Source organism: Saccoglossus kowalevskii, unplaced genomic scaffold (genome assembly GCF_978046115.1).
Source record: "Saccoglossus kowalevskii unplaced genomic scaffold, keSacKowa6.1 SCAFFOLD_199, whole genome shotgun sequence".
Taxonomy (NCBI): domain Eukaryota; kingdom Metazoa; phylum Hemichordata; class Enteropneusta; family Harrimaniidae; genus Saccoglossus; species Saccoglossus kowalevskii.
Genome location: NW_028188688.1, coordinates 3,771 through 75,859, shown reverse-complemented (window position 1 = coordinate 75,859; position 72,089 = coordinate 3,771). Strand labels below are relative to the sequence as shown.

At 35.2% G+C, this 72,089-nt stretch overlaps 1 protein-coding gene across 1 annotated transcript; it reads right to left on the bottom strand.

Annotated features, from left to right (window-relative positions):
* Positions 1 to 56,311: 56,311 nt before the first annotated feature.
* LOC146725391 (uncharacterized) lies at positions 56,312 to 66,884 on the bottom strand (the record flags this gene model as incomplete). The annotated part of the gene is made up of 2 exons (XM_085496360.1): positions 56,312 to 62,691; positions 65,897 to 66,884. Coding segments are annotated over 2 exons (7,368 nt in total), but the record flags the coding sequence as incomplete, so codon positions are not given.
* Positions 66,885 to 72,089: the final 5,205 nt, after the last annotated feature.

Below are 72,089 nucleotides of genomic sequence, written 5' to 3'. Positions count from 1 at the left end.
ATTTCTAAAACAACGTGTAATACACGACCACTTGTAACGAGTCAGGCATTTCCGGTCTTACCTGTGTGAAAATATAACAATATTATCACGAATTCATCATTGGTTTAGTTCTATATTTCTAATAATACAGCGTGTAATCCACGACTAATTGTAACGAGTCAGGCATTTCCGGTCTTACCTGTGTGAAAATATAACAATATTATTACGAATTTATTATTGGTTTAGTTCTATATTTCTAAAACAACGTGTAATACACGACCACTTGTAACGAGTCAGGCATTTCCGGACGACCCCTTACCTGTGTGAAAATAAAACAATATTATTAGGGTTTCGAGCCCAGATGGGTCGAAACCCTATTGTAATTGCTATGTTTATTATTAGGGTTTCGAGCCCTATGGGGCGAAACCCTATTGTAATTGCTATGTTTATTATTAGGGTTTCGAGCCCTATGGGGCGAAACCCTATTGTAATTGCTTTGATTATTATTATTATTAGGGTTTCGAGCCCTATGGGGCGAAACCCTATTGTAATTGCTTTGATTATTATTAGGGTTTCGAGCCCTATGGGGCGAAACCCTATTGTAATTGCTTTGATTATTATTAGGGTTTCGAGCCCTATGGGTCGGAAACCCTTTTGTAATTGCTATGTTTATTATTATTAGGCTTTCAAGTCCCTTCAGGCTTGAAAGCCTATTGTTTTTGTTAAGTTTATTATTATTATTAGGCTTTCAAGTCCCTTCAGGCTTGAAAGCCTATTGTTTTTGTTATGTTTATTATTATTATTATTATTATTATTATTATTAGGCTTTCAAGTCCCTTCAGGCTTGAAAGCCTATTGTTTTTGTTATGTTTATTATTATTATTATTATTATTATTATTATTATTATTATTATTATTATTATTATTATTCTTCCGCCAACTTCAAACGACTTCTTCTCTGAAACGGCTGGACCGTTTTGCCTGAAAATATGTATATACCTTCTACATGTCATGCCATTAAAAGTGACTGAAACAGATTTTCGATTAGTCACGTGGTTCGGCCGCCATCTTGAAACTCATTAAATATGCATGTCTCTTGTATCTCAAAAACTATTGCATGTACAAACATGGAACTAACGGTATATTGAAGGCAACGGACAAGAGAATTGGCCAAAATATTCGTTGACCATATATGGTCATAGAACTCATTAAATATGCATGTCTCTTATATCTCAAGCACTATTGCATGTACAAACGTGAAACTGACGCTATATTGAAGGAAATGGTCACGAGAATGAGCCAACATATTCGTTGACCATATAAGGTCATATACCTCATTAAATATGCATACCTATAATATCTCAGGCACTATTGCACATACAGACATGGAACCATTGCTATATTGAAGGCTTTGGACAAGAGAAATTGTCAACGTGTTTCATGACCATATATGGTCATATAACTCATTAAATATGCATGTCTCCAATATCTCAAGCACTATTGCATGTACAAACATGGAACTAACAGTATACCGAAGGCAATGGACAAGAAAATTGACCAACATATTCGTTGACCATATATGGTCATAGAACTCATTAAATATGCATGTCTCCAGTGTCTCAAGCACCATTGCAAGTATAAACATGGTACCAATGATATATTGAAGGCAATGGACAAGAAAATTGGCCAACATATCCGTTGACCATATATGGTCATAGAACTCATTAAATATGCATGTCTCGAATATCTCAAGCGCTATTCCATGTACAAACATGGAACAAACACTATATTGAAGGAAATAGAAAAGAGAATTGGCAAACATATCCGTTGACCATATATGGTCATAGATCTCATTAATTATGCATGTCTCTAATATTTCAAGCAGTATTGCATGTACAGACAGGGTACCAACGCTATATTGAAGGCAATGGAAAGAGAATTGGCCAACATATCCGTTGACCATATATGGTCATAGAACTCATTCAATATGCATATATACAATATCTTGAGCACTATTGAAGTTAGAGACATAGAAATAGCGCTATAATGAAGGCATTGGGCCAGAACGTCATGTAACCTACACGTATATACATTGCACAAATCAAATCTTCAAACTTTTTTTTCCAAATTTAATAGTGTTATGGTCCCTTTTCTTGAAAGCCGTTAATAGCTGCTCTGCAGCTATATTTAGGCTTTCAAGTCCCTTCAGGCTTGAAAGCCTATTGTTTTTGTTATGTTTATTATTATTATTATTATTATTCTTCCGCCAACTTCAAACGACTTCTTCTCTGAAACGGCTGCACCATTTTGCCTGAAAATTTGTATATACCTTCTACATGTCATGCCATTAAAAGTGACTGAAGCAGATTTTCGATTAGTCACGTGGTTCGGCCGCCATGTTGGAACTCATTAAATATGCATGTCTCTTGTAACTCAAAAACTATTGCATGTACGAACATGGAACTAACGGTATATTAAAGGCAACGGACAAGAGAATTGGCCAAAATATTCATTGACCATATATGGTCATAGAACTCATTAAATATGCATGTCTCTTATATCTCAAGCACTATTGCATGTACAAACGTGAAACTAACGGTATATTAAAGGCAACGGACAAGAGAATTGGCCAAAATATTCGTTGTCCATATATGGTCATAGAACTCATTAAATATGCATGTCTCTTATATCTCAAGCACTATTGCATGTACAAACGTGAAACTAACGGTATATTAAAGGCAACGGACAAGAGAATTGGCCAAAATATTCGTTGTCCATATATGGTCATAGAACTCATTAAATATGCATGTCTCTTATATCTCAAGCACTATTGCATGTACAAACGTGAAACTAACGGTATATTAAAGGCAATGGACAAGAGAATTGGCCAAAATATTCGTTGACCATATATGGTCATAGAACTCATTAAATGTGCATGTCTCTTATATCTCAAGCACTATTGCATGTACAAACGTGAAACTTACGCTATATTGAAGGTAATGGTCAAGAGAATGAGGCACCATATTCGTTGACCATATAAGGTCATATACCTCATTAAATATGCATATCTATAATATCTCAGGCTCTATTGCACATACAGGCATGGAACCATTGCTATATTGAAGGCTTTGGACAAGAGAAATTGTCAACATGTTCAATGACTATATATGGTCATATAACTCATTAAATATGCATGTCTCCAATATCTCATGTACCATTGCATGTACAAACATGGAACTAACGGTATACTGAAGGCTTTGGACAAGAGAAATTGTCAACATATTCGTTGACCATATATGGTTATAGAACACATTAAATATGCATGTCTCCAATATTTCAAGCACCATTGCAAGTGTAAACATGGTACCAATGCTATATTGAAGGCACTGGGAAAGAAAATTGGCCAACATATCCGTTGACCATATATGGTCATAGAACTCATTTAATATGCATGTCTCTAATATCTCAAGCGCTATTCCATGTACAAACATGGAACAAACACTATATTGAAGGCAATAGAAAAGAGAATTGGCCAACATATCCGTTGACTATATATGGTCATAGAGCTCATTAAATATGCATATAATATCTCGAGCACTATTGAAGTTAGAGACATGGAAATAGCGCTACAATGAAGGCATTGGGCCAGAACTTCGTGTAACCTACACCTATATACATTGCACAAATCAAATCTTCAATCTTTTTTTCCCCAAATTTAATGGTGTTATGGCTCCTTTTTCTTGAAAGCCGTTAATAGCTGCTCTGCAGCTATATTTATTATTATTATTATTATTATTATTCTTCCGCCAACTTCAAACGACTTCTTCTCTGAAACGGCTGGACCGTTTTGCCTGAAAATTTGTATATACCTTCTACATGTCATGCCATTAAAAGTGACTGAAACAGATTTTCGATTAGTCACGTGGTTCGGCCGCCATCTTGGAACTCATTAAATATGCATGTCTCTTGTATCTCAAAAACTATTGCATGCACAAACATGGAACTAACGGTATATTGAAGGCAACGGACAAGAGAATTGGCCAAAATATTCGTTGACCATATATGGTCATAGAACTCATTAAATATGCATGTCTCTTATATCTCAGGCATTATTGCAAGTACAAAGATGGAACCAACGCTATATTGAAGACATTGGACAAAAGAATTGACCAACACATTCGATGGCCATATATGGTCATAGAACTCATTAAATATGCATATCTATAATATCTCAGGCACTATTGCACATACAGACATGGAACCATTGCTATATTGAAGGCTTTGGACAAGAGAAATTGTCAACATGTTCAATTGCCATATATGGTCATATAACTCATTAAATATGCATGTCTCCAATATCTCAAGCACTATTGCATGTATAAACATGATACCAATGCTATATTGAAGGCAATAGCAAAGAGAATTGGCCAACATATCCGTTGACCATATATGGTCATAGAACTCATTTAATATGCATGTCTCTAATATCTCAAGCACCATTGCAAGTATAAACATGGTACCAATGCTATATTGAAGGCAATAGAAAAGAGAATTGGCCAACATATCCGTTGACCATATATGGTCATAGAACTCATTAAATATGCATGTCTCTAATATTTCAAGCAGTATTGCATGTACACACAGGGTACCAACGCTGTATTGAAGGCAATGGAAAAGGGAATTGGCCAACATATCCGTTGACCATATATGGTCATAGAGCTCTTTAAATATGCATATAATATCTCGAGCACTATTGAAGTTAGATACATGGAAATAGCGCTACAATGAAGGCATTGGGCCAGAACGTCGTGTAACCTACAAGTATATACATTGCACAAATCAAATTTTCAAACTTTTTTTTTCAAATTTAATGGTGTTATGCCCCTTTTTTCTTGAAAGCCGTTAATAGCTGCTCTGCAGCTATATTTATTATTATTATTATTATTATTATTATTATTATTATTATTATTATTCTTCCGCCAACTTCAAACGACTTCTTCTCTGAAACGGCTGGACCGTTTTGCCTGAAAATTTGTATATACCTTCTACATGTCATGCCATTAAAAGTGACTGAAACAGATTTTCGATTAGTCACGTGGTTCGGCCGCCATCTTGGAACTCATTAAATATGCATGTCTCTTGTATCTCAAAAACTATTGCATGTACAAATATGGAACTAACGGTATATTGAAGGCAACGGACAAGAGAATTGGCCAAAATATTCGTTGACCATATATGGTCATAGAACTCATTAAATATGCATGTCTCTTATATCTCAAGCACTATTGCATGTACAAACGTGAAACTGACGCTATATTGAAGGAAATAGTCAAGAGAATGAGCCAACATATTCGTTGACCATATAAGGTCATATACCTCATTAAATATGCATACCTATAATATCTCAGGGACTATTGCACATACAGACATGGAACCATTGCTATATTGAAGGCTTTGGACAAGAGAAATTGTCAACATCTTCAATGACCATATATGGTCATATAACTCATTAAATATGCATGTCTCCAATATCTCAAGCACTATTGCATGTACAAACATGGAACTAACGGTATACCGAAGGCAATGGGCAAGATAATTGACCAACATATTCGTTGACCATATATGGTCATAGAACTCATTAAATATGCATGTCTCTTATATCTCAGGCATTATTGCAAGTACAAAGATGGAACCAACGCTATATTGAAGACATTGGACAAAAGAATTGACCAACACATTCGATGGCCATATATGGTCATAGAACTCATTAAATATGCATATCTATAATATCTCAGGCACTATTGCACATACAGACATGGAACCATTGCTATATTGAAGGCTTTGGACAAGAGAAATTGTCAACATGTTCAATTGCCATATATGGTCATATAACTCATTAAATATGCATGTCTCCAATATCTCAAGCACTATTGCATGTATAAACATGATACCAATGCTATATTGAAGGCAATAGCAAAGAGAATTGGCCAACATATCCGTTGACCATATATGGTCATAGAACTCATTTAATATGCATGTCTCTAATATCTCAAGCACCATTGCAAGTATAAACATGGTACCAATGCTATATTGAAGGCAATAGAAAAGAGAATTGGCCAACATATCCGTTGACCATATATGGTCATAGAACTCATTAAATATGCATGTCTCTAATATTTCAAGCAGTATTGCATGTACACACAGGGTACCAACGCTGTATTGAAGGCAATGGAAAAGGGAATTGGCCAACATATCCGTTGACCATATATGGTCATAGAGCTCTTTAAATATGCATATAATATCTCGAGCACTATTGAAGTTAGATACATGGAAATAGCGCTACAATGAAGGCATTGGGCCAGAACGTCGTGTAACCTACAAGTATATACATTGCACAAATCAAATTTTCAAACTTTTTTTTTCAAATTTAATGGTGTTATGCCCCTTTTTTCTTGAAAGCCGTTAATAGCTGCTCTGCAGCTATATTTATTATTATTATTCTTCCGCCAACTTCAAATGACTTCTTCTCTGAAACGGCTAGACCGTTTTGCCTGAAAATTTGTATATACCTTCTACATGTCATGCCATTAAAAGTGACTGAAACAGATTTTTGATTAGTCACGTGGTTCGGCCGCCATCTTGGAACTCATTAAATATGCATGTCTCTTGTATCTCAAAAACTATTGCATGTACAAACATGGAACTAACGGTATGTTGAAGGCAACGGACAAGAGAATTGGCCAAAATATTCGTTGACCATATATGGTCATAGAACTCATTAAATATGCATGTCTCTTATATCTCAAGCACTATTGCATGTACAAACGTGAAACTGATGCTATATTGAAGGAAATGGTCTAGAGAATGAGCCAACATATTCGTTGACCATATAAGGTCATATACCTCATTAAATATGCATACCTATAATATCTCAGGCACTATTGCACATACAGACATGGAACCATTGCTATATTGAAGGCTTTGGACAAGAGAAATTGCCAACATCTTCAATGACCATATATGGTCATATAACTCATTAAATATGCATGTCTCCAATATCTCAAGAACTATTACATGTACAAACATGGAACTAACGGTATACCGAAGGCAATGGACAAGAAAATTGACCAACATATTCGTTGACCATATATGGTCATAGAACTCATTAAATATGCATGTCTCCAATATATCAAGCACCATTGCAAGTATAAACATGGTACCAATGATATATTGAAGGCAATGGACAAGAAAATTGGCCAACACATCCGTTGACCATATATGGTTATAGAACTCATTTAATATGCATGTCTCTAATATCCCAAGCGCTATTGCATGTACAAACATGGAACAAAGACTATATTGAAGGCAATAGAAAAGAAAATTGGCCAACATATCCGTTGACCATATATGGTCATAGAACTCATTAAATATGCATGTCTCTAATATTTCAAGCAGTATTGCATGTACAGACAGGGTACCAACGCTATATTGAAGGCAATGGAAACGAGAATTGGCCAAAATATCCGTTGACCATATATGGACATAGAACTCATTAGATATGCATATATATAATATCTCGAGCACTATTGAAGTTAGAGACATGGAAATAGCGCTATAATGAAGGCATTGCGCCAGAACGTCGTGTAACCTACATGTATATACATTACACAAATCAAATCTTCAAACTTTTTCTTCCCAAAAATTAATGGTGTTATGGCCCTTCTTTCTTGAAAGCCGTTAATAGCTGCTCTGCAGCTATATTTAGGGTTTCGAGCCCATTTGGTCGAAACCCTATTGTAATTGTTCCGTTTATTATTATTATTATTATTATTAGGGTTTCGAGCCCATTTGGTCGAAACCCTATTGTAATTGTTCCGTTTATTATTATTATTATTATTATTATTATTATTATTCTTCCGCCTAAATTTTTGGTCACGCTTTATGTCAACACCGTTGGACCGATCAGTTCCATACTTGCCACAATGGTAAAGCTGTATGAGATCTGGTGCATATCCTAAGTTCAGACACATAGGTCACATGACCAGGCCGCCATCTTGGATTAAAGGCGAAATTTTCAATGCCGAATTGCGCACCTTTCTGAGGGTCTGAGTGCTCCAATTTTTTTATGATAGTAGCAGTGCGACAAGGGCTACAAATTTCATCAAAAAAAACTTTAGCGGTCACGTGACTTTTTTTTTTAGAATTTTTTGAAATTTTGTTTTGCATCTCATTTGCATAATTTTCGACAAATCAACTAACCCTGAATAACTTTGAAAGATCATATGACATAGTATTTAATTCCAAAATAAGGAAGTCCAGGCGAAAAGCCGTTTTTCATAAGAAGATTTTAGAATGTTTTTTCATATTTTTTTGTTCTTTTATATGGTCACGTGACCACATTTTATAGACATAATTGCAATATCTCAAGCACTGTTACAGATAGGAACATGCAACCAGTGCAATATCGAAGCTATGAGACAAGAGATGTGACTAACTACTGTGATGACCATATAAGGTCATGTGACCTCATTAAAAATGCATAAATGTAATATATCAAGCACTGTTACAGATAGGGACATGCAACTAGTGCAATATTGAAGTGATGGTACAAGAAATTTTACTTACAAACAAGATGACCATATATGGTCATGTGACCTCATCAAATATGCGTAAATGTAATAAGTCAAGCACTGTTACAGACGGGAACATGCAACCTGTGCAATATTGAAGCTATGAGACAAGAGATGTGACTAACTAATGTGATGACCATATATGGTCATGTGAGGTCATCAAATATGGATAAATGTAATAACTCAAGCACTGTTACAGACAGGATCATGCAACTAGTGCAATATTGAAGGTCTTGCACAAGAGAGATGACTAACACATCTGATGACCATATATGGTCATGTGACCTCATCAAATATGCATAAATGTAATAACTCAAGCCCTGTTACAGATAGGAACATGTAACCAGTGCAATATTGAAATTATTGCACAACAGAGGTAACTAACATATCCGATGACCGTATATGGTCATGTGACCTCATCAAATATGCATAAATGTAATAACTCAAGCACTGTTACAGACAGGAACATGCAACTAGTGCAATATTGAAGGTCTTGCACAAGAGAGATGACTAACACATCTGATGACCATACACGGTCATGTGACATCATTAAATATTCATAAATGTAATAACTCAAGCACTGTTACAGACGGGAACATGCAACCTGTGCAATATCGAATCTATGGAACAAGAGATGTGACTAACTAATGTAATGACCATATATGGTCATGTGACATCATTAAATATGCAAGATTGTAATACCTTAAGCACTGTTACAGACAGGAACATGTCACATGTTTAGTATGAAGGCCATGTAATTTCCTTTAATATATTATTGTCAATGATGCTGATTTTGGAACGCTGCTAATAAGGCAGTGGGCTCGAAACCCGACATTGCTGCAACGCAGCTATATTTAGGGTTTCGAGCCCATTTGGTCGAAACCCTTTTGTAATTGTTCCGTTTATTATTATTAGGGTTTCGAGCCCATTTGGTCGAAACCCTTTTGTAATTGTTCCGTTTATTATTATTATTATTATTATTATTATTATTATTCTTCCGCCTAAATTTTTGGTCACGCTTTATGTCAACGCCGTTGGACCGATCAGTTCCATACTTGCCACAATGGTAAAGCTGTATGAGATCTGGTGCATATCCTAAGTTCAGACACATAGGTCACATGACCAGGCCGCCATCTTGGATTAAAGGCGAAATTTTCAATGCCGAATTGCGCACCTTTCTGAGGGTCTGAGTGCTCCAATTTTTTTATGATAGTAGCAGTGCGACAAGGGCTACAAATTTCATCAAAAAAAACTTTAGCGGTCACGTGACTTTTTTTTTTAGAATTTTTTTAAATTTTGTTTTGCATCTCATTTGCATAATTTTCGACAAATCAACTAACCCTGAATAACTTTGAAAGATCATATGACATAGTATTTAATTCCAAAATATGGAAGTCCAGGCGAAAAGCCGTTTTTTAAAAGAAGATTTTAGAATGTTTTTTCATATTTTTTTGTTCTTTTATATGGTCACGTGACCTCATTTTATAGACATAATTGCAATATCTCAAGCACTGTACAGATAGGAACATGCAACCAGTGCAATATTGAAGTGATGGTACATGAAATTCTACTAACAAACAAGATGACCATATATGGTCATGTGATCTCATTAAATATGCATAAATGTAATATGTCAAGCACTGTTACAGATAGGGACATGCAACCTGTGCAATATCGAAGCTATAAGACACGAGATGTGACTAACTAATGTGATGACCATATATGGTCATGTGACTTCATCAAATATCAATAAATGTAATAACTCAAGCACAGTTACAGACGGGAACATGCAACCAGTGCAATATTGAAGTGATGGTACATGAAATTTTACTAACAAACAAGATGACCATATATGGTCATGTGACCTCATTGAATATGCATAAATATAATATATCAAGCACTGCAAGAGTTAGGGACATGCAACCTGTGCAATATCGAAGGTATGGGTCAAGAGATGTGGCTAACTAATGTGATGACCATATATGATCATGTGACTTCATTAAATATGCATAATTGAATTATCTCAAGAACTGTTACAGACATGAACATGCAACCTGTGCAAAATCGAAGCTGTGGGACATGAGATGTGAGTAACTAATGTGATGACCGTATATGGTCATGTGACGTCATTAAATATGCATAATTGTAATATCTCAAGCAGAATCACAGATAGAGACATGCAACCTATGCAATATCGAAGCTATGAGACAAGAGATGTGGCTAACTAATGTGATGACCATATACGATCAGTTCCATACTTGCCACAATGGTAAAGCTGTATGAGATCTGGTGCATATCCTAAGTTCAGACACATAGGTCACATGACCAGGCCGCCATCTTGGATTAAAGGCGAAATTTTCAATGCCGAATTGCGCACCTTTCTGAGGGTCTGAGTGCTCCAATTTTTTTATGATAGTAGCAGTGCGACAAGGGCTACAAATTTCATCAAAAAAAACTTTAGCGGTCACGTGACTTTTTTTTTTAGAATTTTTTTAAATTTTGTTTTGCATCTCATTTGCATAATTTTCGACAAATCAACTAACCCTGAATAACTTTGAAAGATCATATGACATAGTATTTAATTCCAAAATATGGAAGTCCAGGCGAAAAGCCGTTTTTTAAAAGAAGATTTTAGAATGTTTTTTCATATTTTTTTGTTCTTTTATATGGTCACGTGACCTCATTTTATAGACATAATTGCAATATCTCAAGCACTGTACAGATAGGAACATGCAACCAGTGCAATATTGAAGTGATGGTACATGAAATTCTACTAACAAACAAGATGACCATATATGGTCATGTGATCTCATTAAATATGCATAAATGTAATATGTCAAGCACTGTTACAGATAGGGACATGCAACCTGTGCAATATCGAAGCTATAAGACACGAGATGTGACTAACTAATGTGATGACCATATATGGTCATGTGACTTCATCAAATATCAATAAATGTAATAACTCAAGCACAGTTACAGACGGGAACATGCAACCAGTGCAATATTGAAGTGATGGTACATGAAATTTTACTAACAAACAAGATGACCATATATGGTCATGTGACCTCATTGAATATGCATAAATATAATATATCAAGCACTGCAAGAGTTAGGGACATGCAACCTGTGCAATATCGAAGGTATGGGTCAAGAGATGTGGCTAACTAATGTGATGACCATATATGATCATGTGACTTCATTAAATATGCATAATTGAATTATCTCAAGAACTGTTACAGACATGAACATGCAACCTGTGCAAAATCGAAGCTGTGGGACATGAGATGTGAGTAACTAATGTGATGACCGTATATGGTCATGTGACGTCATTAAATATGCATAATTGTAATATCTCAAGCAGAATCACAGATAGAGACATGCAACCTATGCAATATCGAAGCTATGAGACAAGAGATGTGGCTAACTAATGTGATGACCATATATGGTCATGTAATTGCATCAAATATGCATAAATGTAATAACTCAAGTACTGTTACAGATAGGAACATGCAACCAGTGCAATATTGAAGCTATTGCACAACAGAAGTGACTAACACATCCGATGACCATATATGGTCATGTGACCTCATCAAATATGCATAAATGTTATATCTCAAGCACTGTTACAGATAGGAACATGCAACCAGTGCAATATTGAAGCTATTGCACAACAGAAGTCACTAACATATCCGATGACCATATATGGTCATGTGACCTCATCAAATAAGAATAAATGTAATAACTCAAGCACTATTACAGACGGGAACATGCAACCTGTGCAATATCGAATCTATGGAACAAGAGATGTGACTAACTAATGTGATGACCATATATGGTCATGTGACCTCATCAAATATGCATAAATGTTATATTTGAAACACAGTAACAGATAGAAACACACAACCTGTGCAATATCGAAGCTATGAGACAAGATATGTAACTAACACATCTGATGCCCAAACACGGTCATGTGACATCATTAAATATGCATAAATGTAATAACTCAAGCACTGTTACAGACGGGAACATGCAACCTGTGCAATATCGAATCTATGGAACAAGAGATGTGACTAACTAATGTGATGACCACATATGGTCATGTGACCTCATCAAATATGCATAAATGTTATATCTCAAGCACTGTTACAGATAGGAAAATGCAACCAATGCAATATTGAAGTTATTGCACAACAGAGCTGACAAAAACATCCGATGACCATATATGGACATGGGACATCATTAAATATGCAAGATTGTAATACCTTAAACACTGTTACAGACAGGAACATGCAACATGTTTAGTATGAAGGCCATGCAATTTCCTTTAATATATTATTGTCAATGATGCTGATTTTGGAACGCTGCTAATAAGTCAGTGGGCTCGAAACCCGACATTGCTGCAACGCAGCTATATTTATTATTATTATTATTATTATTATTCTTCCGCCTAAATTTTTGGTCACGCTTTATGTCAACACCGTTGGACCGATCAGTTTCATACTTGCCACAATGGTAAAGCTGTATGAGATCTGGTGCATATCCTAAGTTCAGACACATAGGTCACATGACCAGGCCGCCATCTTGGATTAAAGGCGAAATTTTCAATGCCGAATTGCGCACCTTTCTGAGGGTCTGAGTGCTCCAATTTTTTTATGATAGTAGCAGTGCGACAAGGGCTACAAATTTCATCAAAAAAAACTTTAGCGGTCACGTGACTTTTTTTTTTAGAATTTTTTTAAATTTTGTTTTGCATCTCATTTGCATAATTTTCGACAAATCAACTAACCCTGAATAACTTTGAAAGATCATATGACATAGTATTTAATTTCAAAATATGGAAGTCCAGGCGAAAAGCCGTTTTTTATAAGAAGATTTTAGAATGTTTTTTCATATTTTTTTGTTCTTTTATATGGTCACGTGACCTCATTTTATAGACATAATTGCAATATCTCAAGCACTGTTACAGATAGGAACATGCAACCAGTGCAATTTTGAAGTGATGGTACATGAAATTCTACTAACAAACAAGATGACCATATATGGTCATGTGATCTCATTAAATATGCATGAATGTAATATATCAAGCACTGTTACAGATAGGGACATGCAACCTGTGCAATATCGAAGCTATAAGACACGAGATGTGAGTAACTAATGTCATGACCATATATGGTCATGTGACTTCATCAAATATACATAAATGTAATAACTCAAGCACAGTTACAGACAGGAACATGCAACCAGTGCAATATTGAAGTGATGGTACATGAAATTTTACTAACAAACAAGATGACCATATACGGTCATGTGACCTCATTGAATATGCATAAATGTAATATATCAAGCACTGTAAGAGTTAGGGACATGCAACCTGTGCAATATCCAAGCTATGGGTCAAGAGATGTGATTAACTAATGTGATGACTATATATGATCATGTGACCTCATCAAATATGCATAAATGTAATAACTCAAGCACTGTTACAGACGGGAACATGCAACCTGTGCAATATCGAAGCTATGGGACAAGAGATGTGACTAACTAATGTGATGACCATATATGGTCATGTGACCTCATCAAATATGCATAAATGTTATATTTGAAACACAGTAACAGATAGAAACACACAACCTGTGCAATATCGAAGCTATGAGACAAGATATGTGACTAACACATCTGATGCCCATACACGGTCATGTGACATCATTAAATATGCATAAATGTAATAACTCAAGCACTGTTACAGACGGGAACATGCAACCTGTGCAATATCGAATCTATGGAACAAGAGATGTGACTAACTAATGTGATGACCACATATGGTCATGTGACCTCATCAAATATGCATAAATGTTATATCTCAAGCACTGTTACAGATAGGAAAATGCAACCAATGCAATATTGAAGTTATTGCACAACAGAGCTGACAAAAACATCCGATGACCATATATGGTCATGGGACATCATTAAATATGCAAGATTGTAATACCTTAAGCACTGTTACTAGACAGGAACATGCAACATGTTTAGTATGAAGGCCATGCAATTTCCTATAATATATTATTGTCAATGATGCTGATTTTGGAACGCTGCTAATAAGTCAGTGGGCTCGAAACCCGACATTGCTGCAACGCAGCTATATTTATTATTATTATTCTTCCGCCTAAATTTTTGGTCACGCTTTATGTCAACACCGTTGGACCGATCAGTTCCATACTTGCCACAATGGTAAAGCTGTATGAGATCTGGTGCATATCCTAAGTTCAGCCACATAGGTCACATGACCAGGCCGCCATCTTGGATTAAAGGCGAAATTTTCAATGCCGAATTGCGCACCTTTCTGAGGGTCTGAGTGCTCCAATTTTTTTATGATAGTAGCAGTGCGACAAGGGCTACAAATTTCATTAAAAAAAACTTTAGCGGTCACGTGACTTTTTTTTTTAGAATTTTTTGAAATTTTGTTTTGCATCTCATTTGCATAATTTTCGACAAATCAACTAACCCTGAATAACTTTGAAAGATCATATGACATAGTATTTAATTCCAAAATATTGAGTCCAGGCGATAAGCCGTTTTTTATAAGAAGATTTTAGAATGTTTTTTCATATTTTTTTGTTCTTTTATATGGTCACGTGACCTCATTTTATAGACATAATTGCAATATCTTAAGCACTGTTACAGTTAGGAACATGCAACCAGTGCAATATTGAAGTGATGGTACATGAAATTCTACTAACAAACAAGATGACCATATATGGTCATGTGATCTCATTAAATATGCATAAATGTAATATATCAAGCACTGTTACAGATAGGGACATGCAACCTGTGCAATATCGAAGCTATAAGACAGGAGATGTTACTAACTAATGTGATGACCATATATGGTCATGTGACTTCATCAAATAAGCATAAATGTAATAACTCAAGCACAGTTACAGACGGGAACATGCAACCAGTGCAATATTGAAGTGATGGTACATGAAATTTTACTAACAAACAAGATGACCATATATGGTCATTTGACCTCATTGAATATGCATAAATGTAATATATCAAGCACTGCAAGAGTTAGGGACATGCAACCTGTGCAATATCGAAGGTATGGGTCAAGAGATGTGACTAACTAATGTGATGACCATATATGGTCATGTGACTTCATTAAATATGCATAATTGTAATATCTCAAGCAGAATCACAGATAGAGACATGCAACCTATGCAATATCGAAGCTATGAGACAAGAGATGTGGCTAACTAATGTGATGACCATATATGGTCATGTAATTTCATCAAATATGCATAAATGTAATAACTCAAGCACTGTTACAGACATGAACATGCAACCTGTGCAAAATCGAAGCTGTGGGACATGAGATGTGAGTAACTAATGTGATGACCGTATATGGTCATGTGACGTCATTAAATATGCATAATTGTAATATCTCAAGCAGAATCACAGATAGAGGCATGCAACCTATGCAATATCGAAGCTATGAGACAAGAGATGTGGCTAACTAATGTGATGACCATATATGGTCATGTAATTTCATCAAATATGCATAAATGTAATAACTCAAGCACTGTTACAGATAGGAACATGCAACCAGTGCAATATTGAAGCTATTGCACAACAGAAGTCACTAACATATCCGATGACCATATATGGTCATGTGACCTCATCAAATAAGCATAAATGTAATAACTCAAGCACTATTACAGACGGGAACATGCAACCTGTGCAATATCGAATCTATGGAACAAGAGATGTGACTAACTAATGTGATGACCATATATGGTCATGTGACCTCATCAAATATGCATAAATGTTATATTTGAAACACAGTAACAGATAGAAACACACAACCTGTGAAATATCGAAGCTATGAGACAAGATATGTGACTAACACATCTGATGCCCATACACAGTCATGTGACATCATTAAATATGCATAAATGTAATAACTCAAGCACTGTTACAGACGGGAACATGCAACCTGTGCAATATCGAATCTATGGAACAAGAGATGTGACTAACTAATGTGATGACCATATATGGTCATGTGACCTCATCAAATATGCATAAAAATTGCAATATCTCAAGCACTGTTACAGATAGGAAAATGCAACCAATGCAATATTGAAGTTATTGCACAACAGAGCTGACAAAAACATCCGATGACCATATATGGTCATGGGACATCATTAAATATGCAAGATTGTAATACCTTAAGCACTGTTACAGACAGGAACATGCAACATGTTTAGTATGAAGGCCATGCAATTTCCTTTAATATATTATTGTCAATGATGCTGATTTTGGAACGCTGCTAATAAGTCAGTGGGCTCGAAACCCGACATTGCTGCAACGCAGCTATATTTATTATTATTATTCTTATTATTTTTCCACCGTTTTTTAAAGCACTGTAACTTGAAAAATAATGCTGCGATTGATTAGGCATTTTGCATGCTGATGAAGGGCCATGAGTTGTGGTGCATACCCCAAAATCAGCCATGTAGGTCACATGACCTGGCCGCCATCTTAGGTAGAACACAAACCGGAAGTGCTCAATTGCACCACTTTCTGAGGGTCTAGGAACTTCCGGTTTTTTTGTGTGGCATCATTGGCTCATGTCTAGCAAATATCAGCAATAAAATCTTTAGCGGTCATGTGACCTTGGCCGCCATATTGGATTTTGTGAAAATTGACAAAAAATTTTTAAAATCTTCTTCTCAAAAATGGCTCGTTCATGTGATTAGACATTTGCTTTGCAGCACCTATGGCCATAGCTCTACAAAGTGACTGAAGCAGATTTTTGAAAAATGGCTTCCTTTGGCAGCCATCTTGGATTTAGTAAAAAGTGAAAGTACGCTATAACTCATGAACAATTTGCCAGATTTAAACCAAAGTTGGCATACAACATCCCTTCGATAAGATGATTATATGTTCATAAAAATATTTCCCATGATTCAAGTGGTTTTGGCGGCCATATTGAATTTATCAAAAAATGCAAAAAACCTCAAAAAATTATCTTCTTAAAAACTGCTTGCTTGGTTGACAATCAATTTAGCATATAGTATCTCTGTTGATAGCTCTACAAAGGTACTAAAGCAGATTTTAGAAAAATGGCTTCCTTTGGCAGCCATCTTGGATTTAGTGAAAAGTGAAATTACGCTATAAATTATGAACAATTTTCCAGATTTCGACAAAACTTGGCATACAACATCCACTGAATAAGATGATTATGTGTTCATAAAAATATTTCCCATGACTCAAGTGGCTTTGGCGGCCATCTTGAATTTATCACAAAAATGCCAAAAACCTCAAGAAATTATTATCTTAAAAACTGCTTGCTTGTTTGACAATCTATTTAGCATATAGTATCTCTGTTGATAGCTCTACAAAGTTACTGAAGCCGATTTTCGAAAAATGGCTTCCTTTGGCAGCCATCTTGGATTTAGTAAAAAAGTGAAAGTACGCTATAACTTATGAACGATTTGCCAGATTTAAACAAAACTTGGCATACAACAACCGCTCAATGAGATGATTATGTGTTCATGAAAATATTTCCCATGATTCAAGTGGTTTTGGCGGCCATGTTGAATTTATCACAAAAATTCAAAAAACCTCAAAAAATTATCTTGTTAAAAACTGCTTCCTTGTTTGAAAAGCAATTTAGCATATAGTATCTCTGTTGATAGCTCTACAAAGTTACTAAAGTAGATTATCGAAAAATGGCTTCCTTTGGCAGCCATCTTGGATTTAGTAAAAGAGAAAAAGTTCTATAACTCATGAACTATTTGTCCTTGCATTAAGTTTATCATATTCCTGTGAAATCAAATCCATATGTTGTGTAGTTTGTCTGCTATCTTTCATTCTAGACATGAAACATTCGTCAAATAATCACATCGAGCAAGTGCAATTTGCCATGAGCCACGCAGGTTCGAAACCCGTCATCGCTGCTATGCAGCTATATTTAGGGTTTCGAGCCCAGATGGGTCGAAACCCTATTGTAATTGCTATGTTTATTATTATTCTTATTATTTTTCCGCCGTTTTTTCTAAGCACTGTAACTTTAAAAATAATGCTGCAATTTATTTGCTATTTTGCATGCTGATAAAGGGCCATGAGTTGTGGTGCATACCCAAAAAACAGCTATGTAGGTCACATGACCTGGCCGCCATGTTAGGTAGAACACAAACCGGAAGTGCTCAATTGCACCACTTTCTGAGGGTCTAGGAACTTCCGGTTTTTTTGTGTGGCATCATTGACTCATGCCTAGCAAATATCAGCAATAAAATCTTTAGCGGTCATGTGACCTTGGCCGCCATATTGGATTTTCCAAAAATTGACAAAAAACTTTTAAAATCTTCTTCTCAAAAATGGCTCATTCATGTGATTATACATTTGCTTTGCAGCACCTATGGGCATAGCCCTACAAAGTGACTGAAGCAGATTTTTGAAAAATGGCTCCCTTTGGCAGCCATCTTGGATTCAATAAAAAGTGAAAGTACGCTATAACTCATGAACAATTTGCCAGATTTAAACCAAAGTTGGCATACAACATCCCTTCAATAAGATGATTATGTGTTCATAAAAATATTTCCCATGATTCAAGTGGTTTTGGCGGCCATATTGAATTTATCAAAAAATTGCAAAAAACCTCAAAAAATTATCTTCTTAAAAACTGCTTGTTTGTTTGACAATCAATTTAGCATATAGTGTCTCTGTTGATAGCTCTACAAAGTTACTGTAGCAGATTCTCGAAAAATGGCTTCTTTTGGCAGCCATCTTGGATTTAGTAAAAAGTGAAAGTACACTATAACTTATGAACGATTTGCCAGATTTAAACAAAACTTGGCATACAACATCCGCTCAATAAGATGATTATGTGTTCATGGAAATATTTCCCATGATTCAAGTGGTTTTGGCGGCCATGTTGAATTTATCACAAAAATTCAAAAAACCTCAAAAAATTATCTTGTTAAAAACTGCTTCCTTGTTTGAAAAGCAATTCAGCATATAGTATCTCTGTCGATAGCTCTACAAAGTTACTGAAGCAGATTTTCGAAAAATGGCTTCCTTTGGCAGCCATCTTGGATTTAGTAAAAAGTGAAAGCACGCTATAACTTATGAACAATTTGCCAGATTTAAACAAAACTTGGCATACAACATCCGCTCAATGAGATGATTATGTGTTCATGGAAATATTTCCCATGATTCAAGTGGTTTTGGCGGCCATGTTGAATTTATCACAAAAATTCAAAAAACCTCAAAAAAATATCTTGTTAAAAACTGCTTGCTTGTTTGAAAAGCAATTTAGCTTATAGTATCTCTGTTGATAGCTCTACAAAGTTACTGAAGTAGATTTTTAAAAATGGCTTCCTTTGGCAGCCATCTTGGATTTAGTAAAAGAGAAAAAGTTCTATAACTCATGAACTATTTGTCCTTGCATTAAGTTTATCATATTCCTGTGAAATCAAATCCATATGTTGTGTAGTTTGTCTGCTATCTTGCATTCTAGACATGAAACGTTCGTCAAATAATCACATCGAGCAAGTGCAATTTGTCATGAGCCACGCAGGCTCGAAACCCGTCATCGCTGCTATGCAGCTATATTTAGGCTTTCAAGTCCCTTCAGGCTTGAAAGCCTATTGTTTTTGTTATGTTTATTATTATTATTATTATTATTATTATTATTATTATTATTATTATTATTATTATTATTATTATTCTTCCGCCAACTTCAAACGACTTCTTCTCTGAAACGGCTGGACCGTTTTGCCTGAAAATGTGTATATGCCTTCTACATGTCATGCCATTAAAAGTGACTGAAACAGATTTTCGATTAGTCACGTGGTTCGGCCGCCATCTTGAAACTCATTAAATATGCATGTCTCTTGTATCTCAAAAACTATTGCATGTACAAACATGGAACTAACGGTATATTGAAGGCGACGGACAAGAGAATTGGCCAAAATATTCGTTGACCATATATGGTCATAGAACTCATTAAATATGCATGTCTCTTATATCTCAAGCACTATTGCATGTACAAACGTGAAACTGACGCTATATTAAAGGAAATGGTCAAGAGAATGAGCCAACATATTCGTTGACCATATAAGGTCATATACCTCATTAAATATGCATACCTATAATATCTCAGGCACTATTACACATACAGACATGGAACCATTGCTATATTGAAGGCTTTGGACAAGAGAAATTGTCAACGTGTTTCATGACCATATATGGTCATATAACTCATTAAATATGCATGTCTCCAATATCTCAAGCACTATTGCATGTACAAACATGGAACTAACAGTATACCGAAGGCAATGGACAAGAAAATTGACCAACATATTCGTTGACCATATATGGTCATAGAACTCATTAAATATGCATGTCTCCAGTGTCTCAAGCACCATTGCAAGTATAAACATGGTACCAATGATATATTGAAGGCAATGGACAAGAAAATTGGCCAACATATCCGTTGACCATATATGGTCATAGAACTCATTAAATATGCATGTCTCGAATATCTCAAGCGCTATTCCATGTACAAACATGGAACAAACACTATATTGAAGGAAATCGAAAAGAGAATTGGCAAACATATCCGTTGACCATATATGGTCATAGATCTCATTAAATAAGCATGTCTCTAATATTTCAAGCAGTACTGCATGTACAGACAGGGTACCAACGCTATATTGAAGGCAATGGAAAGAGAATTGGCCAACATATCCGTTGACCATATATGGTCATAGAACTCATTCAATATGCATATATACAATATCTCGAGCACTATTGAAGTTAGAGACATGGAAATAGCGCTATAATGAAGGCATTGGGCCAGAACGTCATGTAACCTACACGTATATACATTGCACAAATCAAATCTTCAAACTTTTTTTTCCAAATTTAATAGTGTTATGGTCCTTTTTCTTGAAAGCCGTTAATAGCTGCTCTGCAGCTATATTTATTATTATTATTTTTCCGCCGTTTTTTGTAAGTTCTGTAACTTGAAAACTAATGCTGCGATTGATTTGCCATTTTGTATGCTGATAAAGGGCCATGAGTTGTGGTGCATACCCCAAAACCAGCTATGTAGGTCACATGACCTGGCCGCCATCTTAGATAGAACACAAACCGGAAGTGCTCAATTGCACCACTTTCTGAGGGTCTAGGAACTTCCGGTTTTTTTGTGTGGCATCATTGGCTCATGTCTAGCAAATATCAGCAATAAAATCTTTAGCGGTCATGTGACCTTGGCCGCCATATTCGATTTTGTGAAAATTGACAAAAATATTTTAAAATCTTCTTCTCAAAAATGGCTCGTTCATGTGATTAGACATTTGCTTTGCAGCACCTATGGCCATAGCTCTACAAAGTGACTGAAGCAGATTTTTGAAAAATGGCTTCCTTTGGCAGCCATCTTGGATTTAGTAAAAAGTGAAAGTACGCTATAACTCATGAACAATTTGCCAGATTTAAACCAAAGTTGGCATACAACATCCCTTCGATAAGATGATTATGGGTTCATAAAAATATTTCCCATGATTCAAGTGGTATTGGCGGCCATATTGAATTTATCAAAAAATTGCAAAAAACCTCAAAAAATTATCTTCTTAAAAACTGCTTGCTTGGTTGACAATCAATTTAGCATATAGTATCTCTGTTGATAGCTCTACAAAGGTACTGAAGCAGATTTGTGAAAAATGGCTTCCTTTGGCAGCCATCTTGGATTTAGTGAAAAGTGAAATTACGCTATAAATTATGAACAATTTTCCAGATTTCGACAAAACTTGGCATACAACATCCACTCAATAAGATGATTATGTGTTCATAAAAATATTTCCCATGACTCAAGTGGTTTTGGCGGCCATCTTGAATTTATCACAAAAATGCCAAAAACCTCAAGAAATTATTATCTTAAAAACTGCTTGCTTGTTTGACAATCTATTTAGCATATAGTATCTCTGTTGATAGCTCTACAAAGTTACTGAAGCCGATTTTCGAAAAATGGCTTCCTTTGGCAGCCATCTTGGATTTAGTAAAAAAGGGAAAGTACGCTATAACTTATGAACGATTTGCCAGATTTAAACAAAACTTGGCATACAACATCCGCTCAATGAGATGATTATGTGTTCATGAAAATATTTCCCATGATTCAAGTGGTTTTGGCGGCCATGTTGAATTTATCACAAAAATTCAAAAAACCTCAAAAAATTATCTTGTTAAAAACTGCTTCCTTGTTTGAAAAGCAATTTAGCATATAGTATCTCTGTTGATAGCTCTACAAAGTTACTAAAGTAGATTATCAAAAAATGGCTTCCTTTGGCAGCCATCTTGGATTTAGTAAAAGAGAAAAAGTTCTATAACTCATGAACTATTTGTCCTTGCATTAAGTTTATCATATTCCTGTGAAATCAAATCCATATGTTGTGTAGTTTGTCTGCTATCTTTCATTCTAGACATGAAACGTTCGTCAAATAATCACATCGAGCAAGTGCAATTTGCCATGAGCCACGCAGGCTCGAAACCCGTCATCGCTGCTATACCTTCTACATGTCATGCCATTAAAAGTGACTGAAACAGATTTTCGATTAGTCACGTGGTTCGGCCGCCATCTTGAAACTCATTAAATATGCATGTCTCTTGTATTTCAAAAACTATTGCATGTACCAACATGGAACTAACGGTATATTAAAGGCAACGGACAAGAGAATTGGCCAAAATATTCGTTGACCATATATGGTCATAGAACTCATTAAATATGCATGTCTCTTATATCTCAAGCACTATTGCATGTACAAACGTGAAACTAAGGCTATATTGAAGGTAATGGTCAAGAGAATGAGCCAACATATTCGTTGACCATATAAGGTCATATACCTCATTAAATATGCATATCTATAATATCTCAGGCACTATTGCACATGCAGACATGGAACAATAGCTATATTGAAGGCTTTGGACAAGAGAAATTGTCAACATGTTCCATGACCATATATGGTCATATAACTCATTAAATATGCATGTCTCCAATATCTCAAGCACTATTGCATGTATAAACATGGTACCAATGCTATATTGAAGGAACTGAGAAAGAAAATTGGCCAACATATCCGTTGACCATATATGGTCATAGAACTCATTTAATATGCATGTCTCTAATATCTCAAGCGCTATTTCATGTACAAACATGGAACTAACACTATATTGAAGGCAATAGCAAAGAGAATTGGCCAACATATTCGTTGACCATATATGGTCATATAACTCATTAAATATGCATGTCTCCAATATCTCAAGCACTGTTGCATGTATAAACATGGTACCAATGCTATATTGAAGGAACTGGGAAAGAAAATTGGCCAACATATCCGTTGACCATATATGGTCATAGAACTCATTTAATATGCATGTCTCTAATATCTGAAGCACTATTCCATGTACAAACATGGAACAAACACTATATTGAAGGAAATAGAAAAGAGAATTGGCCAACATATCCGTTGACCATATATGGTCATAGAACTCATTAAATATGCATGTCTCCAATATCTCGAGCGCTATTCCATGTACAAACATGGAACAAACACTATATTGAAGGAAATAGAAAAGAAAATTGGCCAACATATCTGTTGACCATATATGGTCATAGATCTCATTAAATATGCATGTCTCTAATATTTCAAGCAGTATTGCATGTACAGACAGGGTATCAACGCTATATTGAAGGCAATGGAAAAGAGAATTGGCCAACATATCCGTTGACCATATATGGCCATAGAACTCATTAGTTATGCATATATATAATATATCGAGCACTTTTGAGGTTAGAGACATGGAAATAGCGCTATAATGAAGGCATTGAGTCAGAACGTCGTGTAACCTACACGTATATACATTGCACAAATCAAATCTTCAAACTTTTTTTTCCAAATTTAATGGTGTTATGGCCCTTTTTTCTTGAAAGCCGTTAATAGCTGCTCTGCAGCTATATTTATTATTATTATTATTATTCTTCCGCCAACTTCAAACGACTTCTTCTCTGAAACGGCTGGACCGTTTTGCCTGAAAATTTGTATATACCTTCTACATGTCATGCCATTAAAAGTGACTGAAACAGATTTTCGATTAGTCACGTGGTTCGGCCGCCATCTTGGAACTCATTAAATATGCATGTCTCTTGTATCTCAAAAACTATTGCATATACAAACATGGAACCAACGGTACATTAAAGGCAACGGACAAGCGAATTGGCCAAAATATTCGTTGACCATATATGGTCATAGAACTCATTAAATATGCGTGTCTCTTGTATCTCAAAAACTATTGCATGCACAAACATGGAACTAACGGTATATTGAAGGCAACGGACAAGAGAATTGGCCAAAATATTAGTTGACCATATAAGGTCATAGAACTCATTAAATATGCATGTCTCTTATATCTCAAGCGCTATTCCATGTACAAACATGGAACAAACACTATATTGAAGACAATAGAAAAGAGAATTGGCCAACATATCCGTTGACCATATAAGGTCATATACCTCATTAAATATGCATACCTATAATATCTCAGGCACTATTGCACATACAGACATGGAACCATTGCTATATTGAAGGCTTTGGACAAGAGAAATTGTCAACATCTTCAATGACCATATATGGTCATATAACTCATTAAATATGCATGTCTCCAATATCTCAAGCACTACTGCATGTACAAACATGGAACTAACGGTATACCGAAGGCAATGGACAAGATAATTGACCAACATATTCGTTGACCATATATGGTCATAGAACTCATTAAATATGCATGTCTCCAATATCTCAAGCACCATTGCAAGTATAAACATGGTACCAATGATATATTGAAGGCAATGGACAAGAAAATTGGCCAACATATCTGTTGACCATATATGGTCATAGAACTCATTTAATATGCATGTCTCTAATATCTCAAGCGCTATTCCATGTAAAACATGGAACAAACACTATATTGAAGACAATAGAAAAGAGAATTGGCCAACATATCCGTTGACCATATATGGTCATAGAACTCATTAAATATGCATGTCTCTAATATTTCAAGCAGTATTGCATATACAGACCGAGTACCAACGCTATAATTAAGGCAATGTAAAAGAGAATTGGCCAACATATCCGTTGACCATATATGGTCATAGAACTCATTATATATGCATATATATAATATCTCGAGCACTATTGAAGTTAGAGACATGGAAATAGTGCTATAATGAATACATTGGGCCTGAACGTCGTGTAACCTACACGTATATACATTGCACAAATCAAATCTTCAAACTTTTTTTTTCAAATTTAATGGTGTTATGGCCCTTCAGGCTTGAAAGCCGTTAATAGCTGCTCTGCAGCTATATTTAGGGTTTCGAGCCCTATGGGGCGAAACCCTATTGTAATTGCTATGTTTATTATTATTATTATTATTTTTCCGCCGTTTTTTGTAACCACTGTAACTTGAAAAATAATGCTGCGATTGACTTGCCATTTCGCATTCTGATAAAGGGCCATGAGTTGTGGTGCATATCCCAAAACCAGCTATGTAGGTCACCTGACCTGGCCGCCATCTTAGGTAGAACACAGACCGGAAGTACTCAATTGCACCACTTTCTGAGGGTCTAGGAACTTCCGGTTTTTTTGTGTGGCATCATTTGCTCATGTCTAGCAAATATAAGCAATAAAATCTTTAGCGGTCATGTGACCTTGGCCGCCATATTGGATTTTCCGAAAATTGACAAAAACTTTTAAAATCTTCTTCTCGAAAATGGCTCATTCATGTGATTATACATTTGCTTTGCAGCACCTATGGCCATAGCTCTACAAAGTGACTGAAGCAGATTTTTGAAAAATGGCTTCCTTTGGCAGCCATCTTGGATTTAGTAAAAAGTGAAAGTACGCTATAACTTATGAACAATTTGCCAGATTTAAACCAAAGTTGGCATACAACATCCCTTCAATAAGATGATCATGTGTTCATAAAAATATTTCCCATGATTCAAGTGGTTTTGGCGGCCATATTGAATTTATCAAAAAATTGCAAAAAACCTCAAAAAATTATCTTCTTAAAAACTGCTTGTTTGTTTGACAATCAATTTAGCATATAGTATCTCTGTTGATAGCTCTACAAAGTTACTGTAGCATATTTTCGAAAAATGGCTTCTTTTGGCAGCCATCTTGGATTTAGTAAAAAGTGAAAGTACACTATAACTTATGAACGATTTGCCAGATTTAAACAAAACTTGGCATACAACATCCGCTCAATGAGATGATTATGTGTTCATGGAAATATTTCCCATGATTCAAGTGGTTTTGGCGGCCATGTTGAATTTATCACAAAAATTCAAAAAACCTCAAAAAATTATCTTGTTAAAAACTGCTTCCTTGTTTGAAAAGCAATTCAGCATATAGTATCTCTGTCGATAGCTCTACAAAGTTACTAAAGCAGATTTTCGAAAAATGGCTTCCTTTGGCAGCCATCTTGGATTTAGTAAAAAGTGAAAGTACGCTATAACTCATGAACAATTTGCCAGATTTAAACCAAAGTTGGCATACAACATCCCTTCAATAAGATGATTATGTGTTCATAAAAATATTTCCCATGATTCAAGTGTTTTTGGCGGCCATGTTGAATTTATCACAAAAATGCCAAAAAACTCAAAAAATTATCTTCTTAAAAACTGCTTGCTTGTTTGAAAAACAATTCGGCATATAGTATCTCTGTTGATAGCTTCACAAAGTGACTGAAGCAGATTTTTGAAAAATGGCTTCCTTTGGCAGCCATCTTGGATTTAGTAAAAAGTGAAAGTACGCTATAACTCATGAACAATTTGCCAGATTTAAACCAAAGTTGGCATACAACATCCCTTCAATAAGATGATTATGTGTTCATAAAAATATTTCCCATGATTCAAGTGGTTTTGGGCGGCCATATTGAATTTATCAAAAAATTGCAAAAAACCTCAAAAAATTATCTTCTTAAAAACAGCTTGTTTGTTTGACAATCAATTTAGCATATAGTATCTCTGTTGATAGCTCTACAAAGTTACTGAAGTAGACTTTTAAAAATGGCTTCCTTTGGCAGCCATCTTGGATTTAGTAAAAGAGAAAAAGTTCTATAACTCATGAACTATTTGTCCTTGCATTAAGTTTATCACATTCCTGTGAAATCAAATCCATATGTTGTGTAGTTTGTCTGCTATCTTGCATTCTAGACATGAAACGTTCGTCAAATAATCACATCGAGCAAGTGCAATTTGTCATGAGCCACGCAGGCTCGAAACCCGTCATCGCTGCTATGCAGCTATATTTCTTATTATTATTAGGGTTTCGAGCCCTATGGGTCGGAAACCCTTTTGTAATTGCTATGTTTATTAGGCTTTCAAGTCCCTTCAGGCTTGAAAGCCTATTGTTTTTGTTATGTTTATTATTATTATTATTATTATTATTATTATTATTATTATTATTATTATTATTATTATTATTCCGCCAACTTCAAACGACTTCTTCTCTGAAACGGCTGGACCGTTTTGCCTGAAAATTTGTATATACCTTCTACATGTCATGCCATTAAAAGTGACTGAAACAGATTTTCGATTAGTCACGTGGTTCGGCCGCCATCTTGAAACTCATTAAATATGCATGTCTCTTGTATCTCAAAAACTATTGCATGTACAAACATGCAACTAACGGTATATTGAAGGCAACGGACAAGAGAATTGGCCAAAATATTCGTTGACCATATATGGTCATAGAACTCATTAAATATGCATGTCTCTTATATCTCAAGCACTATTGCATGTACAAACGTGAAACTGACGCTACATTGAAGGAAATGGTCACGAGAATGAGCCAACATATTCGTTGACCATATAAGGTCATATACCTCATTAAATATGCATACCTATAATATCTCAGGCACTATTGCACATACAGACATGGAACCATTGCTATATTGAAGGCTTTGGACAAGAGAAATTGTCAACGTGTTTCATGACCATATGGTCATATAACTCATTAAATATGCATGTCTCCAATATCTCAAGCACTATTGCATGTACAAACATGGAACTAACAGTATACCGAAGGCAATGGACAAGAAAATTGACCAACATATTCGTTGACCATATATGGTCATAGAACTCATTAAATATGCATGTCTCCAGTGTCTCAAGCACCATTGCAAGTATAAACATGGTACCAATGATATATTGAAGGCAATGGACAAGAAAATTGGCCAACATATCCGTTGACCATATATGGTCATATAACTCATTAAATATGCATGTCTCGAATATCTCAAGCGCTATTCCATGTACAAACATGGAACAAACACTATATTGAAGGAAATAGAAAAGAGAATTGGCAAACATATCCGTTGACCATATATGGTCATAGATCTCATTAAATATGCATGTCTCTAATATTTCAAGCAGTATTGCATGTACAGACAGGGTACCAACGCTATATTGAAGACAATGGAAAGAGAATTGGCCAACATATCCGTTGACCATATATGGTCATAGAACTCATTCAATATGCATATATACAATATCTTGAGCACTATTGAAGTTAGAGACATAGAAATAGCGCTATAATGAAGGCATTGGGCCAGAACGTCATGTAACCTACACGTATATACATTGCACAAATCAAATCTTCAAACTTTTTTTTCCAAATTTAATAGTGTTATGGTCCCTTTTCTTGAAAGCCGTTAATAGCTGCTCTGCAGCTATATTTATTATTATTATTCTTATTATTTTTCCACCGTTTTTTAAAGCACTGTAACTTGAAAAATAATGCTGCGATTGATTAGGCATTTTGCATGCTGATGAAGGGCCATGAGTTGTGGTGCATACCCCAAAATCAGCCATGTAGGTCACATGACCTGGCCGCCATCTTAGGTAGAACACAAACCGGAAGTGCTCAATTGCACCACTTTCTGAGGGTCTAGGAACTTCCGGGTTTTTTTGTGTGGCATCATTGGCTCATGTCTAGCAAATATCAGCAATAAAATCTTTAGCGGTCATGTGACCTTGGCCGCCATATTGGATTTTGTGAAAATTGACAAAAAAATTTTAAAATCTTCTTCTCAAAAATGGCTCGTTCATGTGATTAGACATTTGCTTTGCAGCACCTTTGGCCATAGCTCTACAAAGTGACTGAAGCAGATTTTTGAAAAATGGCTTCCTTTGGCAGCCATCTTGGATTTAGTAAAAAGTGAAAGTACGCTATAACTCATGAACAATTCGCCAGATTTAAACCAAAGTTGGCATATAACATCCCTTCGATAAGATGATTAGGTGTTCATAAAAATATTTCCCATGATTCAAGTGGTATTGGCGGCCATATTGAATTTATCAAAAAATTGCAAAAAACCTCAAAAAATTATCTTCTTAAAAACTGCTTGCTTGGTTGACAATCAATTTAGCATATAGTATCTCTGTTGATAGCTCTACAAAGGTACTGAAGCAGATTTTTGAAAAATGGCTTCCTTTGGCAGCCATCTTGGATTTAGTGAAAAGTGAAATTACGCTATAAATTATGAACAATTTTCCAGATTTCGACAAAACTTGGCATACAACATCCACTCAATAAGATGATTATGTGTTCATAAAAATATTTCCCATGACTCAAGTGGTTTTGGCGGCCATCTTGAATTTATCACAAAAATGCCAAAAACCTCAAGAAATTATTATCTTAAAAACTGCTTGCTTGTTTGACAATCTATTTAGCATATAGTATCTCTGTTGATAGCTCTACAAAGTTACTGAAGCCGATTTTCGAAAAATGGCTTCCTTTGGCAGCCATCTTGGATTTAGTAAAAAAGTGAAGGTACGCTATAACTTATGAACGATTTGCCAGATTTAAACAAAACTTGGCATACAACATCCGCTCAATGAGATGATTATGTGTTCATGAAAATATTTCCCATGATTCAAGTGGTTTTGGCGGCCATGTTGAATTTATCACAAAAATTCAAAAAACCTCAAAAAATTATCTTGTTAAAAACTGCTTCCTTGTTTGAAAAGCAATTTAGCATATAGTATCTCTGTTGATAGCTCTACAAAGTTACTAAAGTAGATTATCGAAAAATGGCTTCCTTTGGCAGCCATCTTGGATTTAGTAAAAGAGAAAAAGTTCTATAACTCATGAACTATTTGTCCTTGCATTAAGTTTATCATATTCCTGTGAAATCAAATCCATATGTTGTGTAGTTTGTCTGCTATCTTTCATTCTAGACATGAAACATTCGTCAAATAATCACATCGAGCAAGTGCAATTTGCCATGAGCCACGCAGGCTCGAAACCCGTCATCGCTGCTATGCAGCTATATTTAGGGTTTCGAGCCCTATGGGTCGGAAACCCTTTTGTAATTGCTATGTTTATTAGGCTTTCAAGTCCCTTCAGGCTTGAAAGCCTATTGTTTTTGTTATGTTTATTATTATTATTATTATTATTCTTCCGCCAACTTCAAACGACTTCTTCTCTGAAACGGCTGCACCATTTTGCCTGAAAATTTGTATATACCTTCTACATGTCATGCCATTAAAAGTGACTGAAGCAGATTTTCGATTAGTCACGTGGTTCGGCCGCCATGTTGGAACTCATTAAATATGCATGTCTCTTGTAACTCAAAAACTATTGCATGTACGAACATGGAACTAACGGTATATTAAAGGCAACGGACAAGAGAATTGGCCAAAATATTCATTGACCATATATGGTCATAGAACTCATTAAATATGCATGTCTCTTATATCTCAAGCACTATTGCATGTACAAACGTGAAACTAACGGTATATTAAAGGCAACGGACAAGAGAATTGGCCAAAATATTCGTTGTCCATATATGGTCATAGAACTCATTAAATATGCATGTCTCTTATATCTCAAGCACTATTGCATGTACAAACGTGAAACTAACGGTATATTAAAGGCAACGGACAAGAGAATTGGCCAAAATATTCGTTGTCCATATATGGTCATAGAACTCATTAAATATGCATGTCTCTTATATCTCAAGCACTATTGCATGTACAAACGTGAAACTAACTGTATATTAAAGGCAATGGACAAGAGAATTGGCCAAAATATTCGTTGACCATATATGGTCATAGAACTCATTAAATGTGCATGTCTCTTATATCTCAAGCACTATTGCATGTACAAACGTGAAACTTACGCTATATTGAAGGTAATGGTCAAGAGAATGAGGCACCATATTCGTTGACCATATAAGGTCATATACCTCATTAAATATGCATATCTATAATATCTCAGGCTCTATTGCACATACAGGCATGGAACCATTGCTATATTGAAGGCTTTGGACAAGAGAAATTGTCAACATGTTCAATGACTATATATGGTCATATAACTCATTAAATATGCATGTCTCCAATATCTCATGTACCATTGCATGTACAAACATGGAACTAACGGTATACTGAAGGCTTTGGACAAGAGAAATTGTCAACATATTCGTTGACCATATATGGTTATAGAACACATTAAATATGCATGTCTCCAATATTTCAAGCACCATTGCAAGTGTAAACATGGTACCAATGCTATATTGAAGGCACTGGGAAAGAAAATTGGCCAACATATCCGTTGACCATATATGGTCATAGAACTCATTTAATATGCATGTCTCTAATATCTCAAGCGCTATTCCATGTACAAACATGGAACAAACACTATATTGAAGGCAATAGAAAAGAGAATTGGCCAACATATCCGTTGACTATATATGGTCATAGAGCTCATTAAATATGCATATAATATCTCGAGCACTATTGAAGTTAGAGACATGGAAATAGCGCTACAATGAAGGCATTGGGCCAGAACTTCGTGTAACCTACACCTATATACATTGCACAAATCAAATCTTCAATCTTTTTTTCCCCAAATTTAATGGTGTTATGGCTCCTTTTTCTTGAAAGCCGTTAATAGCTGCTCTGCAGCTATATTTATTATTATTATTCTTATTATTTTTCCACCGTTTTTTAAAGCACTGTAACTTGAAAAATAATGCTGCGATTGATTAGGCATTTTGCATGCTGATGAAGGGCCATGAGTTGTGGTGCATACCCCAAAATCAGCCATGTAGGTCACATGACCTGGCCGCCATCTTAGGTAGAACACAAACCGGAAGTGCTCAATTGCACCACTTTCTGAGGGTCTAGGAACTTCCGGTTTTTTTTGTGTGGCATCATTGGCTCATGTCTAGCAAATATCAGCAATAAAATCTTTAGCGGTCATGTGACCTTGGCCGCCATATTGGATTTTGTGAAAATTGACAAAAAAATTTTAAAATCTTCTTCTCAAAAATGGCTCGTTCATGTGATTAGACATTTGCTTTGCAGCACCTTTGGCCATAGCTCTACAAAGTGACTGAAGCAGATTTTTGAAAAATGGCTTCCTTTGGCAGCCATCTTGGATTTAGTAAAAAGTGAAAGTACGCTATAACTCATGAACAATTCGCCAGATTTAAACCAAAGTTGGCATATAACATCCCTTCGATAAGATGATTAGGTGTTCATAAAAATATTTCCCATGATTCAAGTGGTATTGGCGGCCATATTGAATTTATCAAAAAATTGCAAAAAACCTCAAAAAATTATCTTCTTAAAAACTGCTTGCTTGGTTGACAATCAATTTAGCATATAGTATCTCTGTTGATAGCTCTACAAAGGTACTGAAGCAGATTTTTGAAAAATGGCTTCCTTTGGCAGCCATCTTGGATTTAGTGAAAAGTGAAATTACGCTATAAATTATGAACAATTTTCCAGATTTCGACAAAACTTGGCATACAACATCCACTCAATAAGATGATTATGTGTTCATAAAAATATTTCCCATGACTCAAGTGGTTTTGGCGGCCATCTTGAATTTATCACAAAAATGCCAAAAACCTCAAGAAATTATTATCTTAAAAACTGCTTGCTTGTTTGACAATCTATTTAGCATATAGTATCTCTGTTGATAGCTCTACAAAGTTACTGAAGCCGATTTTCGAAAAATGGCTTCCTTTGGCAGCCATCTTGGATTTAGTAAAAAAGTGAAGGTACGCTATAACTTATGAACGATTTGCCAGATTTAAACAAAACTTGGCATACAACATCCGCTCAATGAGATGATTATGTGTTCATGAAAATATTTCCCATGATTCAAGTGGTTTTGGCGGCCATGTTGAATTTATCACAAAAATTCAAAAAACCTCAAAAAATTATCTTGTTAAAAACTGCTTCCTTGTTTGAAAAGCAATTTAGCATATAGTATCTCTGTTGATAGCTCTACAAAGTTACTAAAGTAGATTATCGAAAAATGGCTTCCTTTGGCAGCCATCTTGGATTTAGTAAAAGAGAAAAAGTTCTATAACTCATGAACTATTTGTCCTTGCATTAAGTTTATCATATTCCTGTGAAATCAAATCCATATGTTGTGTAGTTTGTCTGCTATCTTTCATTCTAGACATGAAACATTCGTCAAATAATCACATCGAGCAAGTGCAATTTGCCATGAGCCACGCAGGCTCGAAACCCGTCATCGCTGCTATGCAGCTATATTTATTCTTATTATTTTTCCGCCGTTTTTTCTAAGCACTGTAACTTGAAAAATAATGCTGCAATTTATTTGCTATTTTGCAGGCTGATAAAGGGCCATGAGTTGTGGTGCATACCCAAAAAACAGCTATGTAGGTCACATGACCTGGCCGCCATGTTAGGTAGAACACAAACCGGAAGTGCTCAATTGCACCACTTTCTGAGGGTCTAGGAACTTCCGGTTTTTTTGTGTGGCATCATTGGCTCATGTCTAGCAAATATCAGCAATAAAATCTTTAGCGGTCATGTGACCTTGGCCGCCATATTGGATTTTCCAAAAATTGACAAAAAACTTTTAAAATCTTCTTCTCAAAAATGGCTCATTCATGTGATTATACATTTGCTTTGCAGCACCTATGGGCATAGCCCTACAAAGTGACTGAATCAGATTTTTGAAAAATGGCTTCCTTTGGCAGCCATCTTGGATTCAATAAAAAGTGAAAGTACGCTATAACTCATGAACAATTTGCCAGATTTAAACCAAAGTTGGCATACAACATCCCTTCAATAAGATGATTATGTGTTCATAAAAATATTTCCCATGATTCAACTGGTTTTGGCGGCCATATTGAATTTGTCAAAAAATTGCAAAAAACCTCAAAAAATTATCTTCTTAAAAACTGCTTGTTTGTTTGACAATCAATTTAGCATATAGTATCTCTGTTGATAGCTCTACAAAGTAACTGTAGCAGATTTTCGAAAAATGGCTTCCTTTGGCAGCCATCTTGGATTTAGTAAAAAGTGAAAGCACGCTATAACTTATGAACAATTTGCCAGATTTAAACTAAACTTGGCATACAACATCCGCTCAATGAGCTGATTATGTGTTCATGGAAATATTTCCCATGATTCAAGTGGTTTTGGCGGCCATGTTGAATTTATCACAAAAATTCAAAAAACCTCAAAAAAATATCTTGTTAAAAACTGCTTGCTTGTTTGAAAAGCAATTTAGCTTATAGTATCTCTGTTGATAGCTCTACAAAGTTACTGAAGTAGATTTTTAAAAATGGCTTCCTTTGGCAGCCATCTTGGATTTAGTAAAAGAGAAAAAGTTCTATAACTCATGAACTATTTGTCCTTGCATTAAGTTTATCATATTCCTGTGAAATCAAATCCATATGTTGTGTAGTTTGTCTGCTATCTTGCATTCTAGACATGAAACGTTCGTCAAATAATCACATCGAGCAAGTGCAATTTGTCATGAGCCACGCAGGCTCGAAACCCGTCATCGCTGCTATGCAGCTATATTTATTATTATTATTTTTCCGCCGTTTTTATAAATCACTGTAACTTGAAAAATAATGCTGCGATTGATTAGGCATTTTGCATGCTGATGAAGGGCCATGAGTTGTGGTGCATATCCCAAAACCAGCCATGTAGGTCACATGACCTGGCAGCCATCTTAGGTAGAACACAAACCGGAAGTGCTCAATTGCACCACTTTCTGAGGGTCTAGGAACTTCGGGTTTTTTTGTGTGGCATCACTGGCTCATGTCTAACAAATATCAGCAATAAAATCTTTAGCGGTCATGTGACCTTGGCCGCCATATTGGATTTTGTGAAAATTGACAAAAAACTTTTAAAATCTTCTTCTCAAAAATGGCTCGTTCATGTGATTAGACATTTGCTTTGCAGCACCTATGGCCATTGCTCTACAAAGTGACTGAAGCAGATTTTTGAAAAATGGCTTCCTTTGGCAGCCATCTTGGATTTAGTAAAAAGTGAAAGTACGCTATAACTTATGAACGATTTGCCAGATTTAAACAAAACTTGGCATACAACATCCGCTTGATAAGATGATTATGTGTTCATGAAAATATTTCCCATGATTCAAGTGGTTTTGGCGGCCATGTTGAAATTATCACAAAAATTTAAAAAACCTCAAAAAATTATCTTGTTAAAAACTGCTTCCTTGTTTGAAAAGCAGTTTAGCATATAGTATCTCTGTCGATAGCTCTACAAAGTTACTAAAGCAGATTTTCAAAAAATGGCTTCCTTTGGCAGCCATCTTGGATTTAGTAAAAAGTGAAAGTACGCTATAACTTATGAACGAATTGCTAGATTTAAACAAAACTTGGCATACAACATCCGCTCAATGAGATGATTATGTGTTCATGGAAATATTTCCCATGATTCAAGTGGTTTTGGCGGCCATTTTGAATTTATCACAAAAATTTTAAAAACCTCAAAAAAATATCTTGTTAAAAACTGCTTGCTTGTTTGAAAAGCAATTTAGCATATAGTATCTCTGTTGATAGCTCTACAAAGTTACTGAAGTAGATTTTTAAAAATGGCTTCCTTTGACAGCCATCTTGGATTTAGTAAAAGAGAAAAAGTTCTATAACTCATGAACTATTTGTCCTTGCATTAAGTTTATCATATTCCTGTGAAATCAAATCCATATGTTGTGTAGTTTGTCTGCTATCTTGCATTCTAGACATGAAATGTTCGTCAAATAATCACATCGAGTAAGTGCAATTTGTCATGAGCCACGCAGGCTCGAAACCCGTCATCGCTGCTATGCAGCTATATTTATTATTATTATTTTTCCGCCGTTTTTTGTAAGTTCTGTAACTTGAAAACTAATGCTGCGATTGATTTGCCATTTTGTATGCTGATAAAGGGCCATGAGTTGTGGTGCATACCCCAAAACCAGCTATGTAGGTCACATGACCTGGCCGCCATCTTAGATAGAACACAAACCGGAAGTGCTCAATTGCACCACTTTCTGAGGGTCTAGGAACTTCCGTTTTTTTTGTGTGGCATCATTGGCTCATGTCTAGCAAATATCAGCAATAAAATCTTTAGCGGTCATGTGACCTTGGCCGCCATATTGGATTTTCCGAAAATTGACAAAAAACTTTTAAAATCTTCTTCTCAAAAATGGCTCATTCATGTGATTATACATTTGCTTTGCAGCACCTATGGCGATAGCCCTACAAAGTGACTGAAGCAGATTTTTGAAAAATGGCTTCCTTTGGCAGCCATCTTGGATTTAATAAAAAGTGAAAGTACACTATAACTCATGAACAATTTGCCAGATTTAAACCAAGGTTGGCATACAACATCCCTTCAATAAGATGATTATGTGTTCATAAAAATATTTCCCATGATTCAAGTGGTTTTGGCGGCCATATTGAATTTATCAAAAAATTGCAAAAAACCTCAAAAAATTATCTTCTTAAAAACTGCTTGTTTGTTTGACAATCAATTTAGCATATAGTATCTCTGTTGATAGCTCTACAAAGTAACTGTAGCAGATTTTCGAAAAATGGCTTCTTTTGGCAGCCATCTTGGATTTAGTAAAAAGTGAAAGTACACTATAACTTATGAACGATTTGCCAGATTTAAACAAAACTTGGCATACAACATCTGCTCAATGAGATGATTATGTGTTCATGGAAATATTTCCCATGATTCAAGTGGTTTTGGCGGTCATGTTGAATTTATCACAAAAATTCAAAAAACCTCAAAAAATTATCTTGTTAAAAACTGCTTCCTTGTTTGAAAAGCAATTCAGCATATAGTATCTCTGTCGATAGCTCTACAAAGTTACTGAAGCAGATTTTCGAAAAATGGCTTCCTTTGGCAGCCATCTTGGATTTAGTAAAAAGTGAAAGCACGCTATAACTTATGAACAATTTGCCAGATTTAAACAAAACTTGGCATACAACATCCGCTCAACGAGATGATTATGTGTTCATGGAAATATTTCCCATGATTCAAGTGGTTTTGGCGGCCATGTTGAATTTATCACAAAAATTCAAAAAACCTCAAAAAATTATCTTGTTAAAAACTGCTTGCTTGTTTGAAAAGCAATTTAGCATATAGTATCTCTGTTGATAGCTCTACAAAGTTACTGAAGTAGATTTTTAAAAATGGCTTCCTTTGGCAGCCATCTTGGATTTAGTAAAAGAGAAAAAGTTCTATAACTCATGAACTATTTGTCCTTGCATTAAGTTTATCATATTCCTGTGAAATCAAATCCATATGTTGTGTAGTTTGTCTGCTATCTTGCATTCTAGACATGAAACGTTTGTCAAATAATCACCTCGAGCAAGTGCAATTTGTCATGAGCCACGCAGGCTCGAAACCCGTCATCGCTGCTATGTAGCTATATTTAGGCTTTCAAGTCCCTTCAGGCTTGAAAGCCTATTGTTTTTGTTATGTTTATTATTATTATTCTTCCGCCAACTTCAAACGACTTCTTCTCTGAAACGGCTGCACCATTTTGCCTGAAAATTTGTATATACCTTCTACATGTCGTGCCATTAAAAGTGACTGGAACAGATTTTCGATTAGTCACGTGGTTCGGCCGCCATCTTGGAACTCATTAAATATGCATGTCTCTTATATCTCAAAAACTATTGCATGTACAAACATGGAACCAACGGAATATTAAAGGCAACGGACAAGGGAATTGGCCAAAATATTCGTTAACCATATATGGTCATAGAACTCATTAAATATGCGTGTCTTTTATATCTCAAGCACTATTGCATGCACAAACGTGAAACTAATGCTATATTGAAGATAATGGTCAAATAAATGAGCCAACATATTCGTTGACCATATAAGGTCATATACCTCATTAAATATGCATATCTATAATATCTCAGGCACTATTGCACATACAGACATGGATCCATTGCTATATTGAAGGGTTTGGACAAGATAAATTGTCAACATGTTCAATTACCATATATGGTCATATAACTCATTAAATATGCATGTCTCCAATATCTCAAGCACTATTGCATGTACAAACATGGAACTAATGGTATACTGAAGGCAATGGACAAGAGAATTGGCCAACATATTAGTTGACCATATATGGTCATATAACTCTTTTAATATGCATGTCTCCAATATCTCAAGCACCATTGCAAGTATAAACATGGTACCAATGCTATATTAAAGGCAATGGACAAGAAAATTGGCCAATATATCCGTTGACCATATATGGTCGTAGAACTCATTTAATATGCATGTCTCTAATATCTCAAGTGTTATTCCATGTACAAACATGGAACAAACACTATATTGAAGGCAATAGAAAAGAGAATTGGCCAACATATCCATTGGCCATATATGGTCATAAAACTCATTAAATATACATGTGTCTAATATCTCATGGAGTATTGCATGTACAAATATGGTACCAATGCTATATTGAAGGCAATGGACCTGAGAATTGGCCAACATATTTGTTGACCATATATGGTCATATAACTCATTAAATATGCATGTCTCCAATATCTCAAGCACCATTGCAAGTATAAACATGGTACCAATGCTGTATTGAAGGCAATGGACAAAAAAATTGGCCAACATATCCGTTGACCATATATGGTCATAGAACTCTTTTAATATGCATGTCTCTAATATCTCAAGCGCTATTCCATGTACAAACATGGAACAAACACTATATTGAAGGCTATAGAAAAGAGAATTGGCCAACATATCCGTTGACCATATATGGTCATAGAACTCATTAAATATGCATGTCTCTAATATTTCAAGCAGTATTGCATGTACAGACAGGGTACCAACGCTATATTGAAGGCAGTGGAAAAGAGAATTGGCCAACATATCCGCTGACCATATATGGTCATAGAACTCATTAAATATGCATATCTCTAATATTTCAAGCAGTATTGCATGTGCAGACAGGGTACCAATACTATATTGAAGGCAATAGCAAAGAGAATTGGCCAACATATCCGTTGACCATATATGGTCATAGAACTCATTGAATATGCATGTCTCTAATATCTCAAGCGCTATTTCATGTACAAACATGGAACAAACACTATATTGAAGGCTATAGCAAAGAGAATTGGCCAACATATCCGTTGACCATATATGGTCATAGAACTCATTAAATATGCATGTCTCCAATATCTCAAGCACTGTTGCATGTATAAACATGGTACCAATGCTATATTGAAGGAACTGGGAAAGAAAATTGGCCAACATATCCGTTGACCATATATTCATGTCTCTAATATCTCAAGCGCTATTCCATGTACAAACATGGAACAAACACTATATTGAAGGCAATAGAAAAGAGAATTGGCCAACATATCCATTGACCATATATGGTCATAGATCTCATTAAATATGCATGTCTCTAATATTTCAAGCAGTATTGAAATTAGAGACATGGAAATAGCGCTATAATGAAGGCATTGGGCCAGAACGTCGTGTAACCTACACTTATATACATTGCACAAATCAAATCTTCAAACTTTTTTTTTTCAAATTTGATAGTGTTATGGCCCTTTTTTCTTGAAAGCCGTTAATAGCTGCTCTGCAGCTATATTTAGGCTTTCAAGTCCCTTCAGGCTTGAAAGCCTATTGTTTTTGTTATGTTTATTATTATTATTATTATTATTATTATTATTCTTCCGCCAACTTCAAACGACTTCTTCTCTGAAACGGCTGCACCATTTTGCCTGAAAATTTGTATATACCTTCTACATGTCATGCCATTAAAAGTGACTGAAGCAGATTTTCGATTAGTCACGTGGTTCGGCCGCCATGTTGGAACTCATTAAATATGCATGTCTCTTGTAACTCAAAAACTATTGCATGTACAAACATGGAACTAACGGTATATTAAAGGCAACGGACAAGATAATTGGCCAAAATATTCGTTGACCATATATGGTCATAGAACTCATTAAATATGCATGTCTCTTATATCTCAAGCACTATTGCATGTACAAACGTGAAACTAACGGTATATTAAAGGCAACGGACAAGAGAATTGGCCAAAATATTCGTTGTCCATATATGGTCATAGAACTCATTAAATATGCAAGTCTCTAATATTTCAAGCAGTATTGCATGTACAGATAGGGTACCAACGCTATATTGAAGGCAATGGAAAAGAGAATTGGCCAACATATCCGTTGACCATATATGGTCATAGAACTCATTTAATATGCATGTATCTAATATCTCAAGCGCTATTCCATGTACAAACATGAAACAAACACTATATTGAAGGCAATAGCAAAGAGAATTGGCAAACATATCCGTTGACCATATATGGTCATAGATCTCATTAAATATGCATGTCTCTAATATTTCAAGCAGTATTGCATGTACAGACAGGGTACCAACGCTATATTGAAGGCAATGGAAAGAGAATTGGCCAACATATCCGTTGACCATATATGGTCATAGAACTAATTCAATATGCATATATACAATATCTCGAGCACTATTGAAGTTAGAGACATAGAAATAGCGCTATAATGAAGGCATTGGGCCAGAACGTCATGTAACCTACACGTATATACATTGCACAAATCAAATCTTCAAACTTTTTTTTCCTAATTTAATAGTGTTATGGTCCTTTTTCTTGAAAGCCGTTAATAGCTGCTCTGCAGCTATATTTAGGGTTTCGAGCCCTATGGGGCGAAACCCTATTGTAATTGCTATGTTTATTATTAGGCTTTCAAGTCCCTTCAGGCTTGAAAGCCTATTGTTTTTGTTATGTTTATTATTATTATTATTATTATTATTATTATTATTATTATTATTATTATTATTATTATTCTTCCGCCAACTTCAAACGACTTCTTCTCTGAAACGGCTGGACCGTTTTGCCTGAAAATATGTATATACCTTCTACATGTCATGCCATTAAAAGTGACTGAAACAGATTTTCGATTAGTCACGTGGTTCGGCCGCCATCTTGAAACTCATTAAATATGCATGTCTCTTGTATCTCAAAAACTATTGCATGTACAAACATGGAACTAACGGTATATTGAAGGCAACGGACAAGAGAATTGGCCAAAATATTCGTTGACCATATATGGTCATAGAACTCATTAAATATGCATGTCTCTTATATCTCAAGCACTATTGCATGTACAAACGTGAAACTGACGCTATATTGAAGGAAATGGTCACGAGAATGAGCCAACATATTCGTTGACCATATAAGGTCATATACCTCATTAAATATGCATACCTATAATATCTCAGGCACTATTGCACATACAGACATGGAACCATTGCTATATTGAAGGCTTTGGACAAGAGAAATTGTCAACGTGTTTCATGACCATATATGGTCATATAACTCATTAAATATGCATGTCTCCAATATCTCAAGCACTATTGCATGTACAAACATGGAACTAACAGTATACCGAAGGCAATGGACAAGAAAATTGACCAACATATTCGTTGACCATATATGGTCATAGAACTCATTAAATATGCATGTCTCCAGTGTCTCAAGCACCATTGCAAGTATAAACATGGTACCAATGATATATTGAAGGCAATGGACAAGAAAATTGGCCAACATATCCGTTGACCATATATGGTCATAGAACTCATTAAATATGCATGTCTCGAATATCTCAAGCGCTATTCCATGTACAAACATGGAACAAACACTATATTGAAGGAAATAGAAAAGAGAATTGGCAAACATATCCGTTGACCATATATGGTCATAGATCTCATTAATTATGCATGTCTCTAATATTTCAAGCAGTATTGCATGTACAGACAGGGTACCAACGCTATATTGAAGGCAATGGAAAGAGAATTGGCCAACATATCCGTTGACCATATATGGTCATAGAACTCATTCAATATGCATATATACAATATCTTGAGCACTATTGAAGTTAGAGACATAGAAATAGCGCTATAATGAAGGCATTGGGCCAGAACGTCATGTAACCTACACGTATATACATTGCACAAATCAAATCTTCAAACTTTTTTTTCCAAATTTAATAGTGTTATGGTCCCTTTTCTTGAAAGCCGTTAATAGCTGCTCTGCAGCTATATTTATTATTATTATTTTTCCGCCGTTTTTTGTAACCACTGTAACTTGAAAAATAATGCTGCGATTGACTTGCCATTTCGCATTCTGATAAAGGGCCATGAGTTGTGGTGCATATCCCAAAACCAGCTATGTAGGTCACCTGACCTGGCCGCCATCTTAGGTAGAACACAGACCGGAAGTACTCAATTGCACCACTTTCTGAGGGTCTAGGAACTTCCGGTTTTTTTGTGTGGCATCATTTGCTCATGTCTAGCAAATATAAGCAATAAAATCTTTAGCGGTCATGTGACCTTGGCCGCCATATTGGATTTTCCGAAAATTGACAAAAAACTTTTAAAATCTTCTTCTCGAAAATGGCTCATTCATGTGATTATACATTTGCTTTGCAGCACCTATGGCCATAGCTCTACAAAGTGACTGAAGCAGATTTTTGAAAAATGGCTTCCTTTGGCAGCCATCTTGGATTTAGTAAAAAGTGAAAGTACGCTATAACTTATGAACAATTTGCCAGATTTAAACCAAAGTTGGCATACAACATCCCTTCAATAAGATGATCATGTGTTCATAAAAATATTTCCCATGATTCAAGTGGTTTTGGCGGCCATATTGAATTTATCAAAAAATTGCAAAAAACCTCAAAAAATTATCTTCTTAAAAACTGCTTGTTTGTTTGACAATCAATTTAGCATATAGTATCTCTGTTGATAGCTCTACAAAGTTACTGTAGCATATTTTCGAAAAATGGCTTCTTTTGGCAGCCATCTTGGATTTAGTAAAAAGTGAAAGTACACTATAACTTATGAACGATTTGCCAGATTTAAACAAAACTTGGCATACAACATCCGCTCAATGAGATGATTATGTGTTCATGGAAATATTTCCCATGATTCAAGTGGTTTTGGCGGCCATGTTGAATTTATCACAAAAATTCAAAAAACCTCAAAAAATTATCTTGTTAAAAACTGCTTCCTTGTTTGAAAAGCAATTCAGCATATAGTATCTCTGTCGATAGCTCTACAAAGTTACTAAAGCAGATTTTCGAAAAATGGCTTCCTTTGGCAGCCATCTTGGATTTAGTAAAAAGTGAAAGTACGCTATAACTCATGAACAATTTGCCAGATTTAAACCAAAGTTGGCATACAACATCCCTTCAATAAGATGATTATGTGTTCATAAAAATATTTCCCATGATTCAAGTGTTTTTGGCGGCCATGTTGAATTTATCACAAAAATGCCAAAAAACTCAAAAAATTATCTTCTTAAAAACTGCTTGCTTGTTTGAAAAACAATTCGGCATATAGTATCTCTGTTGATAGCTTCACAAAGTGACTGAAGCAGATTTTTGAAAAATGGCTTCCTTTGGCAGCCATCTTGGATTTAGTAAAAAGTGAAAGTACGCTATAACTCATGAACAATTAGCCAGATTTAAACCAAAGTTGGCATACAACATCCCTTCAATAAGATGATTATGTGTTCATAAAAATATTTCCCATGATTCAAGTGGTTTTGGGCGGCCATATTGAATTTATCAAAAAATTGCAAAAAACCTCAAAAAATTATCTTCTTAAAAACAGCTTGTTTGTTTGACAATCAATTTAGCATATAGTATCTCTGTTGATAGCTCTACAAAGTTACTGAAGTAGACTTTTAAAAATGGCTTCCTTTGGCAGCCATCTTGGATTTAGTAAAAGAGAAAAAGTTCTATAACTCATGAACTATTTGTCCTTGCATTAAGTTTATCACATTCCTGTGAAATCAAATCCATATGTTGTGTAGTTTGTCTGCTATCTTGCATTCTAGACATGAAACGTTCGTCAAATAATCACATCGAGCAAGTGCAATTTGTCATGAGCCACGCAGGCTCGAAACCCGTCATCGCTGCTATGCAGCTATATTTAGGGTTTCGAGCCCTATGGGGCGAAACCCTTTTGTAATTGCTATGTTTATTAGGCTTTCAAGTCCCTTCAGGCTTGAAAGCCTATTGTTTTTGTTATGTTTATTATTAGGCTTTCAAGTCCCTTCAGGCTTGAAAGCCTATTGTTTTTGTTATGTTTATTATTATTATTATTATTATTATTATTATTATTATTATTAGGCTTTCAAGTCCCTTCAGGCTTGAAAGCCTATTGTTTTTGTTATGTTTATTATTATTATTATTATTATTCTTCCGCCAACTTCAAACGACTTCTTCTCTGAAACGGCTGGACCGTTTTGCCTGAAAATTTGTATATACCTTCTACATGTCATGCCATTAAAAGTGACTGAAACAGATTTTCGATTAGTCACGTGGTTCGGCCGCCATCTTGGAACTCATTAAATATGCATGTCTCTTGTATCTCAAAAACTATTGCATGTACACACATGGAACTAACGGTATATTGAAGGCAACGGACAAGAGAATTGGCCAAAATATTCGTTGACCATATATGGTCATAGAACTCATTAAATATGCATGTCTCTTATATCTCAAGCACTATTGCATTTACAAACGTGAAACTGACGCTATATTGAAGGAAATGGTCAAGAGAATGAGCCAACATATTCGTTGACCATATAAGGTCATATACCTCATTAAATATGCATACCTATAATATCTCAGGCACTATTGCACATACAGACATGGAACCATTGCTATATTGAAGGCTTTGGACAAGAGAAATTGTCAACATCTTTAATGACCATATATGGTCATATAACTCATTAAATATGCATGTCTCCAATATCTCAAGCACTATTGCATGTACAAACATGGAACTAACGGTATACCGAAGGCAATGGACAAGAAAATTGGCCAACATATCTGTTGACCATATATGGTCATAGAACTCATTTAATATGCATGTCTCTATTATCTCAAGCGCTATTCCATGTACAAACATGGAACAAACGCTATATTGAAGGCAATATAAAAGAGAATTGGCCAACATATCCGTTGACCATATATGGTCATAGAACTCATTAAATATGCATGTCTCTAATATTTCAAGCAGTATTGCATGTACAGACAGGGTACCAACGCTATAATGAAGGCAATGGAAAAGAGCATTGGCCAACATATCCGTTGACCATATATGGTCATAGAACTCATTAAATATTCATATCTATAATATATCAGGCACTATTGCACATACAGAAATGGAACCATTGCTATTTTGAAGGCTTTGGACAAGAGAAATTGTCAACATGTTCAATGGCCATATATGGTCATATAACTCATTAAATATGCATGTCTCCAATATCTCAAGCACTATTGCATGTATAAACACGGTACAAATGCTATATTGAAGGCACTGGGAAAGAAAATTGGCCAACATATCCGTTGACCATATATGGTCATAGAACTCATTAAATATGGATGTCTCTTATATCTCAAGTGCTATTCCATGTACAAACATGGAACAAACACTATATTGAAGGCAATAGAAAAGAGAATTGGCCAACATATCCGTTGACCATATATGGTCATAGAACTCATTAAATATGCATATCTATAATATATCAGGTACTATTGCACATACAGACATGGAACCATTGCTATATTGAAGGCTTTGGACAAGAGAAATTGTCAACATGTTCAATGCCCATATATGGTCATATAACTCATTAAATGTGCATGTCTCCAATATCTCAAGCACTATTGCATATATAAACATGGTACCAATGCTATTTTGAAGGCACTGGGAAAGAAAATTGGCAAACATATCCGTTGACCATATATGGTCATAGAACTCATTTAATATGCATGTCTCTAATATCTCAAGCGCTATTCCATGTACAAACATGGAACAAACACTATATTGAAGGAAATAGAAAAGAGAATTGGCCAACATATCTGTTGACCATATATGGTCATAGATCTCATTAAATATGCATGTCTCTAATATTTCAAGCAGTATTGAAGTTAGAGACATGGAAATAGCGCTATAATGAAGGCATTGGGCCAGAACGTCGTGTAACCTACACTTATATACATTGCACAAATCAAATCTTCAAACTTTTTTTTCCAAATTTAATGGTGTTATGGCCCTTTTTTCTTGAAAGCCGTTAATAGCTGCTCTGCAGCTATATTTATTATTATTATTATTCTTCCGCCAACTTCAAACGACTTCTTCTCTGAAACGGCTGGACCGTTTTGCCTGAAAATTTGTATATACCTTCTACATGTCATGCCATTAAAAGTGACTGAAACAGATTTTCGATTAGTCACGTGGTTCGGCCGCCATCTTGGAACTCATTAAATATGATTCTCTCTTGTATCTCAAAAACTATTGCATGTACAAACATGGAACTAACGGTATATTGAAGGCAACGGACAAGAGAATTGGCCAAAATATTCGTTGACCATATATGGTCATAGAACTCATTAAATATGCATGTCTCTTATATCTCAAGCACTATTGCATGTACAAACGTGAAACTGACGCTATATTGAAGGACATGGTCAAGAGAATGAGCCAACATATTCGTTGACCATATAAGGTCATATACCTCATTAAATATGCATACCTATAATATCTCTGGCACTATTGCACATACATACATGGAACCATTGCTATATTGAAGGCTTTGGACTAGAGAAATTGTCAACATCTTCAATGACCATATATGGTCATATAACTCATTAAATATGCATGTCTCCAATATCTCAAGCACTATTGCATGTACAAACATGGAACTAACGGTATACCGAAGGCAATGGACAAGAAAATTGACCAACATATTCGTTGACCATATATGGTCATAGAACTCATTAAATATGCATGTCTCCAATATCTCAAGCACCATTGCAAGTATAAACATGGTACCAATGATATATTGAAGGCAATGGACAAGAAAATTGGCCAACATATCCGTTGACCATATATGGTCATAGAACTCATTTAATATGCATGTCTCTAATATCTCAAGCGCTATTCCATGTACAAACATGGAACAAACACTATATTGAAGGCAATAGAAAAGAGAATTGGCCAACATATCCGTTGACCATATATGGTCATAGAACTCATTAAATATGCATGTCTAATATTTCAAGCAGTATTGCATGTACAGACAGGGTACCAACGCTATATTGAAGGCAATGGAAAAGAGAATTGGCCAACATATCCGTTGACCATATATGGTCATAGAACTCATTAAATATGCATATTTATAATATCTCGAGAACTATTGAAGTTAGAGACATGGAAATAGCGCTATAATGAAGACATTGGGCCAGAACGTCCTGTAACCTACACGTATATACATTGCACAAATCAAATCTTCAAACTTTTTTTCCCCAAATTTAATGGTGTTATGACTCCTTTTTCTTGAAAGCCGTTAATAGCTGCTCTGCAGCTATATTTATTATTATTATTATTATTATTATTATTCCGCCAACTTCAAACGACTTCTTCTCTGAAACGGCTGGACCCTTTTGCCTGAAAATTTGTATATACCTTCTACATGTCATGCCATTAAAAGTGACTGAAACAGATTTTCGATTAGTCACGTGGTTCGGCCGCCATCTTGGAACTCATTAAATATGCATGTCTCTTGTATCTCAAAAACTATTGCATGTACAAACATGGAACTAACGGTATATTGAAGGCAACGGACAAGAGAATTGGCCAAAATATTCGTTGACCATATATGGTCATAGAACTCATTATATATGCATTTCTCTTATATCTCAAGCACTATTGCATGTACAAACGTGAAACTGACGCTATATTGAAGGAAATGGTCAAGAGAATGAGCCAACATATTCGTTGACCATATAAGGTCATATACCTCATTAAATATGCATACCTATAATATCTCAGGCACTATTGCACATACAGACATGGAACCATTGCTATATTGAAGGCTTTGGACAAGAGAAATTGTCAACATCTTCAATGACCATATATGGTCATATAACTCATTAAATATGCATGTCTCCAATATCTCAAGCACTATTGCATGTACAAACATGGAACTAACGGTATACCGAAGGCAATGGACAAGAAAATTGACCAACATATTCGTTGACCATATATGGTCATAGAACTCATTAAATATGCATGTCTCCAATATCTCAAGCACCATTGCAAGTATAAACATTGTACCAATGATATATTGAAGGCAATGGACAAGAAAATTGGCCAACATATCTGTTGACCATATATGGTCATCGAACTCATTTAATATGCATGTCTCTAATATCTCAAGCACTATTCCATGTACAAACATGGAACAAACACTATATTGAAGGCAATAGAAAAGAGAATTGGCCAACATATCCGTTGACCATATATGGTCATAGAACTCATTAAATATGCATGTCTCTAATATTTCAAGCAGTATTGCATGTACAGACAGGGTACCAACGCTATATTGAAGGCAATGGAAAGAGAATTGGCCAACATACTATCCGTTGACCATATATGGTCATAGAACTAATTAAATATGCATATATACAATATCTCGAGCACTATTGAAGTTAGAGACATAGAAATAGCGCTATAATGAAGGCATTGGGCCAGAACGTTGTGTAACCTACACGTATATACATTGCACAAATCAAATCTTCAAACTTTTTTTTTCCAAATTTAATGGTGTTATGGCCCTTCAGGCTTGAAAGCCGTTAATAGCTGCTCTGCAGCTATATTTATTATTATTATTCTTATTATTTTTCCACCGTTTTTTAAAGCACTGTAACTTGAAAAATAATGCTGCAATTCATTTGCTATTTTCCATGTTCATAAAGGGCCATGAGTTGTGGTGCATATCCAAAAACCAGCCATGTAGGTCACATGACCTGGCCGCCATCTTAGGTAGAACACAAACCGGAAGTGCTCAATTGCACCACTTTCTGAGGGTCTAGGAACTTCCGGTTTTTTTGTGTGGCATCATTGGCTCATGTCTAGCAAATATCAGCAATAAAATCTTTAGCGGTCATGTGACCTTGGCCGCCATATTGGATTTTGTGAAAATTGACAAAAAAAATTTAAAATCTTCTTCTCAAAAATGGCTCGTTCATGTGATTAGACATTTGCTTTGCAGCACCTATGGCCATAGCTCTACAAAGTGACTGAAGCAGATTTTTGAAAAATGGCTTCCTTTGGCAGCCATCTTGGATTTAGTAAAAAGTGAAAGTACGCTATAACTCATGAACAATTTGCCAGATTTAAACCAAAGTTGGCATACAACATCCCTTCGATAAGATGATTATATGTTCATAAAAATATTTCCCATGATTCAAGTGGTTTTGGCGGCCATATTGAATTTATCAAAAAATGCAAAAAACCTCAAAAAATTATCTTCTTAAAAACTGCTTGCTTGGTTGACAATCAATTTAGCATATAGTATCTCTGTTGATAGCTCTACAAAGGTACTGAAGCAGATTTTTGAAAAATGGCTTCCTTTGGCAGCCATCTTGGATTTAGTGAAAAGTGAAATTACGCTATAAATTGTGAACAATTTTCCAGATTTCGACAAAACTTGGCATACAACATCCACTCAATAAGATGATTATGTGTTCATGAAAATATTTCCCATGACTCAAGTGGTTTTGGCGGCCATCTTGAATTTATCACAAAAATGCCAAAAACCTCAAGAAATTATTATCTTAAAAACTGCTTGCTTGTTTGACAATCTATTTAGCATATAGTATCTCTGTTGATAGCTCTACAAAGTTACTGAAGCCGATTTTCGAAAAATGGCTTCCTTTGGCAGCCATCTTGGATTTAGTAAAAAAGTGAAAGTACGCTATAACTTATGAACGATTTGCCAGATTTAAACAAAACTTGGCATACAACATCCGCTCAATGAGATGATTATATGTTCATGGAAATATTTCCCATGATTCAAGTGGTTTTGGCGGCCATGTTGAATTTATCACAAAAATTCAAAAAACCTCAAAAAATTATCTTGTTAAAAACTGCTTCCTTGTTTGAAAAGCAATTCAGCATATAGTATCTCTGTCGATAGCTCTACAAAGTTACTGAAGCAGATTTTTGAAAAATGGCTTCCTTTGGCAGCCATCTTGGTTTTAGTAAAAAGTGAAAGCACGCTATAACTTATGAACGATTTGCCAGATTTAAACAAAACTTGGCATACAACATCCGCTCAATGAGATGATTATGTATTCATAAAAATATTTCCCATGACTCAAGTGGTTTTGGCGGCCATCTTGAATTTATCAAAAAAATGCAAAAAACCTCAAAAAATTATCTTCTTAAAAACTGCTTGCTTGTTTGACAATCTATTTATCATATAGTATCTCTGTTGATAGCTCTACAAAGTTACTGAAGCAGATTTTCGAAAAATGGCTTCCTTTGGCAGCCATCTTGGATTTAGTCAAAAGTGAAAGTACGCTATAACTTATGAACGATTTGCCAGATTTAAACAAAACTTGGCATTCAACATCCGCTCAATGAGGTGATTATGTGTTCATGAAAATATTTCCCATGATTCAAGTGGTTTTAGCGGCCATCTTGAATTTATCAAAAAAATGCAAAAAACCTCAAAAAATTATCTTCTTGAAAAATTCTTGCCCGTTTGACAAAAAATTTAGCATATAGTATCTCTGTTGATAGCTCTACAAAGTTACTGACACAAATTTTTGAAAAATGGATTCCTTTGGAAGCCATCTTGGATTTAGTAAAAAGTGAAATTATGCTATAACTCATGAAAAAATTTTCAGATTGAAACCAAAGTTGGCACACAACATCACTGCAATAAGATGATTGTGTTCATGTAAATATTTCCCATGATTCAGGTAGCTTTGGCGGCCATCTTGAATTTATCAAGAAAAACGCAAAAAACCTTGAAAACATTTTCTCCTTCAAAACTGCCCGCTTGTTTGACTAGTATTTTAGAATATGGCACCTATGTTGAAAGCTCTACAAAGTTACTGAAACAGATTATTGAAAAATGGCTTCCATTGGCAGCCATCTTGGATTTAGTAAAAGAGAAAATGTTCTATAACTCATGAACTATTTGCCAGACTGATTCAAAATTCGGTATGTGGAATCTTTGCATTAAGTTTATCATATTCATATGAAATCAAATCCATATATTGTGTAGTTTGTCTGCCATCTTGCATTTAGTTAAAACAACAAAGCTTCCTAAAACTATTGTTACGACATATAGCCTCCGTGTAGTGAGTTGATTATGTTCGTGAATTTAATGTTAACTAGAAATGCCCTACAACATATGAATGAAATACTATTTATACAAATTTTAGCATATTTTATCCTTATATATTCATAACGTCTCAAATGTACTTTTATTAATGATGATATAAAAATAACGAAAATAATTATTTTTATTAACCAAAAGTATCACAGAATAAGGACTGCCATTCCCAGTGGATAAATATATATATTTGCATCCATTTGATTTAATTGCAAACATGTTAGTCAACAGTATATTATTCATTAGGTATGCCTAAACCTAATGTTATGAGAACTATTGTATATAGAGAAGAGAGATTGAAAAAAATATGGCACAATATGTGGGAAACCGATTAGATGGATATGGTTATGTGGTTCATCAAATATGCACAATTATAATATCCTGAACAGTTTTCAGTATGAATATGCATCTATTGGCATAATTGTGTCATGCATTCATTGTTCTAATCCTCACATGCATGTGTTTGTCAAGCCAGGGTACAGTAATATAAGAAACATTTGCTTGGGAGGTTCCCTAACATATAACTGAGTAAATCACGTAGTTTTGTTATTTCAGTAAAGAGTTATTTATTTTGGCAACATCAATTCTATTACATGTGGTTTGGGATATATATAATACAGTCATCTAAATAAGCAAATGATATTATATATCAGTACAGAAGTTCATTAGCTAAGTTCATAATGTGAAACAAAAAGAAACTGGTTTTTAAAATCTAATTGAAAATTAGAATTATAGTGAAATCATGTATATTCAACAACACTAGAATATATCACACGCACAAATAATTTTTTGACTGACACTGACATAATATATGCTCCTAGTACCTCACTAAATATATAATATATGGTCTTGTTACATATTCATAATACATATGACAAATATGAGTGCACAAATTCAGAGAACGCATGCTCGGTTTTCTTCTGTGAAAATATGTTTAACATAACATTGAGAAACAACAAGGCTACAGGATTAAAAATGAATTCTTACATTTCGTTGCTTTGAAGACATTGTTCTAACCATATTACAGTTTCGTTTATTTTACCTAAATAGATTCTGTATTTATGATAATAATTCGGCTAAAAGAAATAAGGTATAATTTACAACCCAGAAAAACAATAACAAAATCCTATTTCATTAACTAAACTACTCAAAACAGTTAGGGGGACACCAAAATAGCCTGATTCAAACATGATTTCTATTTTTCCAGTTACAACTACAATAAATTAGATCAAAATGCATGTTATGATAGCACATTTCACAGGAATGAAAATTATAATAATGAATGTATTATAATTGGTGACACAACAATGTACAACACATACACGATAATATGAACAGTTTATCCATCACATGACAATAAATTCTATGAATAGTTAATTGGGTTCATATTAGATGAATACCAAGTCGATCAAATTAGAATGTTTTGTCCAATATTGTCATCGTCGGCGTCCTCCGTCTAGGAAGACGATGGGTTGCACCATGATGTGGGTAAACTTGAGCAGCGTCTGTGATGGCTGTAGAGCCCAATTCTTGAGTGACAGTCCCTGTTACAGACCCCGCAAATGAAAACTGAGTTGTCTAGTGAGCTGGTAGATGCTTTACTCCTCAGTCGCTTCTGTCGCTGTTTTTCGTGTCTGTCCTGCTATGTGCTCTGGATGCCTTTGGTGACTGCTTGTCTCTATGCTGAGCGGTCATTGCCTGTTATCTCCCATGACTGTGTGTCTATGTGAGTAGCCTTGAGGTCTCTTTTACAGACATCAGAGAACCTAAGGCGTGGCCGACCAACTGGGCGTGTTCCTTCCTCTAGTTGACCGTACAGCAAGTCCTTTGGAAACGTTCCTTGTCCATATGACTAACATGACCCAGCCAGCGCAGTCATCTTTGACTCGACATGGCGAAGAATGATGTTGTTTTGGCCTTGCTGACAACTTCACGGTTGGTGATCTTGTCTTCCCAGGTGATCCATAATAGTCGACGTAGGCATCTCATGTGGTAGGCATTTAGTTTAGCTTCCTGTTTTGTGTAGGTTGCCCATGTTTCACTACTGTATATAAGAGTGCTGAGAACACATGCGTGGTAGACTTTCAACTTCGTGCTAAGAGTCAGGTTTTTGTGCTCCCAGACTCTCTTTGTCAGCTTGGACATCACTCCTGTGGCTTTTCCAATGCGTGCATTTATCTCTGTATCAAGGGGACAGGTTCTGAGAGATGTTTGAGCCCAAGTATCTGAAGTTGTTGACCACAGCCAACTGCGAGTCATTGATTGAATGGAGGGTGGTATTTAAGGGTTCTGTGCCATTACCTCCGTCTTCTTAATGCTGATTGTGAGCGCGAACTCTTTGCAGGCTTTAGAGACGTGGTCCATAAGTCATTGTAGACCGTCATGGGTGTGACTCGCAAGAACAGCATCATCAGCAAACGAGCACGTATCCTTGCTTAACACTGCTGCGAATGTCGGATGGTTCAGTTGAATCCCCGTCGAAGCTGACAGTGCCTTTCATGTCTGTATGAAAAGACTTGATGAGGCTTAGGAGCTTTGGTGGGCAGCCTATGCGCTGAAGAAGACTGAATAAGCCACTGCGGCTTACCAGGTCGAATGAAAGCCAAGTATAGAGATTGTCGCTTTTCCCTGCACTTTTCCTGGAGTTGCCTCAAAGAGAAAATCATGTCTATAATGGAGCGACCTGATCTCAAAGCACATTGTGATTCTGGATACACTCTTTCTGTGAGGGAACCGGTATTGACATAGGCAATATGTGACATCAAGTACATGGTGTGGCTCGGTTTACAATTCTAAACTTCTACAGCATATATTTGTTGTCCAGCAGGCTTATATGTTTGATGTAATTTGGCTATGGAGAGGGGGAGACGTTAATCAACTTGTATCATAATGCTGTCACCACATTAAGTGATTATGCTATCCGACTGTGGCATCGACAAAGTGTTAATCAGCCTGTATGAAATGATGCATGAGATCATTGACTTGGCTTGGTCACTCACTTTGGTATGATTTATGTTCCAAAGGCGCTGAATTTGACATTGATGGCCATAGTTTGGCTGTTAAAACCTGTGTCAAGATGGTATCACTCTCATCTAAAGTTGTCACAAATGGGTGGTTTAACCTTAGTCAATTCTGTGCTGTTGAAAAGCTTTGACACATATAGGTGTCAGTTATTATTCGTCCACTTCCATGTTCAAATTATTAATGACGTGGTGACATGCTTGGAGAATGTGTGACAACATAACATGCATTTCGAGCAGGTTTATGATAAACTTTTCAATTTCTTTGCTACATTTAATTTTCTAATATTGGAACCCAAACCAAACATGCAAGGTTGTGTCAATATAACAGTTACATAACATTAAACAATATATAATGTCAGAAGCAAGGTGTTCCCTAAATTGTTTTGAGTAGTATAGATAAAAATATATTTTTTATTGGGAGGGGGGCACTTGACGGATACTGTGTGAATAATTGAAATTATAAATGATGTTTTAAATTAAAGTTGCAATTACGTTACTGCTCTCCTGAAATTATTAGACCTCACAATATAGATTCTATATTCAAAGTCCTTAATTACATCATATATCTTGCATAACGACCTATACTATGTCCGTGTAAACAATTACATTATGGTAGTTAACATCATTACATTGATCAGCTAAACAATTTAACATAAAATAGATACAATAAATAAATGCCACGTAACTGCAACTATCTAATCTGTTAAAAAAAATAAATATGTTTTGTTATAAAAAATAAGTTAGCGAGATATCCATGTCAGTAAGTGCCCCCCTCCCAATCCTATAATGAGTGAAGTAGAGTGGGGTGGGTGAGCGTGTCCCTTAGTTTTACTTTCACGCCCAGGAATGTTATTCGTGCAGTAAAAGTAGAAAGGGAGTCTTAATATCTAAATACATTGAAATATTTCGCCTATAATAGACATATCACTTAAGTGTGATTTTAGCATTCCAGTTGTAGCAAATTGGAATTTCAATAATAATAAATCTAGGTTGAGTGTACCAAAATAATGATACTTTCAGAACCGAATAATCACAGCATCATGAAACCCATAATAAGTTTGTATAACTTCAACATTAAGAATGTCAGCGTTTTTAATGTATACATGGTCAATCAACGTTCCACTTTCTGTAGTTGGTAAGGCTACACATTGTTTGAATCCTTGCTTTTCCAAAATGTTCTGCACACTGGAAGACACAAGTATATTTTCGTTGAAATCACCAATAATAATGTTACTTGCAGATATTTTACTCATTTCACTAACCAGACACAATAGGTTTTCTCTAAACACATCAGCTTTATATGACCGCGGTCTATATATAACAGCTACTGACACACGTATGTCTTCCACATAAAAAGCTAAGTACTCCAAATTAGATACATGTAGCTTGAGGAATTCAGTACTTTTATGAATGCTAGAATAAACTGCTACACCTCCATGTGCCTGTTGTTTCAAATCTGATGTGATCTCATTAGATGTGTCATAAGATAATGACCGTGGTTTGTGATGAAAATCAAAATCGTTTAATTCCAATTCACTATATAGTTGCCCATCCAGTAGCCAGGTTTCTGTCAAACACATAAAATCAACATTAACAAGTCTTTTATCGCATTTGATGTCTTCAAAATGAGATAATAATCCTTCAACATTGAGTAGCAAGATAGTACATTGGCAAACCCTGTCTGACACTGATTTTGACGTCAAGTATTTTGGCATGCTTAATAGAGCTGATTCAATCTTTTCATTGCAATACATACTCGATTCCTTGAAATCTTGAATAATAAGGCCATCTAATGTCTTAACTCTACTCAAGGCTACATAAGCTTGCCCTGGAGAAAATATTTTATTCAATGATACTACAGCTTTCTCTACTGTTAATCCTTGTACTTTGTGTATAGTGCATGCATAAGCTAGCTTTAATGGATATTGTCTTCTAATGCCTCCACCATTGTTTACTCTGTCCTCTGATGGTTTTATAGGTGTGCTATTTGGTAATAATACAGAGAAGCTTCCAGATTTACTGCGTAGTTTAGTACCAACCTTCATGTTATCAAACACTACATATATACAGGATGGAAATATGTTATTGTCTTCAAAAGAAATATGTGAAATTTTGCCAAAAACACCATTCACTAGACCATCAGATACATCAATGTTTTTAATTAACATCACACGAGCATTTATAGCCAAAGTAATCGTCTTTGCCAAGTTTGTATTGTAGACTTTGACATAGTTCCTCTCCCTCTGTTCTAGTTTTTTAGTTTTAGTATTTCTAGAAAAGTCTTGAGCATTAATACATATGGGGTTTGAACATGTTAAATGAAGCATGTGTATATTACATTGATCCACATCTTTATTTGTTGCAAATATATGCATACCATTGTACTCTTCACCAGTTTCACATAGACGAAACATGTTCACAACACTTGCTGGTAATTCATCAGATTTTCTTCGTGTTCTGACGCTATTTAATGCCTCAGCAAACTGTTGATCTTGCTGCCTTACTACATCTGTTAATTCAGCAATAGCGAAATAATCATTCCACAGATCCATGCCTTCGCTACTAACATATAAAGCTTTTCCTTTTACAGGTGGTAATTGATAAAAATCGCCTACAGCAATCACAGAAACATTTCCAAATGGTGAATAGTCACCAGTCTGTTTGATTTGCCTTAATCTCCCATGTATATAACAAAGCAACTTCTTGTCAACCATTGAAATTTCATCAATAATAAGAATCTGCAGACTACTTAGTTTGGAACGAATGGTGGTTAATGTATCTTGTCCTAGTGGTTGATATGGCAATTTGGCATCAACTGCTATTGAGAAAGTACTATGGACAGTGGTTGCATTTATGTTGAACGCAGCTACACCGGTTGGTGCTGTTAACAGAACAGAAATATCATCTGGATTTGGTAGAATACGAGCAAGAATTCTTGAAGCCTCATAATACACAGCCTTGATAACATGTGATTTTCCTGTTCCTGCTCCTCCGCTTAAGAACATGTGAAATGGTGCAACATTCTTGCCATTAGCTTTATCTAAACACCATTGTCGAACAGTGTAAAATATATCACGCTGTTTATCATTAAGTGATCTCATCAATATTTTAGCCTCATCTTTGGACATTCCACACTGACTATATACTTCTTTACAAACGTCTTTTTTATCTTTGTGCAACAAGTCTGGAATTGAATCTTCACTTTCTGATTCATTAGATACCGAATTCGTACTAGCTGATTCTAAACATTCTAATCTTTCCTTCTCAGACTCTGGGTGAATTTGTGCCCATGCATCTTCTAAAATAGAGCATGACTCAAGCATTTGCTCAGCTGCATCAATAACATCAACATCTTTCTCAAACATTGCTTTATTTCTGTCAACTATAGATTTTACTCTTTCAGGCCAATTGTTCTTGTATTTCACAGCACCAGTTTGATAAAACTCTTCAAATGAATGGAATTGTTTAGGTTTCAACTGGCATTCAGCTCTATATGGTAGAAAAAGTTGCAATATACTTTGATAATGCTTTTCTGGTTGCTTAGTTACTGAAAATCTTGCATATCTGACAACTGCAGGATCAGTTCTTGTTCTCTTTTGCATATAACCTAGACCATTATTAAGTTTAATAACTTTATTGTTATCAATATTTCTTTTTCTTTCTACCTCTGACGTAGGTACAATTCTGTATTCAGAAGCAAAACTTGCAAGACACATGGTATTAATTTTATTTGGTCTATTCTTATAACGATCAAGCATACTTGTCATCCAAATGTTTTCATTGTTGAGATCTCCGCCTTTACTCATGCTCTTTAAAATTGCTAGTGGAAGACTCATTTTAATTGGAGTATCGCCTGTAGGAATAAATTGTACTTTTCTTGAGCATTCTTTTAACCTCAAATTACAAACTCTGTATACAGCCTCCTGAGCACTCAACTCACGGTTGTGAAGATATACACCTCCAATTTTTTTCATTGCAAGTTTTGCATCCATATTCCCTTCTTTTGATGCTTCCCTCTGTGCATGATCTAACAACAATCCCATTTCTCGTTCTGCTTTTGAAATGTAGCTAATAATGTACACAACACAACTGTAGGCATCCACAATATATTGTATGTCCATATTTGCATTCCAGCATCTCAGAAGATCTTTGTTATATTGATTTACCCAAACATCAGAAGGTTGGCGTTTTAAAACTATGCTTGTTTTCTTTGTCAACACGCTACACGCTTTCTCAAAGTTTTCTTGGGTTAATTCAATGTACGCAAACAAGGATGAAACAGATGTGAAGTTCTTTTCAGAATTGAGTAGTATATTCCAGATTTTTGTCAAAATTGCCATGGCTGTATCTTTAGTCATCTCATTTTGTTGGTCTGTTTCTTGATATTCTGATTCACTATCAACATAATTCTGTATGACATCATCAGTTTCAATTGTTTTCTCTTCTTTGTCATTAGATTTGTCTCCATCAGTTCGAACAATAAAGGTTTTTTCTGAAGGTGGACGTGGGAAATTAAATCTACAAGTAGTACCAAGTTTTCTGCAAGTTTTTGAATGTCTTGTACTGTGTTTTTGTACACTATTCACAATCTCATTAAGTTCTTCATCTTGTTCCGGAGATGGCATTTCACAAGTGACATATTTGTCCACAAAAGTTGTTACTTCTTCGTCATCATCTTTATCAATAATTGGTGCATTCTTTACCCAGAAAAGACAATGTGTATGAGGAGAACCACGTTGCTGAAATTCAACACGGTAAAAATAATCTACTATTTCGCCAATAGGTGCTGCAGGTGACATTATTACCTGTTTCAAAAAAGAGTGGAATCTGTGTTCAAACATTCGAGCTGCAGTTACAGGGTTGTTTCTTAATACAGAACATTTTTCAGACCAATCAAGCTCTTCAAAACTTCGTGTATCACCTTCTTCTCGAAGAATACATTCAATTATTTCAGGCCATCTCGTGTCAGCAGATGAAAATGAACAAAACCATGTAGGTATACCAAGCTGTCTTAACATTGCAAATAAATCTTTCTGTGCACTTTGCCAAAAAGGGGGTGTTCCACGGATGGGTTTCAAAAACTTGTATCCCTCATTGTGCTTAAGAATGTCAGTCAATGACTGTGAATTTGTTAGAGTTGCAGCTGTTACAGATTGACCACCTGCTTTACCAGAACCTTTGCGTAAAGCAATAGACACATTTGAGACAACTTGTTGTACTTCTGACAAATACTGAGCATAAAATATAAAATCTGTATTTTTTGCAAATCTACCATCTGCATTCATCAAACGAGTATGCAGATATCTTGACAATGTTATTTTTTCACTGCGTTTGTCATGAAATGTTGGTGATCCTTCAGGATACAATACAGGAAAAGACTTTGCTTCATTACCCTCATCCATTAACATTTTAACTGGACTATTTCCTTCAGCAGGGGCAATACAAGATATTTCATCAGAAGGTTGATCAAGAACTTCGGGTCCAACATCAACTGGTTGAAGACATGTATCTAAAAGTAATCCATCTTTTTCTTCTTCATTGTCCTCAAAATCTCTATTTTTTTCTTCAGAATGTTTTGAGGCACTATCTTCGCTATCTGGTGTTTCAATTTCTTCTTCAATTTTTGCTAAAGGATTAACCCAATTTTTGTTAAAACAAACATCACTATACCATTTATTGTTCTTCTGGAGATATACTAATGCATTCTTTATATGAGCCTCATTTACAAAGTGATACTGATAATGGCCCTTGTATGTTAGTTTCCGCTTCAGTTTTACTTTTATCATTTGGTCATCTGATTCACATCTTGGTAAAATGGATGTAGCTTTATCAATGCTAGAAGGGACACATACAACAGGTCCATGAACACCATTCTGTCCACCTTTTGGTAAAGCCAACATTTTCATAAAAGGTATGTGCAATGCCACCAAATGTTGTTCAAGAGAGTTTAAGCATTTTAATTCATCTGGAATAGGCTTCAGATTAAGATTGTTGGTAACTGCTTCACATGGAATTTTACCACTCAGAATTTTTCTTTGACAAGTGAAACAAATCCATAATTTACACTGTCCATTTTTCAAATATAAACATTCACTATCACTAGAACACACACTGCTACATTTGTGTAGATAATCTTTGGTAATACACTTATCTGCAATTAATACGACATTTCCACCTTTTTTGGTGTACACCTCTTTTTTACAGTGAATAACTTGATTTCTGAAAAGTCGCCGATGGCATACTGCACAGACAAAATCTGGTCCATAGGCAATTTCATTTCTAAACATATCCAATACATTTCTAAAATATTGTTTCTTATTTGATTCTATTAATCTCTTGGTGGGTGTTCTATTTAAAACATCTTTTCTATGCTGTTCATTCTTTTTATATTTTGTAGTACTCCTTGCCTTCACAGCTTCTCTGTGCGACTCATTGGTTTTATATTTTGTAGTACTCCTTGTCTTCACAGCTTCTCTGTGTGACTCATTGGTTTTATATTTTGTAGTACTCCTTGCCTTCACAGCTTCTCTGTGCGACTCATTGGATTTATATTTTGTAATACTTTTTGATTTCACTGCTTCTCTATGTGACGGATTATATTTATATTTTGCTCTGCTCCTTGTCTTCCAAACTTCCCTATGTATGTCATTTTGTTCATATTTTACTTTGCTTCTTGCCTTTAGAGATTCCCTGTGTGACTCATTATCTTTATATTTAGTAATGCTTCTAGATTTCACAGACTCCCTGTGTAATTCATCGTCTTTATATTTTGTAATGCTTTTTGACTTCAAAGCTTCTCTGTGAGACTTATTATTTGCATAATGTTGAATCATGTTCTTTTTTTTCCTCTGGCAAAAACTGTCATCATTGTAATATCGCTCTCGCTGTTTCTCTAGTTTACATTTATTAACAACATGTTGCTCAGTTTGTTTTCTTTGAAAATATTCTTTCAAACATTTAAGATAGGAACGTCTGCCCCGAGATCGTGTAATTTTTGCTGGTGTAGTTAAAGTGTTTGGTACATCATCTGACTCTATATTACTATCATTTTTAAATAATTTCATTGTTGTTCCAATATCAGTTTCTATGCTTTCTAAGCGTCTTTTCTTCATTCCAATTGTTGACACCCTGTCTTGTTCTATAATAATGCTCTGGGAGCAGTCACACAACATATCACCAGCATGCTTGACACATTCAATCACTTCATAATGTATTTCCATGGCGTGTTTTAAGTATATTGCTTTACCATTATTGGTTACACTCTTGTTAAGCTGATAGTTGGAGTATCTAATCCATTTACCTCTGCTAAATGTACAAATATCTGTTCTTAATAAATCAGCAGCTCCAAGTATTTCAACTTCTGTTGCCCATGTTTGAGCATATTGCATACCAGATACTATAATGTAATCATCAACAGACACATGGCCTGGTCTTAATCAAAGAAAGCTTAGAAAGAACTCCCATGTGCTGAGAGTATTGGAGACACATTAAATATAATTCGAAATTACTTAGCTGAAAACTAATTATGCAAATCAGAAAATTAATATGACCAGATTTGAGTGTAAAACTAATGAGGTCTGCGCAATGTAACAGAAAATCTATGTCTCCAAGTTTAATTGAAATGTGATTAGAACCAAAAAATTATGAATTATTATGCTTATTAGGGAATTAATATGAACAGATTTTTACCCCAAACTAATTAGGTTTGTACATTGTCCTAGAGCATCTTTGTACTAAGTTTCATTGAAATGGAATAATTAGCACCGTGAAAACTCCAAAATTTCGACCCCTCTAAAAATTTGACCGCCTATTTATTTGCCGGGTTTCGGTGTTTTATTTACCTCCAAATTTTCGACTCCACTAAAAATTGCCGACTCATTCTTATTCGAAAATTGCGACCAGTTTTAGTTTTCCCCCAAACGAAAAAAAAAACCGATGTGAGCGTTCAAACGGGACCTTTCTCAAAGGCATGAATCCGGGTTTCTGATTGACTGAGAGATTTTTATTTTATTGGTAACGAAAATATATTCTAAATAAACGAAGTTTCAAATAAAAACGAACACAAAAATCTCGGCATGCTGCGTTTCTGAATTGTTGATTATTACTGTACTCAGTAGTGATTATAATAATGTACACAAAATAAATTTGTTGAATGGTTATGAAATACAAATAAAAGTCAACTTAGTTTCATCGTAAGTGAATGATTCCGGTCTCGTATAAACGTTTGATGCTGTAGGATATCCGCCATGTTCTCTTAGGTCAAATAGGTCAAATCGCTAATTAACCAATCAAAAAGCTGGATGTTGCGAAAACGGCATGATTTTTTTTAAATAAAAAAATTAGTTGTTTTTAAAAAATAAACTGGTCATCTGAAGAATAATTTAACATTGTTCACAGTGATAACAGCTCATTCTCGAAAGGAAGCTTACCCGCTCACGCTAGTCACGATAAAAATCATACTCGTGTACTCTTGAATAGACAGACGTCAATGACTACGGTAAAACTTAGACTCTATTTTAGCCGGCAGGATTGATTGAAATGTCCGAAAAATGACGCCAAAATACACCTTAAAAGTCCCATTTTATTTTCTTAAATCCCATTATATTTTTTAATCCAAGGGCGAATTTACGGCAGAATTTGGTCCCTCAAATCACCGGTACGGTGCTCAAATAAGGGACACGTGAGCTTTGATTCTAACCGGATACATTGCACTGGGTCGGGGAGATCGTTTGCTAAACTTCCATGTATCTTTTGTCCAATGGGTACCTGTACTTCGAACATTCGCAAGTTTTCCTAGGTAGTGCGAGACAGCTTTGTCTTTTGACCTATTAGTTTTGTGCTGACCTCTTCTCCGCGTCTTGATGTTTTGTTTTGCTTGTCATAATACTCACTGATTGATGACTTTGTTTAGATTTTGAGTTACAACTTGGCCACGACCTTTGCTTTTACCGTGAAACATGAGGAAGTTTACGTCAATTGACGGACATTGCATTTTTTAAAAACTAATGAAGCACACTGTCTATCATCCCCATTTTTTTTTGCTGATTTCTATTCTGAAAAATTCGACTGTCCGAAAATGCACCTTAATTTTGACTCTAAAAACACGTCACATTTCTAACACAAATTATTTAAAACCAGTCGAAATTTTGGAGTTTTTACGGTACTTTAGATATCAGTGTGAAAGATTAAAATTGGTTAATTATGCAAATTAGGTAATTAATATGTACAGATTTTAACCCACAATTATTCAGGTCTGTCTATTGTCCTACAGCATCCATGTACATTCATTGATATGTGATGTATAGTACCTGAGATATCAGTGTGAAAGTTGGTTAATTATGCAAATTAGGTGATTAATATGCACAAATATTTACCGGAAACTAATTGGGTCTGCATAATTCTAGATTCATTGAAATATGATGATTAGTACTTTAGATATCAGTAGAAAAGCTGAAAATTAATTATGCAAATTAGGTAATTAATATGCACAATTATTTACCCTAAAACTAATCAGGTCTCTGCATAGTCCTAAAGGATCTATGTACCAAGTTTCATTGAAATGCGATGATTAGTACTTGAGATACCCGTGGAAAAGCTGAAAATTAACTAATTATGCAAATTAGGTGATTAATATGCACAAATATTTATCGAAAACAATCAATCTCTGCATAGTCCTTGAGTATGTAAGTACCAAGTTTCATTGAAATGTAATGCTAACTACTTATATCAAATGCTGAAAATTAATTAATTATGCAAATTAGGTAATTAATACGTACTGATATTACCATAAAAACTATCAGGTCTGTGCAGTGTCGTATGACATCTATGTACCAAGTTTCATTGAAATGTGATGATTAGTACTTGAGATATCAGTGGAAAAACCGAAAATTGACTAATCATTATGCAAATTAGGTAATTAGTATCCACGGATTATTACCAAAAACTAATCAAAACCTAGCATTAGTTCAGAGCATCTATGTACAAAGTTTCATCAAAATCCAATGAGTGGTTGTTTAGATATCAGTGGAACAGTCATGGAACCACTAAAAAATAGCTAATTATCATGCAAATTAGGTAATTAATATGCACGGATTTTTACCAAAAATTAATCAAATCTGCGCATATGTTCAGAGCATCTATGTACCAAGTTTCATCAAAATCCAATGAGTGGTTCTTTAGATATCAGTGGAACAGTCATAGAACAGCTAAAAATTAGCTAATTATCATGCAAATTAGGTAATTAACGAGCATGGATTTTTACCAAAACCTAATCAAATCTGCGCATTGGCCCAGAGCATCTATGCACCAAGTTTCATCAAAAACCGATGTATGGTTCTTGAGATAGCAGTGGAACAGTCGGACACACATACACACATACACACACACATACACACATACACACATACACACATACACACATACACACATACAGACACACTAACTGCAAAGACTCCCATTTTGTGCTTCGCACATGGGAGTCAAAAAGGGGTAAAATACAGGGTTATTCTTCTTTAGATGATTTACAATGGCTAATCTGATTTGCATGTGGTTATCCTCACTTCCAGATAGTACATATGACAAAGCCCGGAAAAAACAATTACCATCCCCTTGGATAGATTTGGTTTTGCATGGTTCACCCATTTCAAAATTTTCAGTATGAAACCCAAATCTGTCTCTTTCATTTTGTAAACTAAGTTCAGTACACAATATTTGACACATCTCAGAGGACAAGGGTTTATATAAAAAAGGTGTATGATCTGATTCAACTAACTCCACTTCATTATCTGACTGTGTTTCACTGTCAATAACATGATACTTTTCAGCATTAACATTTATACCCGTAACTTCAAACTGTTCATTTTCATGCACGTGCATGGATACAGCAAGATCACAACAATGTTTATACACCATCTCAATACTACTGAACTTGATTACTATGCTTAATCCATCAGGTGCTACCATGCCTTTGGAATTTCTTGAATGTGAATCAAAGATCCAATAAAATCCATCATTCTTGATCACAGCAAATGCTGCTCCGCCAAATATAACAAAGCATGAATTATATTCAGTTAATGATATATCAAGAGCATTGTCAAATGGTGTAAGAAATGTGTTCTCATCATCACTTTCACCAATAATACCAAATAATGAGTCACCAACACTCAAAGTAAACTGGGTGTCAAATAAATCAACTGTTTGTGGTAATTCTGTCACCAATAACAGTTCTGAATTAACAGTTGTAGACTGTTGTAAAAAGCCATACAATTCATTACCAGTTTGCAGTATTATATCCAAGTCTTCCGATTCCCATGAATCTACATATTTGATTTGACTGAATATCATAGAAACTAAGCTATTTGCAACACACTGTTTTCCACTGTTATCTAGAAATTGATGATGACCTTGATGAAAACTTCCTTGTACTGAAGTTTTTAGCATGAACTTATTACCTGTTGTCTGATCATTAACATTTCCAACTGAATCATTTAAGAAATGAAATTGCTCTAATGAGAAACTCTCTGCAACATTATTTGTTTCTTCATCATGTACTTTATTAAAAACACTTCCAGCACTAATTTGCAACTCGTTCTGATCCCGAAAGATAATACTTACAGATTCATTCTGATCCCGAAGGACAATACTTTCTGATTCATTATGATCCCGAAGGACAGTATTGCTATGATCCCGAAGGACAGTATTGCTATGATCCCGAAGGACAGTATTGCTATGATCCCGAAGGACAGTATTGCTATGATCCCGAAGGACAGTATTGCTATGATCCCGAAGGACAGTATTGCTATGATCCCGAAGGACAGTACTTTCTGATTCATTATGATCCCGAAGGACAATACTTTCTGATTTATTATGATCCCGAAGGACAGTATCGCTTTGATCCCGAAGGACAGTATCGCTTTGATCCCGAAGGACATTGGTTGGTGGGTTTCTACCCAAGGCCAACCTCTTCTTTAGAGCTTCACCTCTCTTCCAACCTTTCTTTCGAGGCATCTGAAAGATACAATTGTCAAAATACGATTGATTTATTTAATATATTTGCTAAATTGAGCACTGTTTTTACTTACAAGAGATAGGTACATTGTTATTAAAATACAGATGCTACCTGTGTCAATTTCATTAGCAATACTGCTAATTTGCAAGCAAAACAGTGAGATAAATTGCAAACTTGCATTGTGACTTTTTTCCTTCACAGTTAAATACCACACAGCTGTCTTGAATTGGATCATCACACAAATACATGTACATAGGTCTGATGTCTGTGTTTATGATTTTTGAAGTTTATACAGTTGTTAATAAAGAGCTAAACATACACTCATATCTACCTCTAAACATGTTCAAACATGATCAAAGTGTTTGTGTGAATGAGATCTGGTTGTAAAAAATGGTTGATTTCAAAAATATGTTACCTAAAAATTGTGGACATACAGGTGTCTTGAATTAGAACACCATAAAACTTTATTTACTGCTTAGAATGTCTATTGAATTACTAAACTAAAAACCTGATTGGTCCAGATATGTATGCATAGGCTAGAAAGATTGACACATATATATATATCAATTCCCCAGTTGAGTGACAAAATGATCTACATATAGCACTAACTCCCACAAATCATGTGAACTTTGATATATTTTACCATAATGCTGACATGTAGTAATAATGTGTATAAGTATCAGATCACACTTCATTATTAACGGCTAATAAAATGTGTACATGTTTGATACATAATTTTTAACCAAATTAAAATTATATAAGGTATAGATCATAACAAATTCAACTTTCATGCCTAGACATATCTTACCTTTCAATATACAGGAATAGATTGTTATAGACTGCAAGTGAAATATAGAGAACTGTTAAATTATGCAACATAGTGAATTTACAATTATTATAGTAATGTGACGGTCAACACAGCAATTTTTGGTACTAATACACATAAATGGCAAACCTACACAGGAAAGTGTAACAAACAACTCTTTAATAAACATAATAAAAAATATTCACTGAATCTCTATTCACTAAACTATTCACTCTTCGCTACAAATTATTTAAAAAATTGTTCGCCCTGTTAATTGATTCAGATAGATTTCAGGAAACGTGAAATAGTAAATCATTACAACCAATGATTATTGACAAGGGGTCATTAACTTGACCAGTGGCTGAAACCGCAACATGCAGTTCGTACTATAGGTCAAAGGTCACAATACAAAATAAAACAAGTCATTGTCAATGACACGTCCCCGTTCCGTTCATATTTGAGTGACATATACATTCAAAGCAGCAACAATATGGATGTTGAACTGCATTCAGTAAAACAAAATAGCCACTAGTCAGCCATTTTTAACACAATCCAAACAAAAATTTAAACTAAATTTGCCCATGCATGACTAAGATTCAGTTCCGGTATGGTGAAAATGTGCAATTTTTGTAAATTTTTGACCTTAAAAGGACTGGCCCAAATGCACAGGCATATGTATGATATAATGTATAATGTGTATGTGAAGTTTGAACTTGATCTGTCCAGGCATGTCCGAGATATGGATCGAAAACTAAATTCTTTAAAACAAAATGGCCGCCAGTTGGCCATTTTGAACTTGATCCGAAGAAAAATTGGTATGCATCAAGCTTATATTATGTTTAATATATGCACTAAATCTGAACAAAATGGCCATTATTCAGCTATTGTTAAGCGGATCATGAAACAAATGCACATATCTATTTGTGACATGATGTACCATGTGTGTGTGAAGTTTGAACTTGATCAATCCAGACATGTCTCGGATACGGATCCAGAACTGAAATCTTTAAAACAAAATGGCCGCCAGTCGGCCATTTCAAGCCCGATCCAAAAAAAAATGACGTGCATCAAGGTCCTATTATGTTTAATGTATGTACCAAATTTGAACAAAATCTGTCCATGCATAACTGAGATCCGGGTCCGGAATGGTGAAAATGTGCGATTTTGATGCATTTTCGGCCTTAAAATGACCGCTATTCGGCTATCATTAATCAGATCATGAAAAAAATGCATGTGCATATGTCCCATATAATGTGTGATGTATGAGTGAAGTTTGAACTTAATCGGTCCATGCATGTTCGAGATACAGGTGATCATGGACGCACAGACGCACACAGGGCAAAACATAAGTCCCCGTTTTCGGACTACGTCCGAACGGGGACTAACAATCAGCCTGTCAGCTGAGATAGCCCCGATGTTAGCTGTTCAAAATTAGATATCATCATGAATTGAACAAATCTCAGATAGGTATACCTGAGGTACCTATATGTATGGTATCCAAGCAATAGGCTCAAAATCAACCATTAGATAGTCAAGTACACACAAGACGATTGAAATATCAATGCAACATACCCACAAATAACAAAAATAGCAATTAATTAAGGACCAGCAAGAAAATTTGGTAAAAAACACATGTGCAAAGAACCGGATGACTCCAGGTTTTGAAATTGTTAACACATACATTGGGGTAACCCTGAATCTCTGTCCCCAGCCAATATTTCCCCGACCAAATTGAATGGCCCCCTGGCCAATGAGCCATTTACATGTTTTTCTCACAAATTTTTATATATTTAACACCACTAGCCAATCTCTGGCTCAGGCCAAATTGAATGGCATACATACAAAATACGTTTTTTTAAATTCAGTCCCTCATCCCCTTGGCTTTATCGCCGATTTTTTCGTCGCCAGAGTGATTTACATCATCAATTTTGTTTCACAAGCGTCTCTAATAAATCTATCTAACCGCTGAACTGAATTAATGATATTATCAAAAAATCATAGAAGATTTGGCGAAAATCAGTCGTTTTTGGCATCAACATATTTTCGCTTGGAAACGCAATGGTGATAAGACTCGATTTTCAAGGACGCAGGTTGTATACAAGTATACAAGTACTGTCTACGATGTACTGCAAAATGGAAATAATATACTTATTTAACCATTGATTTTTGTACAAAACTCCAAGAACACAAAACAGACAACAAAAGACAAAAAAAAAAACTGCCGAGTACACTACACAGTCACTGTAGTCACACCAATAAGAAAAACATACAAATTAAATGTCAGTGAACACAATCTTTATAAAAAAAATTGCAGTTTGCAGCCTCTATGGACAAGTTCACAACCTCTAATATTGCAAAACTGTCAGTTGTGAACTGTACATTAAATCTTATTAGGATTTCCACATACAGTTACACAGATCAAAAAAAAAATCAATATTAAGACAGGAAAAATAATGCTTTTTTGTCAAGGGTATAAACTAAATTCTCTTATCCTGGGGGTATTTTTGTGAGTGTACAAGTATGCATTCAAATTATCAAAACTTCAAAAGTAATCATAGTACAAATGTTAAGTGAACAAAATTATCAATTATGATTTTGGATTTGTTGGAAAAGTGGCCGAATAGCTGTGACATTGTTTATTTGGTGATGAGAACTGCCAAGCCAGTTTATAAAACAGTGAACAAAGATTTTTTCGTAAATATTACCGACCACGAAAGACGCCAATCGCGAAATGTCTCTATATTACTGTCGAGTCATGGTAACTTATCGGCCAATTCACTTCCGCGTTTTACGTACATTGGCGAGTGGCGTTAAATATATAAAAAATTGCGAGAAAAACATGTAAATTAATAACTCATTGGCCAGGGGTCGGGGGCCAGAGATTCGGGTTACCTCATACATTGCTAGTTTTGGGAATTGAGGTTTGACCTTTCTAAATAATCGACACTATAAAATAGCGACATTGTTCAATTATTTCACCCATTATAGCTGTAAAATAATGTCTTTGTTTGTTTGTGCCGCTCAAATGACACGTCTGTGACTTTCTATATTTCCAAATTTATTAGACATGTGCAATGCTTTCAAAAGTTGAACACGATGCACGCACTTCCGGTCGACATGACTGGGCGACGCCATGATTGTTTTACACGATAAATGACTAGAAAATGCACAAAATCTATCATATTTAATATCTTACACCGAAAACTGGACCTGAGAATGCGACTACTAGACCTTTACATTTCGGATACGTTCACTTATAGTAACATATATTGTCATATATTATCAATATTCAACTTTTGAATCTCCGATCATAAAATAAACGTGTACTCACCAAAACGAAAGCGCAGCATATAAACTTCGACCGTCTGGTGGCGCTATATAGTTTTCACAGTCACGGCCTGAGAGACGGGTCGTTGTCCAAGTCCAACAGTCTTAGTTATACCATGGAACTATAAACCAGTTCCATGGTTATACTAGTAATTAGTAGTGCAATAAAATTTACGAAATCAGATCACACCTAGTTTTTTTTTCAGATTGATTTGTGGAAATGTTATGCCTTTATTTTAATCGTGTTCAAATGCAAAAATGTGCATATTTTGTACACGAATTAAAGTTATATATACTTGTAGAGGCTGTAAATATAAACGACGCTGTATTGATTGTCAGTGTTTTATCGAGTACATGACATGATTTATGTACGGTTTATACTAAGACTATACATGTGTTGTAATTTGATCAATATTAAAGTACGCGTCTGTCACTGCTAGACCGTCGTTTTATGTAACTGTTATGATATGACAGTTTATACCGGGCATACTCTGTCCCGGGACTCGCCCACACAGATGTAAACAAAATATTATACATATTAATTTTATAACCAGAACTTGACATGACTTAGACGTCTCTGGTATCATATTGACAACATAATTTTACAACATATATATAATAATAATTATAAGTTATTAAACTAAGTACAAGATGG